The 72,089-nt window shown below is 42.5% G+C and overlaps 1 protein-coding gene across 3 annotated transcripts; it reads right to left on the bottom strand.

Annotated features, from left to right (window-relative positions):
* Positions 1-23,564: 23,564 nt before the first annotated feature.
* On the bottom strand, positions 23,565-58,455 carry KLF3 (KLF transcription factor 3). 3 transcript variants are annotated; one of them, XM_047092446.1, is made up of 7 exons: positions 58,373-58,452; positions 56,916-57,018; positions 43,683-43,778; positions 35,590-36,076; positions 34,765-34,915; positions 29,635-29,795; positions 23,565-27,583 (listed from the first exon to the last, which is right to left on the bottom strand). In XM_047092446.1, exons 3-7 carry the CDS (start codon positions 43,737-43,739, stop codon positions 27,402-27,404), a joined length of 1,038 nt encoding a protein of 345 aa, XP_046948402.1. In that variant the 5' UTR covers positions 43,740-43,778; positions 56,916-57,018; positions 58,373-58,452; the 3' UTR covers positions 23,565-27,401. The 3 variants fall into 3 exon arrangements, with proteins under 3 accessions (XP_046948402.1, XP_046948400.1, XP_046948403.1); XM_047092444.1 differs by lacking the exon at positions 56,916-57,018 and having other exon boundaries at positions 58,373-58,455; XM_047092447.1 differs by lacking the exons at positions 56,916-57,018; positions 58,373-58,452 and adding an exon at positions 51,108-51,126.
* Between the last annotated feature and the right edge of the window lie 13,634 nt (positions 58,456-72,089).

The following is a 72,089-nucleotide window of genomic DNA, read 5'->3' as shown; positions in this document are numbered from 1 at the left end:
GAACTTAGGTTGAGGTGTTTTCTCTCTAGCGACCTTTGTTACAGGCTTCGTAGGAGCTAGCTCAGAGGAGCAACTGAGAAGGCCAGACTTCAACCTGGTCACAATAGATAGGAGACCGGGTTTGACAGGATTTGTACCTTTCGTAGTGGTGGGAGGAGAATGGTTCTGCCAGGGGTCCATACCCTCTCTCAGGCTCTGCCTCCACCCTTGTAATACTCTGCAATAAAGACTGCGAGAGGGGCCTCACTTTCAAGGTGGCCTCTCAGACTAGGAGCAGGAACAGACTTGATTGCTCTGAGAATGCCAGCTTCTCCTACCCTACATATTCCCTAGCAGCCGGGGACGCTCCCCAGCCAAGTGATCCCTTTTCTGAATATACTTTGGTACAAGAAATCTGATTCAAAAAATTTTTAAGATTTTTTAATGTTTATTCTTGGGAGAGAGAGAAAAAGACATAACATGAGCAGGGGAGGGGCAGGGGCAGAGTAAGAGAGGGACACAGAATCCGAAGCAGGCTCCAGGCTCTGAGCTGTCGTCAGCACAGAGCCCGAAGCGGGGCTCGAACTCACAAGCCATGAGATCATGACCTGAGCCAAAGTTGGTCGCTTAACCAACTGAGCCACCCAGGCGCCCCGAAATCTGATTCAAATTAAATGAGAGGTAAAACAGGAAGAGAAATAACCCAGTGCCAGCCTCCTTCCAGGGAGGGGCTAGAGATCTCCTGGGCTCAGATTCTAGTTATGCTTCATAGGGGCTGGGCAGCCCCCAGGAAGTTTATCTGCCCTTTCTGTACCTGTATTTCTCACGCGCAAAAGGAAGAGAATAAAATCCATCTCTTAGGGTCGTTTGAGCACGTCTAGTGAATTAAGGCATGTAAAGATTAAACGCAGTGCTTGACATGTAGGAAGCACTCAATGAACCTTAGCTGTTGTGGTCAAACCTATTCGTGCAAACCAGCACTCCTCGGAAAAGGAATCTTGCACTCTGTCACCACTGTGACCCTTGTTGCTACCAGGGCAGTGTTTTCTGTTCTGGCCAAGCTTCCTGTCTTCCCCCCAGAACATAACGCCCCCTTCACGTCCTCCAAACTGCAAACTCCCTCCTTCAAGGTCGTTGACTAGATGCTAGGCGGAAGTTTTCTCTCCTGGAATTCGGTCCCTGGGCATTTATCCTCGTGACTAACTGGCTTGGGATTGAGGTCAGTTGAAGTTCAAGAGGGCCTCAATTCTGACTTTTACTGTTATTGATTTGTGGCATTTATAAGCCAAAGTGCACGGCCTCCAGGGCCAAGACTGCAGGCACAACAATGCGTCCCTTCTCTGGTGGCCCTGTTTACCTTCCGGGAGCGGGCAGGGTGTGGCCAGAACTTCTGGGGTGGCAAGAGCACCAGGGTGTGGTGAGAACACTGGGTGTGGCTGCCCAGGACAGGCCTTGGAGAAAGGAGCTGAGCCACCAGTCACGGTGGCCTGGGTTGAAATGCTGAGGCCACCTGTGGGTCCTGCTCTGTTGTGGAACAGCTGTGGGGACTCGGATTCTCTGCTCCTCAAACATAACAACAACAGCAACACTAACAGCATGCCTTTCCTGGGTTCTTGTTACCCACATGTGGCACTCCAAGTGCTCCCTTAATCGTTAGGATCAAGGGCTATGTGTGAGTCCTGGAACCACCACTCACTAGCTGTGTGACTTTGGGGACTTTACTTAGCTTCTCTATTCCTCCACATCCTCATCTGTAGGAAGTGAGGTGGTTAAAAGCACCTTTCTCGAGGGCAGGACTTGACCCCACAGCCCCCATGCTGGAGTCCAGGAAGCGGAAGGTTGAATTAGACCATGCGATGTTGGGGTAGGGGAATTTATCTTCGTGACTTTAGGATGCTGGGTCCATGTAGGTATAAGTATGCGAAGTTAAGAATCCAGGAAAGAATCTCCAGAGAAGGAATTAAAAATAAGATTTTATATGAAAATATCCACCTTGATCCTGAGAGACAATAAACCACCTGACACCAGTAGTAATTGAACAGAGTCTTGAGCATTGAAAACCAAAATAGAACTCACTGAAGTCAGCAGGAACAAGGCTGAGGTCAACTATGGAAAACATGTTATATACTATAGGAAGGCTTGCAATCAAACAAATAAATTATGTGTAAATTATAAGAAGAAGCAGGAGGAAGGGGAGGAGGAGGGGGGGAGGGGGATGAGCAAAAAAATTACCTTCCTCCTTGGGTTGTTGGAGGATTAAGTGAGAAAGTCCTAGAATAGTTTCTGGCCCAAGGTAATGTTGAGTAAGTATTAGCAGTTGCTAATGTAAATTTCACATGCATGACTTCATGCCGTACTCATAACAGACCTGAAATAAGTCCTCTACTGAGGAAAGGCTTAGGGCACACTGAAAGAAGCAAGCAAAACTGGGATCTGCTCCCAGGATTATCTGATTCTGAATCTCAAATCCGGATCCAAAATCACTGTGTCTTACTGCCTTTCATTTGCCAACTTCAGCCAAAGAAATCTTGCCTGAGCATCTTACTATGAGCCAAGCTGTTGTGACCTTATTTAATCGGTTGAAAGATTCCAATTTGCTGAGTTCATAAGCACTTACAGAGCTCTTCTGAGTGGGCATTGAGCTGGGTCCTGAATCTACCTCCATGACTGAGATGTCAGTCTTGCCCACAAGGAGCTCCCCAGCCAATCTGCAAACAGAAAAGCCCCTGTGTGGTGATCGAACACCTTTAGAAGTCTAAGGATTCTCTGTGCTTACAATTCCATTTGGACAGTTTCTTGAACTTCCTTACCTCTTTTGAGGGCCTTAGCTAAAAACATCTACCCTGTTTTGCTTGAAATTCCCACATCTAGATTGAGGTTTAAAGTAGACGGTTTAATAAGATGAAAAAAGGAGTAAACTGGGGGAAACTGACCATCCTTTGTCAGTTATCAGTTAATCCTTGAAAGACTAGAAAGATTTGGTAAGGGTTTGAGAAAAGGAAAGACCCCTGTGGGGTACACGTCCCTCTGGGCTCAGGCCTTCTCTAAGTAGTGGATTTGGAAAGTTGCATCCAGATTCCGGAAGAGAGGTTGGGCAAGTGTTACTCATTGAGAAGCTAGGGAGAAAGTAGTAGATGAGATGTGCTACCCTCAGGTGTAACCCACCCCCAAGATGTGCTGTAGGTAGCTGCCCAGCGAGACTTGAAACACCAAAATCAAACCCATGCATTTATGAAACAGACCTTGACAGAATACTCGACAAGCACTATGCAAAACCATGGAGATTTCAGATAAAACCAACCCCAGTCCCTGACCCCAGGTGCCAGTATAATCTGGGACTAAATGTAAAAAGAAAGGTGTAACCCAACCAATTGAATTAATCTGAGTGTTTAAAGCCTTGATGTGACAATAAAAGTGTGTGGCCAGCATAGAGTCCCCAAAAGGGAACATTCGAGGCCACTCCCTTAGTGTTTATCCAGCCCCTCGGAGGGCCCAAGTTCCAATCAGGAGAGATGTGAGCTAGTTGCCTTCGCCAGAGAAAGCTTTCCTGGGCTCTCCATACGAGGTCACGTTGGGACTTATGGAGGCTTCCTCTGTGCCCAGGGCTATTCTAGGCACTTGACACCTGATGGTTCATTTAATCCTCACAATTAACCTATGGAGTACATGTTCGGTGCCCCTCAAAACTCCAAAACTTGAGGCCTTGAGAGATGGAATGATTTATTCAAGGTGACTGTATCATACAGCCAGATAGATGACAGAGAATGACAATCTGGCACTGGGGCTAGAATGAACGGCATGAGCAGTTCTTCCACAGCGACAAAAAGTCTTCTCATGGGAGGTTTGGGTTCCTTGGTCACTTGATCGTGGGTGGGGAGGATGCACTGCAGGCATGCCTCTCATTGCAATCTGATTATATGGATTGGGCTTATGCTCTAGTCTCAAATAAATGTGGGCCTCAAGAATCAGTTTCCCTTACCCTGATAGCCTCAGGGTGCACAGAAGAAAATCTAATTCCCTGCTGGGAACAGGAAAGGATCAAACCCAAGAGCAAATGAATCAGAGTTCCGACAGGAAACATGATACAAGATCTTACGGTTCAAGAATCAGGACTAGAACCCAGGGTTTTTGGCTTCTGTCATGAAACTTTATAGTTGGAAAGTAAAAGAAAGGAAGACTTAATACAGGAATGAGGTTCTGAGGACATCAAGCCACACTTACAAACAACACTTATGAGAAGTACCTCTGGGGCACCTGGGTGGCTCAGTCGGTTGAGCAACTGACTCTTGGTTTCAGCTCAGGTCACGATCTTGTGGTTCATTAGTTGCACCGCCACATCGGGCTCCACGCTGTCAGCACAGAGCCCACGACGGATCTTCCACCGCCCACCCCCATCTGCCCCTCCCCCACTCGTTCTTCCCCACCTCTCTCTCTCTCAAATATAAATAAGTAAACTTAAAAAAAAAAAAAGAAGTATCTCACAATTGAGGAGTTAAATGGGTACTGTGGATCTGGTTTTCTATCAACCGTCTTCACCCATGGGGCAGGGGCTCCTTCAGAGTGGGAACTTTGGGAAAGCCCTGGGGTGGATCAGGTGGATGCCAGGGGCTAATGAGAGTGGGTAAAGTCAGGCCACGGGCCTGGCAATGGGGCTGAAGTTGGGCAAGTCCGGTTTCAGAATCTCGAGGTAAGCGTTTGAGAGCAGGTAGACTTGCGGAACCCCCAGAGTTTGGGAGAGGTTGCGAAATGGGTTGAGTTAAACCGAAACTGGATACTTGATAGTCTCTGAGAGTGGAAGTTCTTAGAGTTTTTCTGTTAGCGTCTCAGGACTTTCTGTGGTTAGGAAAAGAAGGGCCCAGGGCCCCAGGGGTGTGGCCTGGGTGCTGTCAGGAGTGTGCGAGTTCAGGAGGTGAGTGGATGGTAAGGCTTCTGACCCCATCCACTTCCAAGCCCTAGAGGTTTCAGAGCAGGACCGAAGGATGCAGTTATTCAGAAAGGGCTTGGGTTAGATCTTACTGACAAAGTTTCATGGGAATAGGGCTTCCTGGGGAAGAGGGTGCCTCTGGAGCCCAGGAAATCTGAAAAACCATAAAGCATTTACTGTTTCCATTCCATTCAACTCAACTCAACTCAACTCAACTGAATTCAATGAATTCAACTAAGTATGTACTGTGCTCCAGAAGCTGGGAATACAACAATGCACAAGATAGACACACTCTTCTCCTGCCTGCACAAAGTGTATAGTCTAAAGGTAGACACAGATAAAAACACAATGAAATCAGTATTGAATTATAAGTTGCAGTGCTTGCCAGGAGACAGAGGGGACAGAGAATAGTGGAGATAAGCTGCTTTACAGAGAAAGGGTTCTCTAAGGAAGTGACGTTTCCTCTTCAGTTTGCAGGGCTTCTCTCCTCCCTGCAGTTCTCACCTTCTCCAGAATCAGCACTGCCTAATCCTTCTTGCTTCATCTAGCCTGATGCTTTTGAAAGATTTTGTTTCCTGCTGTATCTAGATTTTCCAGTTTTTTTTTTTTTTCCTGGCAGTAGCTTTGGGCTACTTTAGCCCACGTAGAGGAGGAATTCACAGCCCTTACTTTCACACATTTCTTTCTTTTTCTAACTACACAAGTTGTACACAAATACAATATCCTTATACAAATTAATTTGAAATAATTAGCAGTACAGCAATAAATTGTGACAGTTCTCTTTGCACCTTTCCAAGACTTTCTGCCAATAGGTAACAAATAAGGATGAACTCTTCTTACCCTCTTTGATGTCTCTCCTCCATGGGAAGCTGTGACACTCGTGTCCTCTCTTTCTCTCACTTTCTGGTGTGTTCAGGGGAGGAAGGAGGTGGCCGCACTTAGCTGGTGAGTTTGGGACGAGTACTGAATGTGCTCAGCTCGAGTTTTGCCTTTCTTCCTCCTGGGAGTGAGCTGTCTGTAAGAAAGGCAACTTCTCTGCCCGGAGTGTTACCCAATCCCACCACCCCTTCTCCGCAGTGGGAAAGCCACCATCAGTCATATACTAGGCAGGTATGTTAGCCCAGTCCTGGGCTTCAATTGATAGGCCATCTGGACCTCACACAAAGCATGCCCTCCAGCTTAGCCTTTTTCTGTAAAAAAGGGAGTATTTTGAACCACATGTGATATGCCTTTGGTGGGATCGAATTTCCATCCCAAATCTTAGCTGCAAGACAGTGCAGGAAATGTAATTTTTAGTTTTCCAGACTCTAGTCCAAGAAGGCATGTTAGGAAAAGGTAGCATGAATGTGGAGGGCTAGTTCACCCTATTCTTCAGGAGTGAGAGAAGTGTTTGTGATAGTGTATCTTGTGTCTACACTGGGGAAGCTCCTTAGTCTTGGAAGCACCCTAATCAGATGCCCACAGTTCAGGTGTGTGGTTCTATATTAACGTTCTATTATCTACCTGTACTCACTGGAGTCAACTGATTTTTACCAAGAGCACCTGACAGATGTGACTTAATCCAATTAGTTTAGATCAGTTTGCAACACATTCCTAGAAATTACTAAATGTTGATGAACACTTTCAAATTATTTCCAAAAAAAAAAATCTTTATCAATCCTCTCATTAACAGGGGTCAAGAATGTCTTTTTCCTGTCACTTTAACAGCTCTGGGGTCTCTTTCCTCTTTTCATTGGCATGGCTTCCTATTCATTCTGAGAGCACAAATAATAATGGAATGAGTGCAGTAACTATGGTTTTATGGAACAAAACTCTACATTGCACTAAATGCTTTACAAACCCGATTTCATTCCTTTCCATTCAACCCTGTCACATAATATGAACTGCCCCTATTTTACAGAGCAGGCAAGTGAGGTTTGAGAGGTTAAAATGCTTGCTAGGAGTTCAGAATGGCAAGGGATACTGCAGGAATGTGAACAGGAGCAATCCCCTCTTTCTTTTATTTTTTAATGGTTTTGAATCCAAAGCAGGGTCCAGGCTGTGAGCTGTCAGCACAGAGCCTGAAGTGGGACTCGAACCCAGAGCCATAAGATCGTGACCTGAGCCGAAGCCGGAAGCTTAACCCACTGAGCTAGCCAGGCACCCCAGAGCAATCCCCTCTTGAATGAAGCCAGTGTGCAGAAGTGTCAAAAAAGAAGAGACTTAATGGCAAGGGTTCTTATTGTTTTAATAATAGTATTTGATTATTTCAAATAGTCTCTCAAGGTCAGAGTTGTGACTACCTCCAGCGGTGCAGAAATGAAGGCTTATTTGTTACAAGGAAAATCATCCTTAGGATTTAAGCAGCTTTCTATGAATTCTAAGGGGATCCTGTTGATTTTTTTTTTTATTTTTTTTATTTTTTTTTTATTTTTTTTTTTTTAAATTTTTTTTTTCAACGTTTATTTATTTTTGGGACAGAGAGAGACAGAGCATGAATGGGGGAGGGGCAGAGAGAGAGGGAGACACAGAACTGGAAACAGGCTCCAGGCTCCGAGCCATCAGCCCAGAGCCCGACGCGGGGCTCGAACTCACGGACCGCGAGATCGTGACCTGGCTGAAGTCGGACGCTTAACCGACTGCGCCACCCAGGCGCCCCGGGGATCCTGTTGATTTAACTGCTCACCTGAACTGTCTGTATGGGAGAGGAATGGAAGTACTATTGCCTCCATTGTTAGAACACAGAAAACAGACCTTCCAGTTTGCAAGTAGCCAGTCCAAGATTCCAATGGATAGACTCAGCCGTTGACTTCACATTTGCCTGTGGGGGGTAGCTTGGAGGAAGATGTAGAGGGCGCATGCGCACGTGCCTGCGTGCCCTTGCCTCATTTACAAAAGCTCCGAATCGGAGTGCCCGGCGAGAAGTAGAATGTGTATGTTTGTGGTGAAAGGGCAGTGCTAGCCATGTAGAGAAGCTGACCCTGGCCGTCGTTTCTTGGAATACCAGGAGACTTTAAAAGCTGACAAGCAGGTCGTAGGTTGCCAGGATGAGCCTTGGGGATCATGGTTTCTTCATTTATTGAAGATTAGATAATGAGGACTCGGTAGGTTCCCTCTGTCCTCTCCTTCCCCCTCCCCCCAACCTCCACGTGCACCTTGCCCCACCCCACTGGGCTTCAAAGCACCACTTCCACTACTGAGAGAGTCTCCAGAGGTGAGAGCTTAGAGTGTGCGTTCTCTAACAGGGTCTGCAGATGAGTTCTCATCAGCCAGGTTTGCAGCCCGATAGGGTCCGACGTAGATTTACGATGAAGCTTCAAGGGATTCACTTGCATGAGTCCTTCTAAGTCGTGGGAAGGCACCAGTGGCATGCTCCCTTGCCATTTGTTTTTGCGAAATGTGCAATAGTACAATATTTTAACTGCAATCGGTCCAAGTTGCTCGCTGACTTCTGCTCATGTCAATGGGACTGAAATTGCTGCAGGCAGGCTCTTTAGGGACTCACCTAAAGGGATGTTATCTAAGGAATTTCATTTTGTTTGGGGTTAGTAGGATGCATTCATGTTTTCACACTACTTCTAGGCTGAGTTATTGTCAGCTCATCCTGGTATGGGAATAATATCCAGGAATACTTTTATCACCCAGTGGGCTAACTCAGCCTGCATGGAAACTTGCTGCAGGGTCAGAGGTCGTATCTCAATAAGATTGTGTCCTGTGGCATCTGGCCCAGATATGCCAGTGGAAGAATGAGGTTTGAAATGGACAGGGTCAGAAGCCAATCCATAGAAAATTCTTCTAGTCATCAGGGCACGTAAAATCATAAGCAGGGGACTCAGTTCTCATCAATACCTGATCCAAACTGTTCTTTCCTATCAAGAATCTACTTTTTTTTTCTTTGTTTGTTCATTTGTTTTGTTACTTAAATTCCACATATAAATGAACTCATATGGTCTACACAAAACCACACTTTGAATACAGAGAACTGGTGGTTGCCGGAGAGGAGGCAGGTGGGGCAGTGGGTGAAATAATGAAAAGGGATTAAGAGTACACTTATCATGATGAGCACTGAGTAATGTATAGAATTGTTGGGTCATTATATTGTACACCTGAAACTGACATAGTACTGTATGTTAATTAGATTTCAATTAAAAAACGAATCTAGGGGCGTCTGGGCGGCTCAGTCAGTTAAGCATCTGACTTTGGCTCAGGTCATGATCTCGCTGTTCGCGGGTTTAAGCTGCTCGTTGGGCTCAGAGCCTGGAGGCTGCTTCAGATTCTGTGTCTCCATCTCTCTCTGCCTCTCCCCTGCTCATGCACTGTCTCTCAAAAATAAATAAATGTTAAAAAAATTTTTTTAAAGGAATCTACTCAATAATGCAACAAATTATAAATGAAACTTATGTGTGTGTGTCTGTGTGTGTATATCTATCTATATCTATATCTATATCTATATCTATATATCTTCCCTTTTTGAAGGAATCACATGAAATAGATTTTTTTTCAGAATTTCTGTATTTATAAGGCACCAAGCTGTAGCAGTTTTATGAAAGTGAGTACATTGGTGCGCAAAGTCACATGTTTTATGCATCCAATTATTAAAAGTAAATACCAATTGTAATCAACCACACTAAAGACTTGCTTGTCTTTCTATTCTCTCTCTCTAAAAAAAAATATGAAATTGTTGTCATAGAAAGAGGCTGTTAAAGACTATGCATCTAACAGGTGTGCTGTTTCGAAGGGACACATGCACCCTCATGTTTATAGCAGCAATAGCCAAAGTATGGAAAGAGCCCAAATGTTCCTCGATGGATGAATGGATAAAGAAAATGTGGTATATATATACACAATGGACTATTACTCAGCAATCGAAAAGAATGAAATCTTGCCATTTGCAACTACGTGGATGGAACTGGAGGGTATTAGTTTAAGTGAAATTAGTCAGTCAGAGAAAGACAAAAATCATATGACTTCACTCATATGAGGACTTTAAGAGACAAAACAGATGAACATAAGCGAAGGGAAACAAAAATAATATAAAAACAGGGAGGGGGACAAAACAGAAGAGACTCATAGATATGGAGAACAAACTGAGGGTTACTGGAGGTGTTGTGGGGGGGGGGATGGGCTAAATGGGTAAGGGGAATTAAGGAATCTACTCCTGAAATCATTGATTCACTATGTGCTAACTAATTTGGATGTAAATTTTAAAAAATAAAAAATAAAATAAAAAAAAAACATGATTCAAAAAAAAAGAAAGACTATGCATCTAAAAAATGCAGAATGTAAGTATTGTAGAGATGGTCAGGAAGTTTGCTAAGAGTTACTATGATATTTTCATAGATTTTATAATGTTTAATGTATCTATTGGATTTTAAATTTTATAGTTTATTTGGATTCAGATTTCTTTTCTCATTTGAAATAAATATTCACAATCATAGCTGATATTGTGTTTGTGTGTTTTTTAAAAGTTTATTTATTTTGAGAAAGGGGGGGGCGGAGGAGCAGAAGGAGAGAGAGAGAATCCCAAGCAGTTTTCCACATTGTCAACACAGAGCTCAACACGGGCTTGATCCCACTAACTGTGAGATCATAACCTGAGCCCATATCAAAAGTCAGGTGCTTAACTGACTGGGCCACCCAGGCAGCCTGTGTTTGTATTTTCATATTCTTTTTTAAAGAATCCCTTCCCTTCCTGAATAGGGAAACTTCAGGTCTCACAAAACCTAGATCTACCCCTGACTAAATTACACTGCATTTCTGAGACTCACTTCCCGCATGGCTGCCTGCCCATCTCTGCCAGCCCATCCCTCTTTGTCCTGCCACTCCTTCCAAGAAGGTTGGATTTCCCCTTGATTTTTTGTCATTCTCACTTACCAAGATAATCTTCTATTTAATCCCAGCCAACTTGTCTGCCCATGTATTAAATTCTTGTAAAATCAGCAGCAGAGATTTTTGCAATGCCTGGCAGGCAAAATACTTGTAGGCATATTACATTTAGTCTAATTAAAAGCTCAAATGGAACCAATTGTTTCACTCCATCCTTTATGGGGGAAGAGAGGCCTTTAAAGGAAATTAGCCAGATGCTTCTTTTCATTTCAAACATTCAGTTCAGCCGTTTTCTCACATTTTAGTTTTAGTAAAAAGAAAATTCCGATTAGTAAGGTTGAAAGCTTCTGTTTATTTAAAGAAAATATATGTACAACAAACCTAGGCTGGGTTGCAGTCTTACATGATTTTTTAAGGTAGTGGTGGAGGAAGGCAGCTAACAACTATACAGCTAGTATACAAGGTACTAGACTAGTCTACTGTTTTCTGTGTACAGTTGAGTTACTCATACATACACTAAAGATGACCTTAGGCTCTGAGCTGCAGTCTTCCTTCCCTTTCTCTTCCTTCCTGCCTTCCTTCCTTCCTTCCTTCCTTCCTTCTTTTCCTAACTCCACTGAAACACAATTTAACTTGTGGCTTTAAATATGTATATATATATGTTTATTTTTGAGAGAGAGAGCACAGGGGAGGCGCAGAGAGAGAAGTGGACAGAAGATCTGAAGCAGGCTCTGCATTGACAGCAGAGACCCCAATGTGGGGCTGGAACACATGAACTGTGAGATCATGACCCAAGCCGAAGTCAGATGCTCAACCAACTGAGCCACCCAGGTACCCCAATATGCATGTAATCTCTTTTTTTTTTAAGTTTATTTATTTTTGAGAGAGAGAGAGAGAGAGCACGAGTGGGGGAAGGGCAGAGAGAGAGGGAGACACAGAATCCAAGGCAGGCCTAGGCTCTGAGCTGTCAGCACAGAGCCCGACGTCGGGCTCGAACTTGTGAACTCCAAGATCATGACCTGAGCCGAAGTCGGACGCTCAACCAACTGAGCTACCTAGGAGTCCCTGCATGTATTCTTATAAAACATGTAGTTTTGTTTTGTGTATATATGTGTACCTAATTTATATGAATGGTGTGTGATATTAATGTTGTTTACTACTTGTCTCACACCATCCTGTTTTTGAGATCTATCAATATTGATTTACATGTGTTCTCTGTATCGTTCTTGTAAAGATGTTGGAAATATCTTCTTCCATTCTGTTAACTACTGTTAACTTCATTGAAAAAAATTTTTTCTGGTGCAATCAAATCCATCAAAACCTTGCCATGAGGTTTATGTATGTTCAGTCTTGAAGAAATCTCTCCCTACCTGGAGTTCACAGTGATGGTCTCCTACATTTCTTCCTTTAGTTAGCTTTTAGTTTTTTTCTTTATACCAGATATCTGTCTTTGTATATGATATAAGGTAGAATATCCAGCTTATTTTTTCTCCAAATAGTTATTCAGTTCTTTTCAAGTCATTTCCCAAGTGGTTTTTCATCCATTCATGCGTGGTACTGCTGTTCTTACATAGCAAGTATCCATATGTGCAAGGATGTATTTCTGACTTATCTGTTCAGTTTCATTGGTCTGTTTTCCCCTTCCTTCTCTAGTGTATTACTAAATTGAATCACAGATATCTGGAAACTGAAAAAAACACCACTAAGTAACTCTTGGGTTAAAAAAATAAAAATTATATGAACTCCCAGGGCATGCAGGTGCATGGGCCCAACTCTCATGGGAACCAAAAGCAGCCTTCATTACAAGATGACCCCAGGAATCCTTCAGCAGCATTTGGTTTTCTTCTCTTTAAAGGAGACTTTCCACCAGGGAAAACGTAAGCCTGCACCAGTTAAGCACAGATCTCCCGGTTCTTTGTGTTTATACCCACTAGTCCCCAGGTGTACTTCCATATTTTCTACAGTTTTCAAAAGAAGGTATAATCATCAGTAACACTTCTCCCACTTTTAAAAATTAAAAATACTAAGTGGCAGAATGTAGAAAAAAGTCGGACTTTGGAATGTGTGGGAAGAAAGAAAGAAAGAGAAAAACCAGGATTTAAGTTTTTAGGGACTTATTTATATTCCCATATATTTAGTTCTTGCTTAGTTCATTCATATGATATTATCCATTGAGCCCTTCCCAGAAAAATCACTAGTGAATTTATTTAAAAAAATTTTTTTTAATGTTTATTCATTTTTGAGAGACAGAGAGACACGGTGTGAGCAAAGGAGGAGCAGAGAGAGACGGAGACACAGAATCCGAAGCAGGCTCCAGGCTCTGAGCTGTCAGCACAGAGCCTGATGTGGGGCTTGAACCCATGAACCATGAGATCATGACCTGAGCCAAAGTTGGACGCTTAACTGACTGAGCCACCCAGGCACCCCCGATCTCTAGTGAATTTAAATTAATTCTTTCGGAAGCATTTTTGAGATCCTGCACTTTTCCCATAAGTAATTTAAAATTCTTGCCTTTTTCAACTCTTCCCCATAAATAATTTATTAGTGAATAAAAATGTGACATTTAGAAAAAAATAAAGAAGACAAATAACAAAATACTTGGAGCTGAGCAAGCAACAGCCCCATCTCAGATGCCCCCCACTCTATATGGCATCTCTGTTTGAATCAGAAAGAAGCACCTGTTTTGGGCGATCCCAACTGTGAGGGGCTATGAGAAGTCAGTTAAAGGTTCCTTTAGGCAAAGAAACAACATTCCTTCCTTTCCTAAGAACCTCCGCTCACCCCTTCCAGGCCTGATGGTCGCTGAGCAGAATGTATTACACTATGGGGCCACTCTGCCTGTGTGCCAAAATTTATGGAACCCAATTAAAGCAGAACTTGGAAAGAAATTTATAACTTTGAATACATTCTAAAAACAAGGAAACAAGGAGATTGAAAACAAATGAGTTAGACAATTTTCTCAAGCAGTGAAAAAATAGCAACAATGCAAACCCAACCAGAAGGAAGGAAATAATAAAGATAAAGAAATTAATGGAATTCAGATACTAACAAAACTAACACAAAGCACTCCAGAAGATTAATTAACAAAACATATTTAGCTGTTTGAAAAAATTGGGATGATAGACTTCTCTCAAGACTGATCAAGAAAAGGAAAAAGAAAACAGAAATACATAAAATATATAATAAAAAGGAAAATAGCTATAGACATGGAAATTAAAAGAATTAGAATATACTATTATGACTAACTGTTTTCAAACAATATTGACTTTCAAGAACCAGATACATTTCTGCAAAAATGTGAAAGTGAAAAATTGGTGGAAGAAAGAAAGAGAACATTTAAATAGAGTAATGATTATTTAAATACCTGATTATTTAATAGTTATTAAAAACAAAGACCTCCACTGTCCAGGATTTGGCTCAGGCAGTTATTCATAGGAATTTTACCAAACTTTCAAGAATTTCTATCTCTTATAAGATATTCCAGAAAATTGAAAAGGAAGGAAAACTGTCCAACTCCACTGAAAGTCTGAATATACAAACAGATAATGTCCAGATCATTGGTAAAAATGGAAGTCTGGCCCACAATATGCAATAATCAGCTCAGGAAATGAATCCATTATTACAGTAACAAACCCAGGAAGCCAATGTACTATCTGCAAGTCAGATTTGTAGGAAGTCTCCATTTCTAGTGAAGTACTACATGTAGGAAGTACTATCTCTAGTAAATAGTCCAGGAAGTCAAACAATAGCTCCTATAACGATTATTCCCAAATAGCCAAGAGTTGATTAATAATTCCTGATTATTGTCCCTGATTTTTGTCCCTACTTCCAACTTAGGACCAACTGGAAAAAACCAAATATATCGCCCTAACCAATCAGAATACCCTGCTTGTACTTAGCCCTCCTATGCCTTCCCCATGTCAATAGCCTCTAATCAAGGCATAGCTGAGGCCATTTTTTTTAAGCCACCATAAAGCTTTCCCTCTTTTCTACCTGCTTTTGAGTCTCTGCCAAAACCTAAGTAATGGTGGCTAACTCTCTTGCTCTATTAAGCTCTGAATAATAGCCCTTGCTTGTTCTCATTTGGTTGGTCTTCATTTATTCCCACATGGTTTAGGAAGCTAGTGAAACTGATCAGGCAACTGTAAGTTCGTTTTGTATTGTGGTAGATGTAAAATCCTAAATAAAACATAAGCTACACAAATTTTACATTTTATTAAAACATGCATATTTACATATCCCATTTGCAGGCAGGCTTTATAAGAGAAATACAAGATCAGTTTCACATGAAAAAAAATCTATCACTGTAACATGCCATATTAATATCTAAAGGAAAAAAACCACAAGAGTGTAAACAGGTGAAGAACATTTGTTAAACTTTTTGCCCAGATAAAAAATCCTGTAACAGAAATCATGCTTAGTGGAGACATTTTGGACACATTTCCATAAAGATCACAATAAGACAAGGAAGCCACTAATGCTTAACACAATATTGCGGAATTCGGCCAACACCATAAAACAGGAGGGAAGCATGTGAGGTATGAGGATTGAAGGGGGAGAGTAAATAGTTATTATTGCAGGCATTATAGTCATCCCCATTAAAGAAAACTTGATAGCATCAGCAAGCAAAGTAATAGAACTAATAAGATAGTTCAGCCTGTTTGCCAGATACAAGATCACCTCATAAAACCAATAGTGTTCCTTTCTAGTATAACAGAAATAAAGAGAGATGAGCAGGTCCACTCCAAACATTTGAGAATACAAATGAAAACCACATCATAGATTTAAATATCAAAAATTTTAAAATCAAAGCTATTTAAATTAAGCTATAAAATGGGAGTATATTTGGGGCGCCTGGGTGACTCAGTCTGTTGAACATCCAATTTCAGCTCAGGTCATGATCTCATGTTTCATGGGTTCAAGCCCCGCGTTGGTCTCTGTGCTGACAGCTCAGAGCCTGGAGACTGCTTCGGAATCTGTGTCTCCCTCTCTCCCTGACCCCTCCCTGGCTCTCTCTCTCTCTCTCTCTCAAAATAAAAAGAAACATTAAAAAAAAATAAATAAAATGGGAGTACATTTAACAATATCTATCAGCAATCTGTCTATCACTATTTGCTTGTCTCACTACACCACCATCAGAAGGCCAACATTTCTTTCTGTCACTAGGCTAAATGGCACATGGCCAGGTCAGGATCCGTGGAAATACACTCCCAGAAATCTGCATGCAGATGACTTAATGGGGAATGATGCCTATGATATAGAATGAGACTTGCATGAGAGTGAGGGAAACAGGATTCGGGCAGAGGGAGAAGCCGAGAAATTTTATTTTATTTCATTTTTGGAAAAGCTCATGAAATTTTATTAAATTTTTAATAAAACAAAACCATTACAATTCTAGTATTTAATATCCACCCAGTTGCCAATGTAAAAATTTAATATCACGCTTCATGCATGTTAAACCTTACCCTGTTTTTCTTTGTCTTTCATTTTTCGGTGGTTTAATGATGATGGCTCCAGGAGTGGGGGGTGGAGGACGCACATTTCTTTGGGTTTATCTCAAGACATTTTTTGGGAATTGAGTCAGCCACTTGAATCTGATGGGGTTTTGCTGTGGTGGTTACTATTTGTGTTTTTTGTCTTTCAACAAACTGGGGCGGCGGGGGGTGGGGTTCAGACATTATTTTTTTCAAATATTTCTTCAGCCCTGCATTTTCTTCTCTCCTTTGGCACTCCAGTGATATGAATGTTAGATCTTTTGTTATTCTCCTTCAGGTCCTCCAAGGTTGTGTTCATTTTTTTCAATCTATTTTCTCTATGTTGTTCAGATAATCTATTATCGATCTATCTTGAAGTCAACTGACCCTTCCGTGATCTCTGCTATTGAGCTCATCCAGTGAGTATTTTTATTTTGGATATTGTATTTTTCAATTTTAAATTTGTATTTGATGCTTTTTTAAAAAAAGATATCCTCTATTTCTTGGCTGAGAATTTCTAGTTTTCATTTGTTTCAAGAGTATTCATATTTGTTTTTGGAGATTTTTTATGATCGTTCCTTTAGAATATTTGTCAGATAATTCCAACACTTTTTGGGCATAAGTATCTGTTGATTTTTTTTTTTTAATTCTCATGCAAGATGAGATCTTCCTGATTCTTGCTATACCAAGTAATTTTGGATTGTATCTTAGAAATTCTGTGTATTATGTTATGAGACTCTGGTTCCTCTTTAAATCTTCTATTTTAGCAGGCAGTCAACACATTTAGATTTAGGACACACATCCTGGCCCACTTTTGTGGGCTGTGGTTTATATGTTCACTTAACTTTTGAACCTTTGCGGTGCCACTCTGTTCTGCCCCACCGCACACTGCTGAGGGGCCAGTCGGTAGCCTGGGTGGTATTCCACACGACAGTCAATTCTCAAAGCTTCTGCTTTGTTGATTATGGTCAATGTAATGCTGGGCTTACTCAGTGATGAGCCTGGGACTTCATACTTAGATTCAAAGCTCTCTTTTTCCTGCTCCCTTCTCTCCATAATCCTCTCCCGACTCTCTAGTTGGAAAAGGGAGGGGATGCTGCCTCTTTGCTGCGTAGGGTGGGGTGGGCATTGTCAACAGGGCTCATCCACATGGTCTCCACTGCCACTGCACCACTACAAAGGGAGCCACTTCTATGCTGACATCCACTTCGTGCAAAGTAAAAGATGGGGATTGGACTCCATCCTATAGACTCTGCAGCATGGTGGGCAATGGAGGAGCATTGCGTCTCTTATGGTACTTGCCTGCACTTGGACAGTTATGGTCGTAAAGGCTCCATCCTGTAGATCTGTCCTCTTCTTGGTTCTTTGTTGAAAGGGAGTGGGTTTTCCTTGGGTCTTCTTTTTTTTTCCCTCTTTCTTTCTGTCTCTACCTGGTAGTGGTTCCAGGTTGTGGGCTGTTCTAGTTTCCAGACCAGGCTCTATGGCAGGAAAACAAACAGAAAACAACCCCAAGGAATTTGCTGCTGTGCTTTCCCTCAAGTCCTAAATTCTGTAGCTAGTCTACCATCTTCTCTTCACCCTTCAGAGTCTACTGAGAGTTGCTTTTTATGCCTTATTTTAGAGTTTTCTGTTGTAACTAGCTGGAGAAATAGAGTGGAATGCATGTATTCATACCTTGACTAGAACCAGAGACCCTTTTCTTACAGCTTCAATTAATTCTGTTACATCTTTCCAGGTACTTATTTTAGAGTTTGTTTTGGACAGTTCCACCACATGAATTTCTTGTGTTGTGCCATTTTGCCGGGACAACTGACTCTTGCATCTAGTGCATATTTCCTCGTGTGTTTTGCTAGTTTGGCTTTGTAAATCAACGTAGGGCTTTCTCTGGGTCATGGGTTACGAGTATGTCCTTCCAAAAGTATTTTGTGTTTACTCATATCCAGGGATTTATACAGGAAGTCTCAGTTTCAGCTACTGTAATTAAAATCATGTGGTGTTCGTGAAAGGATGGACACATAGAATAGGGAAACCCAAAGTCCAGAAATTGATCCATATGTATATGGTTAGATGATTTTTTTGACAAAGGTGCAAAGACGATTTAAGAGAGAAAGACTGGTCTTTTCAAAAGTGGGCCAGAACAATTGGACATTCATATTTTTACAAATGGACTTTGACTCATACACTATATACAAAAATTAACCCCCAATGAGTCAAATGTAAAACCCCAAACTACAAAACCTCTACAAGAAAAAATAGGAGAACATTTTTGAGACCTTGGGTTAGGCAAAATTTTCTTAGAAAGAATGCAAAAAGTGTGATCCATAAAGGAAAAAAAATTGATAAATTGAACTTCATCAAAATTAAAAACATCTGCTTTTCAAAGGTACTGTGGAGAGAATGAAAAGACAAATCACAGACTGGAAGAAAGTATTAGCAAAATAGCACTTAGAGACTTCTTACAATTCAATTATAAGAAAACAAACAACCGCCCCCCTCCCAAATGAGCAAAAGACTTAAACAGACTCTCCATCAATGAAGATATATCGATGTCAAATAAGCACATGAAAATATGTTTATCATAAGCCATGAGGGAAATAAAACTTAAAAGCACAATGAGATACCGTTCTACCCATTAGGATGGATAAAACAAAACAAAACCCTTGACCTTTCCAAGTGCTGGTGAGATTGTAGAGTATGCCTTCCTGGTTGAAATGCAACATGGTACAGTGACTCTGGAAAAGAGCTGACTGGCTTGTTGTAGAGCTCAACATTACCTACCACACAACTTAGCAGTCCTACTCTTAATCATTTGTCCAAGAGAAGTGACAATTTACATTAACTCAAAAATCTTTATGTAAATATTTGTAGCAACTTTATTGGAAATAAATCCAATATCTCAAACTGGAAATAATCCAAATATCCTTCAACTGGAGAATGTATAAGCATATTGTGATACCTCCATATTAAATAATTAAAAGGAACCAACTACTGATGCATGTAACCACATGGATGAATCTCACATACTGCCAAGCTATAGAAGCCAAACCCAAGAGGCTACAATCCATTCTGGAGAAGGCAAAAGCACAGGGATACAAAATAGACCTGGAGGTGAGGACTGACAGCAAAGGGGCATGAGAGACTATTAGGGAGGGTGGAATTATTCTATGTTAAAAAAAATAATAATTTAAGTATAGTTGGCATGCAGAGTTACATTAGTTTCAGGCGGACAACATAGCGATTTGATAACTCTATGTGTTATGCCATGCTCACTGCAAGTGTAACTACCATCTATCGCCATACAACACTATTATGATTCCATTGACCATATTCCCTATGCTGCACCTTTCATCCCCGTGACTGACTCATTCCATAACTGGAAGCCTGTATCTCCCACTCCCCTTCACCCATTTTGTCCATCCCCCTCTTCCTCTTCCCCTCTGGCAACTACCAGTTTGTTCTCTGTATTTATGTTCAATGTCTCAGTTGTGGTGACTGCATGACTGTATGTGTTTGTCAAAACTCATTGGAATGTACACTAAAAATAATAATTTTACTTTCTGTAAATTATACCTCAAATATACTTGGCCACTTAAAAAAAAATGTTATCAAGCCCCATTTTTGGAAGTCAGCAGAATGTCCTCCACCTTTACAACTTGGATAGTTCCGGCTGTGCAATTACGGAATTAGTAGTGTTTTTCCAGTTCAGGGGCCTGGGATGGTAGGGAAGCATCCAAGAAGATGGCTCCATATAAGCAAACACAAGCATGTGTGGGTGACAGTTTAAGAGAAGGTGCCAAAATGGCCTGGAGGTCACCCAGACCAGAACCTGTGTATTGGTTAAGAGAGCAGTCTGTCTTGATTAAACAGCCTGAACTTGAACCTGGCTCTTCCATTGCCTATCTTTGTGACCTTGGGCAAGTTACTTGATCTGTCTGTGCCTCAAACTCCATCTTTACAGAGAATGATGCCTTGCAGTGTTAAGAGGCAGATAAATAATTAATACTCACAAAGTGCTCAGAACAGTGCTGAGCATACAATAAATGCTCAGTTAATGTTAGTTACTATTACCCACTTCCTCCTTCAAAACACCTTCCCTAAGTACCATTTTGTGCCCTGCCCTGAGACTGAACATTGCACACCTTAACTAGACTCATCTTTGGATGATCTGAGATCTAGTGAGGGAAGGTGGCAGACAGGCAAACTGACAATGCAGAGTATTGAATGCTAATAATTGAGGAAAACACAAAGATTATGGGGACACAAAAGGAACTAGGGAGAGAATATCTTCAGAGGTGGGGAGGATTCACCCGAGGAAAGCCCAAAGGGAAGGTAACTTTTGAGTGTCATTTGGAAAGGTAAGTAAGAGTTTGGTGAGTATCTTCCTAAATAGCTTGTGCACCTATCAAGTCAGAATCCTGAGAGTGTTTGAGGGTGCTTTGGGAAAAAAGAACAAGGAAAAGAAAAGTTTAATAATTATAGGTGAGGCTTTAAAGGGAGTAGGGCTGAATTAAGAAACCAGAATCACATGATCAGATTTTTGTTTTGTAAGGATAGTCCTGGTGGCTGGTGTGGAGAGGATGGTCGGAGTGAGATGGTGAGTGAGGGACTCCACTGATAGTCTCAGAGGCCTGGGCTAGGGCAAGGGACCAGCAATGGACATTCAGGAGAGGTTTCAGAGGTGGCTAACTGGATGTGAAGGGGTGAGAAAAGATGTTAGTGCCAGAGCTTGGACCAGAACTCAGATTCACCTAATCTGTCAAGCACTTCTGATGTTGTCTCTGTGTGTGCTGTGGAGGGCATGAGGTGAACAAATCCCACCCCAGCCCATGGGGTTTTCATTCTGGTGGGGAAGGGAGTCTTAGACAAATAATCAGAGTGTAATGAGTGATTTCAGGGAAGGCAGGGTCAAGTTGTATAGCATGAAGGAGAGGCTTGAGGATGATGTGGGAGAAGCTGGTTTGGCTGTTTGGAGGGATTACATGAGCAAAGCCATAGAGGCATGTAGCTGGCAGGGAAGCAGTCGGACTTTGCAGGAGGAGATATGGAGCAGATTGGCAAGCCTTGAAGGTCCTCAAAGGCCTCCCTCTAAGTTCTCTAGAGGCTGAGTTCTTAGCCTGCTGGAGTTCCTGAGCATAATGGTTAATTTTATGTCAACTTGACTGGGCTACAGAGTGCCCAGATTAAATATAATTTCTGGGTGTGTCAGTGAGGGTGTTTCTGGATGAGATTAACATTAAAAAAAAATGTTTATTTTTTTTGAGAGCGAGAATCTCAGGCATACTCTGCACTGTCAGCATAGATCCCAACGTGGGGCTTGATCCCAAGAACCATGAGATCATGACCTGAGCTGAAATCGAGAGTTGGATGCTTGACTAGCCACCCAGATTAACATTTTTGAACCTATGGACTCAGTCAAGTAGACTGTCTTCCCCATGTAGATAGGTATCATCCAATCCACTGAGGGCCTGAATAGAACAAAAAGGTGGAGAAAGAAGGAATTTGCCCTTTTGCTTCTTCCCTGTGTGCTCAAGCTGGGACATTGGTCTTCTTCTGCCCTTGGACTGGGATTTACACCATTGGCTCTCCTGGTTTTGGAACCTTCGGATTAGAATTAATCACACTATTGGTTTTTCCATGTCTCTGGCTTGGGACTTCCTAGCCTTCATAATCATGTGAGCTATTTCCTCAATACATCTCTTCATGTTCTCTTTCTCTGGGGAACCCTGATTGAGTCACTGAGTCTTAAGAAGTGTGAGAGATATGGTCTAGGAACCTGAAGATCCAGCTTCTGTCTTCTATCTTTAACCCGGACCACTCAGGATACCAATAGGGAATGCAAAACCAGCACTCACAGCAATAAACCTGTCTAGATTTAATGAGAACTGCCACTTGCCAAAGTAGTAAATTTAAACAGAATTCTAATTTATAGCATCCACCACTCTAATTTAGGAGTTACTATGTATACAGAACCATTACCATTGACTAGGATTATGATTGGGTCATGTATAGGACCAGGTAACAGGCTGTTTATGCATCCTAAAATGAATGGACCCTTGAAGGACAATCCATTGTTTTGTGCATACACACAGGTCACTCTTGTCTCTAACAGTTTAACTTTTACATCTCTATGTAGGTGTTTTTACTATCACCTCAATTTGTCCTTCCCTGAACAGTCACTTCTTTCCTCGTAGGAACCCTAGAATTGATAACTTGCCCCCAATAAGTCTCCTAATCTCTTCAACCTGACAGCATTTAAAATATTGGGCAATAAGTATGCATTTGTGTGTGTTTGTGTGTGTGTGTGTGTGAACATGCTTTGCTCACGCATTCCTCAAAAAATTTGGTTTCTTTGCACTTGTCACCATTCTGATCACTCACCCAGGCAGAATCCAACTTTCACATGGTATCTCCTGAGAAGGACGGGTCTGCTTTTGAACTCAGCAAATGCCATGTCATTCATACATGAAATATGGTGGGAGGATTATAGTTAATCACCTGCACTAACGCAAGCCAGTGTTCCATTGGGATGTAATGGTCATATGTTATACTTTTTGAGTTTGCAGTCAACTATCTCAGTGTAAAAGCACTGAAGTTTCCTGGAGAAACCTGATAGAGTGCCCCAAAGTTTGGGTTCAGCCTTCTCCCCAACCTCCTTCCCCTCTCCAAGCTGTGGTGTCGTGTAGTAAATGCCAGCCAGACATCATCTCATGTTATGCTAAGATAAAGTCCAGGCTCAAGGTAGCTGCTGAGAGATCAATAAGCCAGTATCTTAGTTTCAATTACATTAAAGGGGAGGGGGAGAGTAAAGAGGTTATTCCATTTTCCTTTAAACGAGAACTCTAAATCCCCATCAGAAACTATTTGTTGTTCCTGGGATGCTGAGGACATAGCAGTGTCCATGGACATGGCTTACTGAAGGCTTGAAAAATAATGTTTACCCAGAATTATTTAATGCTGTTACTGTCTTTCCCCCCAAGCTGTGAATCCTGATCTTGTACTTAAAAATGTAAAGTATTATACATTGTATCTTTTAATACAAGGCACTGAAAACCCTTGTTGGAGGAAGGTGGGTGTCATAGACAAAAAAATATTCCAAGAATGCAGCAAGTTTGTGAATTCGTGATGGGTTGTCTACAAGTTTATGGTTTGAAGATTCCCTGTTGCAGAAGACTTTCCTACCAGAAAACCAGGGACATACCTTCAGAGCTAAGTTCACTCATTCAGTTCATCTTCCCATTAGATTGATTTTTCTTTCCCTGCATCAACAATTGCCTATCAAAGAACGATTCACTTTGAACTTTCTAAGTGATGTCTCTTACATGTCACATTGCTAAGTTTTGCTCTTAGGGGTCACTGTATGTATAGTAATCACATGATCTCACTTAATATTCTGATGGTTTTATTAACAAGTATATAATACATATATTGCATACTGTATATAGTATATGAGGACTGTACAGTACAAATTTATGTTCACAGTTTGACATGACAAAATGTCATTACTGAATTCCCATCGGACTACAGAGTAGAAACAGAGAAGGTACATTAAACATTCACATCTTTAGTAAGAAAGATTACCAAAATGTTTCAGTATTTGCAAGTATACTAACGCATGCTAAAAACCTTTACCCATTCAGTCTTATTAGCTTATAAAATATATTACACTTTATTAAAAATTTCTGCATAGTTTATACAAGTATTAAAGTACTGTAAATGTAATAATCCTGCTATAGTTGCAGGTATGGTTTAAGAGATGCTAAGCAGAAAGATTACTTTGACCCTCTAACACTAAGTACATAACAGCAAAAAAAAAAAAAAAAAAAGTGCTAGTATTTGTAAAACGTAATATTATTGTAGCCCTCGTTTAATGCATGTAAAATGGCTTTGTAAATGTATTATTTAAGTGAATTTGCGATCATTTAGAAACTGTTAACCTTGACCAAGAAGAGAATAAAGACAACTCTGAGCAACTTCATGTATAACAGCAATTCCTTCAAGATGACTGTATATTTTCAAACCAAATTATTTAAAAATCTTAGATCTTTGAGATTGTCTTTAAAACAATCTAATCAGGAATGACGTGCAGATATACAGTATCAGCAATAAAGTCTTTCAAATTCCACATTAGTGCAACACTGATAGTGCAGATGGGTGTTTAATAAAATATACATTTACATCTACAGTTCCCTATAAATCTGTTCCAAGGCTCTTGAAACTTCCACGTATTTAGCATTTCCTTAGTTGAACACAGCTATGCTAACACATTCTCCATACCAGGTGATTTAGAACGTTAATGCCCATTTATGGTGTAGATTCACATTTTAGAACTCTAAAATATGATGGATTCAGCCTTAAACTTTCTGACTTCCCCAAGACGACACTTGGACAATAATCAAAAGAAACTCTAACAGAATTTATACAACACTAACCTCATGTTTACAGATCATTCGCATCAATTTAAAATATTGCAATTAAAACCACCTTTGATAGTAACATGGCACATCGTTAAAACCACATGTTGAAGGGCATCTTATCCTGTATTTGAGGTCTTCCACAATAACAGCTAAAAATGTCTAAGAGACTAAATTTCTCAACTATCATAGTAAATACAAATATATATATAAAAAAAGAAAAATTTGGTTAAGAGCCAATTGGTAACTAAAGTATGCAGACCAGCATGGGAACAGAGAATGGCTTCTCTGGGTTGCCTTTTCTTTCAGAGTTAAAATGGATCTGTTAATGAACTGTTACCACAATCTAAGCAAACTGAATAGTCATGTAATAGTCTTTGCAGGGTCTTGCTTGCTCTTTTGAACAAAATTTAAATATGCCATAACAAACACATCAGATTTCATGAGAACCTACGAAGCTTTCTATTAACTGGACTCTCACACTCAAAGCTAATTATTCAAAGATGATCAACTCTACCCTTTCTTGCCTTTTTTCCCCCCTACCTTCTATATGGGTTGGAACACATAATCTGGTTATCTCCATTAAACAAAAAAGTTCCTTGCATTCCAACTTGATTCTTCAGTGTGTTGTACAAGAATCACTTCTAGAAACAAACACTTTGGCATGAATGTGACAAAGCATTTACAGTACAGACAATACCTACTTTCCCAAGAGCCATTTTTATCTTTCAATTCAGGTCATAGTTGCAACAACACAAACAAACAAAAAAAAAAGCCCAATTAGGATGTTTTAATATTCTAAACAAATTCTGCAGTGCTTACAAAAAAAAAAAAAAAAGAGAGAGAGAATCACAACCAAGTGCCAAGAAGGTAACAAATTACTTTGTGTCTCTCCACATTTCCTTTCAGCTGGTTCAGAGGGCTGATGAGTGGGATCTCTTAGGTGCACAGTCCCTACAACTAACTTTTATTAACATAGCGCCGTCAAAGTAAGCTCCCCACGTGATTTGCAGGCCTCCAGAATCACTCATTCACTGATGTTTTAAAAACAGTTGAACAATGTATTCCTCCCAGTTAAGGTTGTGTTGGATCCTGAGTCGCGCCTGGGCTGAATCTTCAGGATTCCATTCTCTCTTCTCTTCCATCCTTTATCGAGGGGTGAAGGCGCATTTCGTTGTATGCACCCACATTTGGCCACCGTTGCCCACTTTCTTCAAATTGAGGACCAATGACATTCCTATGCATGAATTATTTTTATTGGCATTTAGACTATGGTGCTCAAAAGCCAGCTTTTGAAAACAAAAACAAAAACAAAAAACTTCCCCCAAATAATGGCGCTATTTATCTTTAACATAAACACGAGTCATTTTCAGCTTCTTCTGACGGGATACTTGACAATGATTGATTTCCAGCTCCTTAACAGTAAATGCTTGGGAATTTTTGAGCTATTAATATGCGAATCCCTGAACTGTGGTTTTCTTTATTTTTCAGAAATCTGTCCCCCGAATGAAGGTATGTGTGCTTCACAACTAGGTATATTTACAAATAGTGTCACTCGGGTCTTAAATTGAATGAATCTACTACAGCGTTAGCAGATCCTTATTTATGATATGTATCACAAACACAAATGGCGGCCACCTTGGCACCTTACAGTTCACACAGAAGAGCTTCTGTATAAAAGCTGTATGATTCATTTGATATGGGAATACGGTTACTGCTCAATGTTTTCCCTGTTTGCAAAAAACCCTGTGAGTAGGTTGGGTAAAAGAAAGGCCATCATCCATACTCTTATCTGAAAGATTTTTCTTACCATTACTGGGCAAATATTTTTGTGTCCCTACTATCAAATGCTTGATGATCCACATTAAGGACATCAGAGGAATGGAGACAGGTGCACGGACAACCCCATCAGCATCTGGCTCTGCTTCTGCACAGCCAAACACAGAGACGGCCGCTCTGGGAGAGCACTGCACAGCTAACCACACGATGAAACCTCACTGAACGAAAAGCCCCAGCCCAGGAGGAACGGCCGGCTTCCTCCTTTGCCCCCGCTGCTTCTCCCCTGATGAATGCCCCTTCGTTCAGGCTCTGTGCCATCCAAGTATAGCATCCAGCCTTTAACTGGCAGACATCACCGACCTACATCAGCAACTCTGGCTCACCTCCAGGGGTGGAGAGGCCTCCTTACTAGCTGCAGGCACAAAGGAGTATAAGGGACTTAATTTAGATGAAGTGATAAATCCAAGTTGACAAGCAGGATTTGTGAAGGACAATGGACGAGTTGACTGTCCTACCTGAAATCTTGCTGCACTTCTAGTTAATCTGAGGAAAGGGTCCACCCTTCTTGCTGGCGAGCACAAAATACGATCACAGGGCACAGAGGTATGAACGTCCCTGGCAAGGACTAGCAGGCTGGATACTGTATTTCTAATACATTTACTTTGACATTCTTTTGAGAAATACATGGAGGAACCGACAATTGGTTATTTTAAGTTTACATGTTCCCTTGTTCTCATTACATTAAACGTATCTGTAAGAAGGGTTTGCTTAGCATCCCCGGAAAAAAAAAAAAGAAAAAAAAAAAAGTGTTCACATTCTTTAGGTCTGACCCGTGGTAAGGAGAGGAGGATTAGAGAATATCTACTACTGACCATATGGAAGCTTGAATGATATAAATTCAGAGATTCAGGCCAGCTGAATCAAAATTAAAACGTACATGTAAAAAATGAGTTAGATAATGGGAAGGAGGACAGAGAGAGAGAGAGCCGGGAGAACGGGGAGCCACGTTGAGGCAGGGGACGGAGGCATTCAAACTAGCATGTGGCGTTTCCTATGTAGGGCAAGGTGGTCAGAACGGGAGAAGCTTCGGTCACAGTCTGGGCACTGGAAAGGTTTGATTCCAGTGTGTTTTCGGAAATGTCTTGTTAGTTCATCAGACCGAGCAAACTTCCATGTGCATCCTTCCCAAGTACATTTGTAGGGTTTTTCTCCTGCAAAAAGGAAAAACGAAAAGAGCTTATTTTTTTCTGAGGGCAAAAGGCTATTAATTAGTAAAAATAGTGAAGCTAAGATTTTTGAGCTAAAACTCTTGGCAAATAGTATCTCCAAGGTAAGTTCATCTAAAAAAAAAAAAGTGGGCAGCGGAGAAGGATGGGATTTTAAGAGTTCTTAAAGTATAAAGCCACTGAAATCCATTCTGAGGAGCTAGCAAATAATTTTGGTTTTGCCCTCAAGGGTAGGGATGGGTACCTTAGGAAACAGCTGGTGATCTGTATTTGTTTATCTCCAAGTCTTAAAGCTACCGAGGTGCTTAGTTATATGCGGTGCTAGCGTTTGTGGGATTTTTCTTACTATTTCAACAGTTTCCTAAAAATGAGAAGCCTCTATCAACCAAAAAATCTGGCAGCGATTTCAACATCTTCTCTTTTGTTTCATCGACTGCAATTATGCCTAAGTATAATGCTCTAATTCAGACATACTAAAAACACAGTAATTCCTTCCTGCCCTGTCAGAAGCCCGGTTTCTCCAGCCCTGTCCTGTGGGATAATGGTAACAGGCAGCTGAGGAACAGGAGACCCTTGGGGGAAATCTTAGGGAGAGCTAGTACGAAGGCCCTTACAAATGAAAAGTATTGTTCGTGGCAATCTTACATGTTAATGGGCAAATGGGCATCACCACAAATTAATTCCCATTTACTATCACTTGTTCTCTAGACATTTTAAGGATTGACATCCCTTGGTATTTCAATGAGATATTCAGAACTGTACTGTCTGCTTTGCTTCACTGAATATAAACGCTGAGGTATGTTTCCTGCATCTAAATTCTTACTCAAATATTCAATGTCTTTTTAATCTTAGGTTGGAAATTTGTAATGTCTACCTGTAGGGTCCCATTAATGCCCTGGGGATGCTTTTACTAGTTTTCTTGGCATTGCTGATTGGATGTTCCTCTGAACACAAGGCTATCGCCCTCAGTTCCCTCTGTAATTATACCGCGACAAAGCCCAAGAACTCAGTGGTACACAAGCCGACTTCCCCTCTGCTTTCTCTCTCCCGGGGAGTCACTGAAAACTTTACTTCCACACCACCAGCACTTTCCTTCCCCTTTCTCTTCCAAATCCCAAATTCTCCCTTTTTGTAAACATTCCCAATACAAATGACTCACAGAAGGCTCAAAAACAAACAAACAAACTACATGCTGAGTTAAGGAAATGTACACAGGGGACCACTGCTGTTATACTAGAATTTCACACTGAAGGGTTTGAGGTTAGGTCAGATGAGGCCTATTATAAACATTAAGGACCAATACTGACTGCAATTAATCAGGCGGTGTAAATCGTTTGTGTATGGGTTCCTTAAGATGTTTTGCTTACAAAATGTTCAAGAGCAAACGCAACAGTTTTATGTTTTCTTCACCCATATGATGAGTTTTTGTAAGATCCGGCTGCATGGTCGATAGTCAATACTGGACAGAATAAAAAAGACCCTAGGACAAATACGCAGGCAACAACACAGAAGTTCCCTCAGTTTTAGGAAGACACAAATCACCCAAATATCTTTACTTTTCTTTCTTTCAACAAGTCTTCCATTTGAATTCCACTTCTGTAAACTGCTACATTTGTTTGTTCTGCATAAAAAACTGGGTTTTGCCATTGTGAATCCGATGATGGGCAACACTGATTAAATGATGGCCCATATGAAGGCCACATCCTTGATGAGACAGGCCCATGGTTAAGAGTACTTTTCTCTCTGCTCCCGCAGCCTTTCCATCCCTCTCTCTGTCCCTTAAACGCAGAGTACAGGAACTCCACTGTTACAGAATTAACCTTTAATCTACTGTAACTTATTACAAAAATAAACCCTTCATCACAAGGCTCATTTTTCACGATGAGCAGAGACATCTGTAGACAACTCTGCTAACTTTCAAGACGCCTGGAACAATTTCAGTATAATAACCTCTGAGAGCTAGAACGTTTGTTCTTGACGTTCCATTTTAATATTTCTTAAGAAGCAAGATGGAGTGAGTCTTATATTCCCGATACCTGTGTGTGTTCTTCTGTGCGCTTTCAAGTGGGAGCTTTTAGTATACACCTTGTTGCATCCGTCATAGTCACACCTGTGTATCCTCCGCTTCCTCTGGGTGTCCGGAGATTCCACAGGTAAAGGTCTCTTCCCCGGTTGCACTATGACTGAAGGGTGATTCCTATGAAAGCCAATGTTAAACGTAAAACATTGAGTGAAAGGCTCTTCCTTTTCTTCCGTCTACCAAAGGCATTAACGACACTAGGCAAAAACAAACAAACAAAAAAACCCAACGAAATAAATAAAAGGAAATTAGCGGATCAACCCAAGAAGCACTGCTATATTCATTCAACAAACATTGAGTGAGCACCTACCATGAGCCAGGCACTGTGCTTGGCACCCGGACACAAAGATGAATAAAAACAGGGTTCCTGCCCTCGAGGAGCTCACACTCTAGGGGGAGACAGACATGTAGATAAGTAATGACAGTAAGAAGGGTTAGGTGCTATGCTAGAGGGAGATGGAGGAGCTAGGAGAGTCTCTTTCCCTCAGTAAAAAGTTGCCTATTTATAGTAGCTTGTGGCACTAAGTGATGCTCAGCACTGCGAATGTCTTTTCGCAGGCTGTCCTGATTTTCATCACTGTCCTTTAGGGAAAAATGAAAAAGGTCGAATTCCCAAATCTTAGGCAATGCCTACTGTATCTACATTTTATCCTTTACCTAATTGGCATTTCGCTTCTCTCAAAGATGACCAATTCACATTTGAGTTTCAAATTCTGGCCCTTCAAAAAAAAAAAAAAAAAAAAAACAGAAAGAAAAAGAAAATAATAATGATAATAACAGCACTGCTGTTTTCACCACCTCAAACCTTTACTGGTACTGTTATTCCTGCCTGAGGGAGAATTTGGGTGCAGCGCTAGCAGTCAGGCAAGGAAGTGTCTCAGTCCTGACAATGGCTCCCAAGTGCAGCCCCGGGCTCTCACGGGACCTGGCGTCTCCCTGCCTTCCTGCGGCCGCTCACCCAGACCCACTCCTGCGTCGGCTCACCTTTCCAGGGTGGGTTTGAAATCAAATCATGTCCAACACCATTGCTCTAAACTTTCTCTTTTTCTCAAGGAATCTGGTGGAGAGAAGAGGCAGATGGGGAAGAGCTGCGGAAAGTCTGTAAAGCTTTCTCAGGCTTCCTCTGCTGATTAATGTCAGTAATTAAAAAATTCTAATCTATTCATTTGCCTTCCTAACGACTAATTACTTGATACATTACAAGCTGGCCTCCAACAGTAATGAAAGACTCGTCTTATAAATTTGAATCCAAAGTTCTTAAAATGTTCCAAATAACCCATGAATTTTCTGTACAAGCGTGGACGAGGAGAGAGGGAATCTGATGAGCGTAAATGCTCAAGCTTGTGAGATTCAAAAAGGATGATAAAATTTCGCCATAAAAATCAAAAGGGAGCTCCTGAAATGAAACTTGCTTTTATCTTGGTAAAAATCTGAATACATGTTCCTTATCAGTAACTTTTCCAGGCATGCTAAGAAGTAAGTGGAAAAAGACTAAAAGGGGCATTGATTTTAAGTGATTTTACTTATTCCTCACATCTATTAGTAGCAAAGAAAACTGTCAGTTTTGAGTATCACTTTACCTTCCTACCTTGATGTTTAGTGGGAGCAATACAGAAGGATAAAATAGCCAAGTTCAGATACATGGAAAAGTGAACATGAACTAGTGGGGGAGGGAAGGGGGACAAGGACTTCAATTATATAGATGTACAAACAGAGAAAATAGAGAAGTGACAGGTCTATGGACACGTTGCGTTTATAAAGCTAAATTATTAATTTAAAATCCTTCAATAAAAAGAAGAGTTGTCAGTTTATTTTATTTCTAACTTTCAACCTTAATGCCTTTGATTGAAACGTTTCATCTTCATTAAGAAAACTTCAGGAAATAAAATGCTGGGGGAAAAAGCTGAATGGTTGGTTAATTTGTATCTCCTATGCCTCTGGGATACTGAGGGAGTATCCCAGGTGACTTTGGAAGTCTCTCCCAATTATTAGATTTTATGGGCTGGGAATGTGTCTAACAGTTTCTGTGCACTGGTTTTGTCTGCCTTTTCCAGCTCATTTTGCATACAAAGGTACATTACAAGGCTGTGTGCTCCAACATCAAATCCCAGCTCTGTCACTGCGAGTCCCTGTGACCCCGGGCAAGGTATTCTCCCTGTGCCTCTCTGTAGAATGGGGACGATGATAATAATGTGATCCTAGAAAGTTGTGGGTAATGTATACAACACACTGAAGGATAACATCTGTTCCAGATGTAAATCTACTAAATATTATGGTTAATTACTGTTACTATTTTGAGGTTCAGGAACCCAATTGCAAACTTTGCCCCTACGGCTGTTGAATCTCGTGAAGAGCTCTTTTGGGATGTCCCCACACCACAAAGGGAAATCTCTGCTCAAGCTGACATCTACCTTGAAAGGTGGCATCATTCACGCCCCATTTCTAAAGAGCCAGATACTGGTGCAGGCAGGGGTTGGAGGGCAGGGTCTACAGAACTCACTCTTTCTGTACTCCCCACTTTTAAAGACGCTGTTTGGGATCCTTACAACCAAGAAATAAGAACAGCTATTACGTAGCAGATACCTGGTCATTGTTTTGAGTTAAGCCGACCCCCTCTTAAGTTTGCTAGAAGTCACACACAATTACATGGGGGAAATCTGACCCTCAAGCTCTTCACTCTAAATACACTTCACATATGTAAAGATACAAAAAAAAAAAAAAAAAAAAAAAAGGAAGCTGATAGCCATTTGAGTGCCTTTAAAAATAATTCTAAAGCTGTAACTCTATGTCCAAGCAAATGGGTTTCCAAACTGCCCTTTGTATTCCACCTTTGGCAAGGAAGGGTTTCAGAAGGCAAATATTATCGGGCCTGCCTCACTGCAATGGGACTAGGCACTTGGTTTCAATCGATTCTTTCCTGGCTAGCTGGTTTCCTATGTGGGCTGCTACTGGGCACACTCCAAGACATTACTTAATCACATCTGTGAGAGAACTGCTTAAAGACTACACGTCCCAGTTGTGGCTAATCTGTTGAATTTCTTGAGGAGCAAAATGCATTCTTGGGTCAGCATTAACATAAGCATATTACTCATTAATCATTAAAAGCCACTGAGCTTGAGATCGTCAAAAGAATCTTAACTTAAAATGAGAAAAAATATTTTCTTTCAGTAGCAGAATACAGCCTTCAAGTATTTTTCTTCTGTAATGTTTTACAATGTAATTCATAATAACCTCGACTTTGGAATAACCCTTCTTCAGTCAATGGATTCCTCTCTCTTGGGCACGTGGCTTTATTTAGTTTTACAGCATCTTTTTCATCACCTGTGCAGGAACAATGACACGTGCAAGTCATGTTGCCAGTTAACTTGCCAGAGACACCTGGCATCATAAAAAAAAAAAAAAAAAAAGGAGGTAACTCAGTCTAGAAGATGTGTCTATTTTGGCTAGTCCTTCTGTGTTCCCTTTCACCTGAGAGCAGGGGTGGGATGCACTGGTTAGATATGGACAACGTGGCAGGAAGAGCAGTCATCTGGTGACAGGAGGTCAAACCCAGGCCCCCCTGCTGTTCACAGTATGATTATAAGGCGAGTTATCTCATGTCTTGGCTCATCAGTTCTCCATTTGCTCTGACTCCCACATGCTTGTTATGGGGGAATGAAATAACTCCTTTGAAAACATCTGGGAAAGTTTCATGGGGGGGCGGGGGCATTATGCAATTGTGAAAGGTAATAATGTACAAGTCCATCAGACACACTCTCTCCCTGCTGATGTGGCTGGTCATAGGATTCCATTCTCTTCTTCGCCTATCAGGGAGTAAAGGCCAACTACCTCCTCTCCCCAAATAACTACGATTTGGTACAATGGGCAATTAACGTGACCTACTACGAAGGCACCTACTTGGGTTGACTGTGGATAGAACTAGAATATGTTTTAAGTTCCAGAAAATAGCTGTTTGAAAGCCAGAGAATTCACATTCTGTTGCAGAATTAACTGTGTAAGGGAGAGGGGAAAAGATGACGTAGAAAGGTGGGCAGAACATTGTTTCAAGTTGGAAAAAAGTGATATGGGAGAAAGAAGATGGAAGGGTCCTGGAGCAAACAATAACTGTTGCCTTTGTACTAGGAAGCTGGTCATTAAATCCAACCTTGAAAGAGCCATAACACAAGACAATTACAAGAAAAATAATTATAATCAATAATGCAAATAAAGAGGAAACAAGGCAAGATTAAGTGACAAGCCCAAGGTCATACATATGGTGGAGAGCAGAGCTGGGATCCAAGATGTCCAATCCAAAGGTCACCTTCTTAGCTACTACAAACACAGCCTCCAGTGTAATCACTGGTAGAAGGCAAAAACATCTATTGTTGCAAATCCCATCAATGATGCCATTTAACTTGTGTATGACGCCACCACATTATAGCGAGTAAGACCTAACACAAACTACAGTTCAGTGCTTGGATGTAGACTGATACAGAAACCTTCCTACTGGACGGCAGTTCTGAAGCAGACTGAACATTCCAAGGGCAGATGTGATTTTCAAACACCAGAGATAGTGGGTGGGTTACTCCAATGCTTAACTTCTCTGAGCTACATGGGCAACTTTCTGTTGCCACCACTATTCCCAGGCCTTTTTTGGAGTGACTCCTTTGGGCTTGTGATGCCCCTTTGTAGAAACAGTATTAGAAGTGACAATTGGAAGGACGATGTATGTCCTACAAAGTTTTCATGATCCAACCTTAAGTAGACTATCTGGAATACCAAATTCAATCCATATGGGGATTAAGATTATGGGAAACCTGTGTACAGTCTGGAAGGATTTAAAAAAAAAGAATAAAAATGATTTACATGACAAGGTGGCAAAATCACAAGTGACCGATTTACTGCAAACTTGACGTAAATGTTATAAGAGTCCATATAGTGGGACACATTGTCTTCGGAGATTTTCCCGTTTTCCCAGTGGCGGCCCCCTACTGCGAGGTGTCCCTGGCAATCCACACCACACCCTGAGTTGGAAGCCTGCACTTCCATTCCAGGTCCCAAGATGCACGCTGCTACGCCAATGTCGGGTAGACCTGAACATACTTACTCTTGCAACAGTGCTTGCGGGGGGGACACTGAGTTCATTAAAGGGGGTGACATTTCTTCAGGATAATAATCTGTCCTCTGTGGTTCAATCCCAGGTTCTATTTTAATTTTTTTCTGTAATATAGGCTTCTCATAGGATTCAATTACAGGTACTAAAAAATAAAAATAGAAAAGTCACTCCATGTACAATTTACCAATTTCAGCTTTTAAAAGTTTAGTGCACAGCTTCTACCTACAACGCTGATGTGTGGAGTATCTGTTTGCCTTTAGCAAAATTATGGCAGAAACAAATCTGCGGGGTGTGTTTCCCCTGACAACCACTCTGGCAGCAAGTGGCATGCATAGGAAGCTGGACTTTGAGCACATCAGCCCCCAAATGGTTCTTCCTTAGGAATTTGCGTTATCACCTCTTAACCCCATAGTCTTCTGCCTCCAAACAGCCAGTAAACGAGGCGGCTTTTAGTAACCTTCAGTTATCACCATGATCAAAGGCATTTATTAAATTAATGTCTTTTTTGGTTGGCATTCAATGAAGCAAAATATAAAGTTGGGATCTTTAGTATCTCAAAGTTGACAATTACGCAGTAAAAGTAACCATTTCATGGCATTCATTAAACAGCCTGATTCTTGGGAGCTCTTCCAGTATCAACACTTGCCCCCCCCCCCCAACAAAAGGAAACGCCTCAGGCGGGCAGGCTCTAAGGGGAATGGCTCCTTGAAGAGTACAGGGGCGCTGTCGCTGCCTCCTCTGTGGCCCCCGCAGAGCCGGTGGGCGCAGACCCCAATGCTAGGCGGGAGCCGCGGAGCTGTCCCCAGTGGCGGTTACCTTGCATGCTGCTATTTGAGTTTTCCATCTCCTCCGACAAGGAGACCATGAGCGGCTGCTGGAGGTGGCTGGTGTACATGAAGGGGACCGGCTGCACCACGACGGGCTGGATGACGGGCAGGATCCCGGGGCTGCGGATGCCGTGCCGGGACAGGGCGGCGGCCATCACCGGGGGCATGGACAGCGGCACGCCGAAGGGCTGCACGCCCGGGGGAGGCGGCGAGTACTTCTTCATCGGTGGGCTGGAAGAAGGCATGCTCAGGCCAGGCGAGGCTCTCCGGTGCGAGGGCTGGAACTTCAGTGAGGAAGGAGAATTCCCCGCAGAGGGCGGCGAACTCCGCTTGTTCACGGTCAGGTCCACTGGCTCCATCTGCATCCCGTGAGACAGGGCCTCCGGGGTCTGGAAGAACTTATCAGGTAACGGCGTGGAGTAGATGACTCCGTACTTGTTGGGCTTCATTGACTCCATGTAATTAGATGGGTATGACTATTGGGAAGGAGAAACAGAAACGTACAAGCAGTGACACAGGTGCATTCGCCTGAAACATGAACTAAGACGAAAAGGTGCAAGAAGGTGCTCTCAGTTACATGGACCTCCAAAAGCGGTTTACATTTAGATACCGACCCTTGAAAACATTAGGAGGGGGCTGGTCTAGTAAACTTTAAGGTTAACGGGATAACCGTGAAAAACCTCACATTTAATTCTAAGATGTTTCCCATGTCAAATGTTAAGGTTGAGGTTGACACCCGGCAAAATTCTGAAACAGGTTATAAACAGAAGACTCGTGGGCCTTTATCGGGAGAAGTTCCGTGTTGGGGTTCACCAACAACCAGCCAAGCCAATGAACCTTGTTGCTTTGCTGATGGGGCTTCTGGGTCGGCAGGAAATGCTCTCCATCCTTCAGCTCAGCAGGGCATTTACAGTCTCACGACACACTTGTGTATAATACGGAGAAACAGCTGCACAGTAGTACCTTTGCGGGCAGGTGGCTTTAGCTGGTGACCAACCATGACTAGGGTGACCACAGTCCTGGTTTTCCTGGGATGGTCTGTGGTCTGGTTTTAGCAGTAATAGCTCTACATCCCAGGAGACACTGCAGTCTCAGGCAATCAGGATGGTCAGTCATCCTCCCCACCTATATTTTGAAGGTCACCCACCACAGTGTAATCATATCCATGGCCCCAACGCATTCAATGGTCTTATTCCAACAGTTTGAATGAAGCTGAAGGTGACCTGATTTCCAAATTTGTGCGTGACACAGAACTATAAGAAACAGCTAATATGACACAAACAAGGTCCCGTGATGCTTGAAGTGACTTTGACTTGCACACAAACCAAGGTCCAGTGTCTGCACCTCTATACCTTGCTGCCACCTCATCAAAAGAGGATGATCAATGGTCTGTTTCCTTCAAAAAACTAAGGTCTGTCTTACAATTGACCTAATTTATCTTTAAATACCTTTCTCTCTTATGGATTCAGAATAATGGAATATTACCAACTTTAAATACAAATCAATCTTAATCATTGCATACTATGGGTGTGGTCCTTGGCCAGGGAATTCACTAGAGTTACTTTTAAAAAAAATGCTTTTTAAAGTTTATCTATTGATATTTTGAGAGAGAGAGAGAGAGAGAGAGAGAGAGCACCAGCTGGGGAGGGACACAGAGAGAGAGAATCCCAAGCAGTCTCCACACCATCAGTGCAGAGCCTGACACAGGGCTCAATCTCATGAACCATGAGATCACTGCCTGAGCTGAGATCAAGAGTCGGACACTTAAGCGACTGAGCCACCCAGGCACCCCTACAAGAATTACTTCTATTCCTTAACTAAACTTGAAAAAAAGTCTTTGTTGTTGGATGCTTTATAAAAAATTAAACTCAATATAAGCTATTTCCTTTACTCGTAGGTATTTTAGGGAAGCTGAAATTTTTAGTGATAACATGTCAAGTCCATCTGCAGAAAACTACTTGTATTTCAATATTGTATAGTGAAAGTGATCAGCAACATGCTATGCCTCTCTTCCAGCTCTAAAAGCCTATGCATTCCAGATTCTGAGGCAGTACCAGCTCATGACGCAACCAAGAAAACCCACCAATGGAGCTTAAATGCATGATAAATTTCTGGGCTACCCCAGTCCCCCAGTGGCCACTATTGTGAGTAATAAATAATTGTGGGTCAGCAGTGGTGTTTTTTGTTTTTTTTTTTTTTTAACTGGGATTACTACCGAGATCACATCCTTTCCTTTCTGGGACTCCACAAGTGAAATCTCCACCTGGCTATGCATCAGAATCCCCAGAGCTGCTTCTAAAACTCCCTTCTCCTGGGCAGCATGGGACCTGGCAGTATTTATCTTTATCTGCTTTTGAAGTCAGTTTCTCATCGTTAAGATTATGTGTTTTGTTCTTCTGTCCCTTCTTTATCCCTGCCAACGCAATCTCTGTAATCTCATAGAGCAGTGATTCTTGCAGTATGGTGCACGTCTCTCTGGGGGTACCGAAGATACTTCGAGAATACACAAAAAATACACAGTGCTTTAAAATGGTTATGTGTTTATTTAAATGCGCAAGAAAAAAAAACTTTTTTTTACAGTAGTGATATAAACTTCCTTTTCAGAAAAAATTTATTACGTTAAAAAAGCAATTCTACAAAAAAGAGGGCAAGAAAAATTACTAAATATTAGAAGTGCAGGTGCCATGAGGATATGGCAAAACTTGTCAAGGTGACATTGAACACTCGTATCCTAGGAGGTCGTGAGGTTAAAATTAAAATTGGATTCAATGAGATAAGGAGCTTAACACACACTGTGGTGCTCGAAGTCCCTTCTCTTTCTAGACAAGGAGTTGCACTATAATGGATTTGAACTTCCCAATCAGGGCTTCTCAAACTTTACTGTGCACGAAGTCACCAGACGATCTTGTTAAAATGCAGATTCTGAATTTCTGGGGAGTGGCCCTAGGTGCATAGACCCCTTTTGAACAGCACGGCTGTAAATGATAAAGAGATACAGAATAAAACCACTAATTTCTAGTATGAAAATTTGGTAAATCATTCAAATACAATTTAAAAGGGGAAAGAATTTTCACTGATAATACTGCTTAAAAACAAGGATGTGGAAGGATATACAATCAGGAAATGCAAAATATGTAAGTGGTTGTCTTTAAAGACAGCTTTGAGTTAGGTATCAAGAATCAAAAGGGGAAAGGATCAAAAGGGTTCTTTAGAACCAGGCACACATAAGTCCACCAAAGGTGAGAGACCCAAACATGCAGCCATAATAATATTAAATACATTTACATTTAAATATTAAAATAAAGAACATTAAGAGGCACAGATTCACTAACAGAAAAAAAAAAAAAAGAAAAGAAAACAAATTCTAGTATGTACAATAAGGGTTTGAAGACATAATTAAATACAGGGGGGAAACGACTTCTTCTGGTTCTCAAGGTTAACATGCCTTCTATAAATCTCGAAAGGGCAAAAGTTCTGGTGCTAGAAACAAAAATTTAGGAAGTGGAAAGCATTTTCCCAATTGTTTCTACTCACCAAAATGTAGCTGCTCCCATATTTTCAGCCCTATTCTTCAAAGACCTCCCTATGACCTAGATTTTAATGCCAAGTTATTGGCAGTTAAATAGAAAGCAAAATGAGGACACACTTTTATTGCTGTCATTGCTGGGTTTTTTCTAACTGTGAGGTGAGTTTAAGGAAAGTAGGAATTTAGAACCTGGGAGATTTGCAGATTTAATAATATTCTCAGGTTTCTCAAGCCATAAAAAAAAAGAGAAAGCCATACATAAAGCCCAGTTTTAGAAACATGATGCACATTTCTGCTGAGTATGCTCTCCAGTGAATGCCCCCCCAGTCCGTCCCCCATTCCGATGTGATGGGCGGTGTTTGCAAGGCTATGGGGCCAAAAGGAGGAGGGTACACATTTGGATACACAACAGAGTACACAATTAACTATCTTCAGTCTGACTGCCTTGTAAAAGGGTTAAGAAATGTGGTTTCTCAAACCATCTCACTAGAAAATTCCTTAGCAATGTTCATCAGAACCTTCTATAGGACGTGTGTGCTTTAGTTATTTGGGTGGAGGACACAAGCTACTACAATCAGCCTGCAGCAATCTGGTTCTCCACAGCCTAAGGACCCATCCAGGGCTTGCTGCGGGGTGTGTGCTTTAACTGAGTACACCCTGGTAATAGTTGCTTCTGCTCTGTTCCAGACCTTTGCAGTCTTCTAACAAAGCAGTGCAAATAAGTGCCGCCCTAGCACCAAATGCAAATAGGAGGCAAGTGCTGATGAAGTAGAAAAGGCTCCTCTGGCCACTGATGGAAACCCAATGCCCCAGTGCAGACTGCTCACCCAAGGATGCCTGATATGCTGGAGCAGAGCAGCCTGCGGACCAGACTCTGGCAAGGGTCTCTAGGACCTTCTGGCCCTCACTAGGGGTGGCCGTGGGTTGTACTTTCTGCGTTGTAACTGACATTCACGTGTTCAAGCCGCACACCACATGTAATTCATTTGAGGATCACTTCCTCTCATTAGAATGAGAGATGAGGGTCTGGCACGGGTGCTCACCAAACACTTGATGAATGAATGAAGTGAATTAATGCACCCTCTGAGCAAGTTTTTACTACTGTCAAGACCAAGGAAAGTATCAGTTCTTTTGATTCTCCAAAATAATGATTTTAATTGTGACGGGGATAAAGGCACAGGGTTTGGATGATTTTTCAAAGCTATCACTGTACTTAAGTGAGAATTTCAGTCATTTCTTGTTTTATGGGGAATGGTTTTGGTGAGTTTTCCATCCCAAGACAGTTTAAGTGGACTGTGCACGAAACATGGATGGAGTCTCTATTTCACTGCTCATTAATATGAAAAAAAAGAGTGAACATCCGTGACAGGGCAATGGCAAGTCAAAGGAATCTTCATACCAAGGGTGGGGTTCCCAGTGCAAGAAGGCGTGGTGCGTGTATAAACAGACACTCTGGAAACAGCAAATGTCATACCCTTCTATGCAAACAAAAGTAGAAAGCTCTCTTTCTACCAGGCTCAGAAAAGTCATGTGTTTCTGTTGGAACAGAACAGAGGCACTACTGATTTTAAGTACTTCTCAACCTGGAAGGAGTCTGTTAGAGGGACAATTTTCATTACAAGAAAAAAAACAAAAAACAAACAAACAAAAACAAAACACTTCCTTTCTTCAAAACTAATCTTCCTATAGGGATAAAATATGAAAATACTTTTTAAAACTTTGTCTTCTTTCTCACTTCCTGAATTAAATTAATTTTCAACCTTCTTTGAAAGTGTACTCAAATGCTTTCAAGAAAGCAATTTCTTTTACATGTGCATTCTATATTCACATGCTACCTCGTATTCTATATGTGATCATCTCCAGTTTTACAAATTAAAAAGAAAAGAGGCTCCAGGAGCTGCTGGTGGTTTGCCAACATTGCATCGATAGTAAGTAGCAGAATACAGCACAGGGTGGGTTTCTACTCTGTTCCCCATTCTTGCAAATTTTAATAGGGCAATCCAAAAACTTAGTGTTTGCCTCCAAGCACAAGGTTTATTAGCAGAGGATGGCATTGAAGGCTTCTATTTCACTAAGAGAGAAATGACACTTCTTTACTTTCTCTAAACTGTAGCAAAATGCCAAATAGGTAATCAGCCTTCAGGTCAAAGGTGGAATTAAAAAAAAAAAAAAAGGAATAAAGGAATAATAAATTAGGTTTAGCACACTCCACCTACAGAGGCAGGAGAGATAAAATTTGAAGATTCCAGAGTGGAAACAAAAGCTTTTTATTTAACTTTGTTAACTAAAATAATAACAACATCCCACTCCCCAAATGTTTCCACTAACTGAGGTTTTGCTGAAGCAGGAAAAAGAAATTTCATTGTAAGGACTGACACTAACTTTTGGTGAAATGATCTAATTAAATTCTCTAAGTGCTAGCTGAAAGTTGAAAACTAGAGACCATTAATTGCAAATTTCCTTCTACATATTTTAACTTCATATATTTATATAAGTTACAGCATTATAACTGTTACTTCAAATTCATTTTATTTCCTTTTTTTTCAGTCAAGTGCATTTCCTTACACTTAATTATCTCACACCAACTTAGCAATGTGGATCTTCATTTGAGCTTTAAATTGGCTCCTGAGCCATATTTTCATGCTTGATTAAAAGCATGGGAAGTATACTGAATATTAAATGCATCAAAGATGGTTCTGCATCATTTATAAAATTAATCATCTTCTCCAGTACTAAAAACCTATTCATATTTCAAGGATATAATTAATAGGGAAATTTTACACCTCAATTTTCCTCCAATGTGATCATGCAATAGTTTGGCGTAAGGGGTTGATGAATACGGGGACAGCACGAAATAACATCAGAAGTCAATTTACTTTTTTGATTAATGAAGTTCTCACTGCTCGGTTATTATCACATTCAGACACTTGGTTATCCAGTTATCATGCTGGAATGTAAATGTTATTTCCTTAAAGCCACTTGGACCTAACTTTTCATTGTACACAGTGGTAAACACTTCACTGGCTTAGTAATATCCATGGCAACTCCGTTCCAAGGGCCTCCGAGTGACCCCTGTGTCTTGTATAAACATTTTTGGCAGGAGCCTCGGCAGCCGATGCATAAGGATGATCTAATTTTGCAAGCGTGTCATTACCAACCTTCAGATACACAACGCAGGCCAAGTTTTTCCCCTTGTGACTATTTTCCAAGCCATGGAAGAAAAGAGCAAGGCACAGTGGGAGCACTGTCTTGTTACTTCATATTCACTCAACCAGATCACCGTAGGTGGACGCCACCCCCTGACTCGAAGTCCTTGGACCCCTTTCTGTCCTTGTCCGTGCCCCATGTTCACAGCACCAGGGTTGTACCTACAGAAACACCTGGCCAAACTCCTAGCCACCTGCGGGGAGAAGCATCTAGATGGGCCGGGCCCACAGAGGGCTAGCTTAGCACAAAGGTGTTGAAAGACACACGGAACAAGATTCCCTCCCAGCCAGACTCTCCCAAGTGGAAAGGAATCCCGTTCTCCCGGCCAAGTTCTCTCCTTCGCTAGCTTCTCCTCAGCCATCTCATACAGTCACAGCTCAGCATAGCTGCTGTCATAGGTTTTTAAGCAAATCTTTTTATTCTGAATGCATTTACATGCAGGAATGAGGACTTTTTTTTTTTTAGGTTTCATCTTTTTAAATCAGCTCTGTGAAGGACATGCTGAACACCAAATGAGACAAACTGGAATATTTTTTTTCTTCCTGTATTAAAAAAAGGACATTCACAAACATTTTAAAGAAAATCTTCTTTCTATATAATTGGGGTGATCTTCAATTAAAAAAAAAAACTCAAAATAATCATGTTCTTGATGCAGATTTCTTATAAAAGTACATTCGAAAATTGCTTCCTAACCATGATAAACATTGAGTACAGGATTTTTCTTCTTTTTCAATGTCCCCAGATCCACATTAATTTTTTTTTTTTCAACGTTTATTTATTTTTGGGACAGAGAGAGACAGAGCATGAACGGGGGAGGGGCAGAGAGAGAGGGAGACACAGAATCGGAAACAGGCTCCAGGCTCCGAGCCATCAGCCCAGAGCCTGACGCGGGGCTCGAACTCACGGACCGCGAGATCGTGACCTGGCTGAAGTCGGACGCTTAACCGACTGCGCCACCCAGGCGCCCCCACATTAATTTTTAAAAATCAGTCTGGCTGAACTTTTTTTGGCTGAAACCAATAATCCCGAGAGCCCAAACTAAAAAGCTGGTAACTGAGGAGTTTCTGTAAGTCTACTTCTGTCATGACCAGATTTGCCTATGACCCAAGTTCGGTGCAATCACACCCTGAGGAGCGTTGGGCACAGGTCTTGAGATGTGGATCTCATTTATACAAGGGCGCACGGTTGCTGGGGGGTATTTGCTCCACTTACTCCCTGAGGCTTTGAGAAAAGTTTGTTCACCAAATGCCTGTCAAGTGATGAGTAACTTTAAGGAATAACACAACACACAATAATGTTCTTGCCACTTGGAATAGATAAGAAGAGGTGTTCAATTTTGGAAAACTTACCACGGAGACAGGGTCCATGGCCTCTTGCTTGACAGGGACTGGGTCAAACATGAGCATTCTTTTAGTTAAGCTTTCTAGGGTGCTCTGGTGTTTGGCCTAGAAAACAAAACAAGGTGTCCAAATAAATCCCAAGGTTACCTTAATATAAACCAGTAAAAATAAAACATAATATTCCTCAAGCCCCTTCTCTGCTCCTTCCTCTCCCCTAGCCCCGGAATGGCTGGAATTTATTTTCCTTACCTATGAAAGATGCCATTTTACATAATTAAAACCAGATTCCATGGTCATAAGTAGATGAGAGCCAACTGGCATTTCTAACTCAAATACATAAACCCTGACATTTCTGGAACAATACGTACAGCCCCTTCTGAGCAACAAAGCTTGCTTAAGACTGCTGTACAACTCAACAGAAGTTCACATCACATATGAATGTGAAACATTTTTCCTTATGTTCATTACAGAAAACTCAAGAAAAAAACAAGACAACCAAAAGAAAACCTAGAACCAATCATCATTGATATCTTTGTTTTTATCCTTCCAAACTCTCTTTTTAAAAGGATTGTAATATGCATGCTCATAATTTCACTTGACAACTGACTGGGCAAATGTTTTTCAGTAAGTGTGGTTCCGTACCATCAAATTCCGTGTGCCACTGTGCGAACAGATCAGGTTATTTATATTATCCCTTTCTGTTGGGCAGTTAGGTTGCTTCTAAATTTTCGCCATTATGGATGGCAGTGTCTTCATACTCATGTCCTGCACATTCTTAAATGGGGTAAATTTTACGTAGGGGAATTCTTGGATGAGAAGCACGTATATTTTCCAAACCATTTGATGTATCATCCAGGAAAACTGCTCTACTATTCCCACAGATAAAATAGAACCCATTTCCCAACATGCCCACCTGCAATGTGTATTACCACTTAAAAAAATAAAAACTGCTAGTTTGTTTCAAAATGGCAAACTATTTATATTCGAAATTGATGTGATTATTCAAGTTGAATCTTCTCCATCTTTATGTAGCACCTGCATGTCTCCTGGAGTGAAATGCCTATATTCAGGTCTCGAGCCGCCCCCCCCCCCAGCCCCCCTGCCCATTGTTTTCTAAGCACGTTTCACACATGAAGACTGTTAGTCTGTATTCACTCCAATTCCTCATTAGGAAATAAGCCAATCTTTAGCCTGATGTAAAGGAAATGTCCATCTTAATCTTGTCTGGCCTTACTCTTCTCTTCTACTGTTATGCTCCTATTATCCCTTCCCTCCTGTGTTCTGTACTGGTTCACTTCGGCACTAATCGACATCAAGCCAACCCCTTGCCCACAAGACAAGATATTCAGTCTGCTCAACATAGCTTTTGGAATCACTGCCTGGCTACTACCCAGATCTTCAACAACCTGCTTCAGGCACCTACTATTCAAATTTGGTTTAAGGGTTCAGAGCTTTGGTTAAAGGCAAGATCTTTATTGGACCACTTTGGTTCGGGTCGAAAAGTGAATTAAGTTCTGGACTGCATTCTACCTGAAAAAGCTGCAGAAGTCTCTAGTTCTAGGTTACTTCCTGTATTTCCGTGTTAAAACTCCCCATTCCCACCCCAACTTCCACGACAGCGGTCCTGTAGTGCGTCATATCCATGCACGCTGCGTTATATACTAAGAAACCTTCACGTACAATTATAAAAGTAATACTGTGCATTCTTAGTGCTCCCTTGCTCTGTTGAAGAAACACTGTTCTGGGTCTCATGACAACACGTGAGTCTCATCGTTAACTCAACATAAGGCTCTGACTTCGAATTTTATTTTCCTGCATCACAGTATGTATTATAATCTGTGAACACAATTTGATACCAGGCTGCTCAAATCAATGGTGCTAATACCCTCTTATGTGTGCCAGCAAAAACAAACCCCAACAGCCAGTGAAAAATGGATGATTTCATAATGAAGGATGAAAACCCCTTTTGTGTCTTAGGATCTATTATTAACCAGTTCCCAGCCTCGCAGCTGCAGAGATGGATAGGGTTCTAAGAATCGCTGTCCAGTGCCTCGCAGTGGAAACAAAGGATGTGAGATCTCCTGCTTACATCAATGAGGTCAGGTAATTCAGCAGCCCTGACCCTTGGCTGGCCACCCCTCCCCCAAGCCTTTTAAATTTAATTTACTCTTAGGGATTCATCCACTCTACTAGAGGGTATCTCGATGAGAATCCTTCTAAATAAAAGCACTCTTCTTCTCAGGTGCACAGTGAAAAAGCCCTGTTCTCCGGATTCAAGCAGGAGATGTGCCTGAGACCTGCCACAGGACAACCCTTCTCCCATGTTAAAATGTAGATGACCCCTCCTTTACCTGTAATGTTTTAGGAAGATCAAATGAAATTTAAAGCAAAACATAACTCTTTGTGCTGTGAATAGTTTCTACCAACAAATACGTACACAGGTTTTGGATACACATGCTGTATACACGATACTAAATCTGTTGGTTCCAACTTCTGGAGCAATGCCAAGTATTTGCCTCTTTGCTAAGAGACCTAGCCTTAAAGATCCGTCCCCTCCACCCTTAAAAAAACTCACACTGAATTTAGTTCAAAAGTGACTAGCTGCCTACATCCTGCCTGAGGTCACATGAGACCTTGTCACTTCCCAGCTGTACTACTGCAATAGCTTCCCAGCACGTGCACGCCTCAGGGTACCTTACCCTCTTGACTACCAGCTAAGAGCACACAATGGCATCAGGAGACGGACTCTGGGTCAAATTCTAATGCCACCATTTAGCTCATAAAGCCTTTAATGACGTTTCCTACTGCCCACAGCAGTGACGACCAAATCCATTTAGAAGTGAATGACACATTAGCCTACTATATCTCTTATCATTTCAAGACATTATACAAATCACTGGCATTTTCAATTTTTACCTTTTATCTAAACTTAAGGAAATTAATGCTTCATGAGACTTGTAATCATGAGAAAAAAGTATCGCAGAAAGCATGTGCCCTAATGAAACTGGTTTATCTTATTAAAAAGTAATTGTAAAGGTATGCTTATTTGTTCAGAACTGTACCTCAAGAGTAACTCAATCGCCGGCCAAGGGCTATTTCTCATTATAGAAGTATTTCAGCTAGTAAATGAAAAATGAGTGGTAGAATTAGAATATCTCATTTTGAAACTCCTAGCTGACCAAGGCATCGCTGGACAATAAAAATCTGTGCAGAATTCGAGTATCACTGCAAACAGAAGGAAACTCACTCACCGTTCCATCTACATGTCTAACTAACACTGTGCTCCCAATTTGGTTGTTTCTAAAATGACTGACTATACTTTCAGTGGTAGCTACAGGATATGGAACAAGAGAAGGTGAGGGACACACAAAGAAAACGGAACACTCTGAACTGTTCACAAGACAGCCCTTCCTGGGAGGGGCGGTGGGATGGGACAACTTCACACACATCTCTGTGCCAATTTTTAAATGTATTACTTCTATAATTAAAACTTTTAATAGAAACAACAGAGGGAAGGAAGCTAAGCTAGAAAGAAACCAAATTTAGGAAGAGAATCAAACACATTAACGCAAATCGGGCTTCTGTTTATTGATTTTCAGGAAAACTTATACTTTGTAACTACTGTGCCTATCTCTGAAGAGACCACTTTTGCTACTGGCATTGACCTTGTCTTTGGATTTTGGTCTAGAATTGGAAGAATGACTGCAATGTCTCCAAGGTGCCTTCCGTAGAACTGAGAAGTAGTTTATGCACTGAAAGAATTAGAACTTAGTGGCTTTTGTTACACATGGGCACCTCATGTACCGGGGATACAGCCCTCCTTAGGAAAGAAGGCTAAGTAAAACGCAAATGCTGTTGGAAATCTAGTTCACCAACACTGACCGCAGTCTTAAGTAGAACCAGTAGGTGGCGCACTACAACAGGTATTAGAAGCCAAGGACGAAGGAAGTAAAATGAGTTTGCCAACCTCAGGGTCTTTAAACCTAGTGGGTTTTAAGCAGGCCCAGGAATTCTGGTAACCATTTTATGTAGGTATCCCAGAGATGAGGAGCCCCAAATGTGGTTCTGTTTTTTTCTAACAACTATGTTCCAATCATTAATACATTTCCATCTTAGTTGTATTTAACTTGCCAAAATCATTTTCCATAACTGGAACAATGTCATCTTCCCTGTTTTATTTTGCTGGGAAGGGCTGATACAACTGAATCTTCTCCCAAAAGGAAGAAAAAGATTTCCCTTCACTCTCTCTACTTACACTTTGGACTTTTCAGAAGTCAAAATAAGGGCCAGATTTTTGCCAAAATGAAAGAATGTGTGATTTATGTATTAAAAAGCTCTGGTGAATCCATTTACATAGTTTCAGAAGCAATATAGTTCCATCTCACAGTCCTATCCAGTCCACCACCACCCCCCTACCCGACAGTTGCTTTACGAGGGTACAGATGAGGGACAGAGCTTAGAAACAAACACAGCCCTTAATGTAAGAGGTAGCTATGATGTCACCAAACTTCCTTTGAAAGTAGCTTGTCTAGAAGCTAGAGCAAGTTTTATTATAAAAACAATCTTATAAGTGATTGCCCCTTCCTTAGAAGCATGACAGAGACATAGAGAGAATGTGTGTGTGTGTCTGAAGCAAAGTTTCTTGTGATATAGCAAGATTTGCTTCTGACATTCTCCCTTCTGGGGCACTTTCCATATCTCTTTCCTCAGATCCTCAAAGGGTCCCTGCATTTTCCTACCCGGCTTGGAGTAATCTTTGTTTCCCAGCTGACCTCAGCAAGGTGTAGGGAGAAAAACAGTGAGACCAAAGCGAGACACCATCTGCAAGCACCTTAGCTCTCCCGGGTTTGGATGTAAAAGAGGAAGTGCACCGCCTTCCCTCACCCTTTACTCCCCAAAGGAACTGCAGGGGATAAAAGAAAAAAAAACCCAAAAATTGTGTGTGTGTGTGTGTGTGTGTGTGTGTGTGTGTGTGCAATTCTTGATCAGGAGAAGAAAAAGGGCAGGCAGGCATCCTTGCAGCTGAAGTTCCTCTCAAAAGAAACACTTCTTTCTTCACTTCTGTACCCAAACTCTTCCATAGTTCCGGAAGAGTCAAATAGTTAATGGCAGTGGCCCTGGCCAGGAGTACAGGGGGCCAGGCAACAGATGTGAGAAAGCATTTTTAAGTTGGAGGCTCCTTCCAGAACAGCCAGATGCTGGCACCTTCCTGGAACTGCCCCCCCCACCCCATTTTCATATTCCTGGTTGAGTTTCACCTACCTTTGTCTTCTATTGTTGGTTTGAAAGGAAAAAATTCCATGGAGTGTTTCTAAATCTTTGCCCCTCACAAATTAGATTTAGCTATTCTGCATCAAAATGTTTTGTAAATGGGAAAGAAGTTAATTATTTAGTTTTAGATTAAATATAATGATCCAGTGAGCAAACAATCCGCCCTCTCTCCTCTCTCTGCTAACAAGCCACCCAATTTTACTTTCCTGCCTCCACCCATTTGCTCCACCCTATGGAGCGTTGCCAAGGCGAGTTCGACTTGTCCAAACAGGACATGGCTTCAGATAAGATTCTGTCCACACCCTGTACTTCGGAAAGACCGAGTGAAGCAATTGATTTTGCATGTAAATAGGGACAGGTGCAAAGGTAACAACCAAGCAAAATCCCTACACATTTCTAGACCGAGGCCCGGCGAAGCAGGGGTGGGAGCTGGGAAACCCAAACCCATATCCTTCAGGTAAACTCTCAAGTTCAAGGCTACCTGGTTAGTAGCATTCCACACCTTTCTTAAAGAAATTTTCTCGCAAATGCAAATCATTCTGCCTACTAAGGTTACACAGCTGTTTTCCTTCTTTATGCTCTCAGACAATTCTGTGTTTTAGTTTACTGAAAAATACCCATGATGTGTAATAATCAATCCTTCAGTGTACGTATCTTACGAGGCTAGGCTCAGCCCTCACAATTCTCTTCTGTGAATTCTGTGAAGCGTTATATAATCAAACCCAGACGGGCTGCGTGAGGCCACACTGCCTCTCCACTGGTGCCCTATCACTGGACACCCACCCCACTCTACCCCAAGGGGCCTCCACCCATGGGGCCCCACCCGGGAGGCAGTGGGAGGCTGGGAGGGGCCAACTGGCTCCAGTCAGCAGCCAGTTCCTGGAAATTCCGGCCTGAGCAGGGATGGCTGGAACCTTAAAAATAACCAGAAGGAATTGTCAGGGTGGTGGTAATTCCCTCAGCTCCTGAGGAGCCTCCATTAAAAATTTTACCTCTCAGAGCCACCAAGCTTCTGGATGTGAAACCGTGAGCTAATACTGCCCTCACGCTTCAAAAGTAAACAAAAGAGAAGAGAGGAAGGCATTTCGAACCACTGCTATGTGAGAGAATTAATTCAACATGTCCCCAACCCAAATCCTCCTTCTCCTTGCTCCTGCCTCAGAAAGGCTGCTTGCAGCCCCCCACCCCCCAACCCATTTGCGTTATTTTCTGGTCATTCACCATGGAAACCTAGAGGTCATCTTTCAAGTCTTCTTCCTCACCAACTTGTCTTTCCATTCCCTACTACTGCCACTGGGAGCCAGGCCCTCAGTGCCTCAAGACTGTGTTACTGGATTTTCCCTCCACTGGTCTCCCCACCGCGTCCCTTGGTCCCTCCAATTCGTCCTGATCTTGCTACTTGCTACTGACAGTTCTCAAAGCCCTCTTCTCACCCAAGCTCACAAACCTTCCTCCAAAGGGACCCCCAGGGCGTGCAGAGTGGGTCCAGGCGCCCATGCTCCGCACCCCCTTTCTAACCGGCTGCCCCCCCTCCCCCCCTGCTCAAATAGCCCCTCACGCTGGCTACCCCGTTCCCCCCACCCCCGTGCCTTTGTTCATTTTTGGCCCTGATGCTGGGCAACCAGTGTGGAATGCCCCGTCCCCTTCCGGCTTATCTAAATCCTCCTAATTCTTCAAAGACCAGCTCAAGGCCCTCCCCACGCAGTGCAGCAGGCTGACTGCGCGCCCGGCTGATCTGAGGCCACCCCTTTTTACCTAGATGGGCGGGTCTTTTAAACGGTTTGTCTCGGACCACCCCCTGGATTGGGAGCACCTGAAGGACAGGAGTGCCTTACACTTCCTTGGTGGCAAATGGGTGCCCCCCTCCCAAGTCCTCAGAGGAGGTGAGGCTTGCTCACTAGTTTTCCGGCAGGCCTGAGGAATGGCTCTAAGAGCACTCAGCCCGTAGTAGGACCTCCACGGCCTTTGCTTTTCCTTTTGCCCTTGAGAACACTTGAAATTTCCCCCTACATAAGTAACAGGGGTTAGAGGGCCTAACCTGAAAGGAAACTTGTTAAACCAAACTTTCTTAGAAAATGTTACAGCTCCTACCCTTGACTTGACTGTTAGGGGTCCTCTAGAGACCTTATTAGTATCATCCTCCAATTATTTTGTATTACCTACCCAGGGAGATCTTCTAAACAAATCGAGTGTCACGGTCTCTCATCCTCTGTCTTAAAACCTAGAATAGAAGAGGGGGGAAAAAAAAGAAAGAGGAAAAAAAAAAGAGGGAAGAGGCAATATTGCGTGAGGAGGGAGGGGGAGGGAGAGAGAGTTTGTAGGTTTTTTAAGGATACTTCTATTGACCAAGGAAAGCAAGGGGCTAGGTGATGTCACAGGTTTCCTGCCATCACAGGATGATCACCATCTTCATGACTGAATCTCCAGGTGCTGTTCTTTACATGGACTGTGTCACTGAGTGCCTATCAGGTGGGTGGGTACTATTTTCCCATTACTTCTGAGAACAACGGAACAGAGAGGTAAAGCAATCTGCCCGTGGTCATACAGCTGCTAAGCTGTACAGCCAGGATTTGAACCCTAAACAGTCTGACTTCAAAACTGGTGAACTTGGCACTCTACTCTGCTCTCTCCCCAGGCAGAGGACAACATTACACCACAAACAGCGATCATGGGCTAGCGATTCCTTCGAACACATCTGTCCACAGGGGATGTGGAATGCAGGGACCCAGTAGTTAATAGTAGTGGCGACTCAACTCCTCTCAACCGGCCCCTGCTGCTGACCCAGTGTCTTAGTGTGCACGCTTGGACACAAGATCAAAAGACACATTCTGAAGGCCCCAAACTAGGCTATTATTCTTCCTAGCCAGTGCACCTGCAATTGGTCCATAAAACTGCTCGGAAAAAAACTGGCAGCTTTACCCAAGTAAATACGGAAACCATCATAATAGCTGTACAAAGGCGGAAGGGTCAGGCCCTCACCCCCATTTTAGGAATGAGGAAATTGGAGGAACAGGGGTGAAATGACTCGCCCAAATTTGCAGAGCTGGTTGGAGCTGTAGCCAAGACCAGAAACGCATCTGCCTGCAGACCCAGGGCGCTTTCTGCTCTGCTTCAGAGTCTGGGCCATGGGAAGGGCTTTTTTAAGCAGTCATCTCACACTGGGGTCACTCCCCGGGTAACAGAGGGTATGGGATGTGTGCAGTGCCTGCTGGCCCAGGTTAGGCAGTGCCGTGGGGAGGTTCCAGAGGATAATTAAGATTTCAAAATGCCTTTTCAGGTTAGATCACTCGGGACTTACTCCATCCTGTGGCATAACTAATAATAATGACTGCACATAATTTGAGATTAGCCCTAATGAGTACGTGCTCAATAAATACTTATGAGATGAATAAATGAATGGATGTCAAACTACCCTTCTTACACGTGAGGATAAAAAGAAGGGCAAGGGCCTTGCAACGATTGTGTACCAGCTGCCATACTAGTGAAACTTGCCAGGGGCCAGTGAAGCTAGCTAGCCTGAAGATCATCTTCTAAAACCTAAAACGCAAAGTTAGTGTGAAAAGTTTGGGAGGCTCGGGAGAGGAAAAACTTCCTTGTTTGGAGAAAGGAGCAGAATAGGAACTTGAAGTTGGTAAGGAAAGTAGTTTTAGGGTGCAAAGCTTTGGAAGGTAGCAGGATATAAAGCACAAGAAGAGCTGAAGGAGTGGATTTCAGTGATTAGACCGAAGCACAGAGGTTAGTAGACAGAAGGTGTACAGGCCAAAGGAGAAAAAACCCACAGTTCATTCACAGGTCGCTCTCCAGGGTAGAATGCACTGCCCTCAGTGTCCACTTGATCTCTTATGTCTAGATTTGGCCAAACTCCACTGATCTGGGTTGAGACTAGCCCCAGGCCATCCCTGGAGATCCCCAGGCCTTCCAGAGATTGGTAACCCCCTTAAGCATGTCCCAGGCTAAGCTGGGCTCTCTTGAGAGTCCTCTGGGTCAGGGGGCTACCTTGGAAAGCACCCCCTTCCTAAAATTCAGGGTAAGAGTTAGACCCAGGTTTGTTCGGAATGCATGGGCTGAAGGGCCACTTAACTTGCCACATTCGGTCTCCAGCTCCCCTTAATAATTAGATGGAGGAAATGATAATGTATTCAGCCTGCCAGCACAATAGAAGGAGTTTCAAAAAGCTCCAGGAACCTGTTTTGCTAGAAAATGAACTTTACTATTGAACACCCTGACCGAGGGATACAAAATATACAGATCCTAATATATATATTTTTTTAATGTTCCATTGAACCGGTAGGTAACATTCCAGAAAAAGCACAGATCCAATGAAAAGGATACTTTTGCTTTGGGAGAAAACAGTCCCAGTTAGGGTGCAGAACTGTGTCTATAGCATAGTGTCTCTTTTTCATTACTACCAAATTTCAAGGAAGGAGAGTTGGGGAGGGGCGGGGGGCAAAGCTACCTCCTTTAGACAATGCTCTCCCTTATCAGGGCAGACTGCTGTCTGGTTTCCTGTCTCGAGCTCTGGCATTACCGCTTCAGATGAGAACTGGGGTCTAAGAAAGGGACAGATCAGGCTTGAAAATGAGAATGCTAAAAAGCACCACAATCCTCCTGCAATTCACTCTAAGATGAATTTCGACCAGAACATTACACATTAGCAAACCAGATATCAATGGTTTTATGCCTCTAGGGATTTTTTTTTTTTTGAAACCTAGAACCAGTAAATATGAAGCACATCAGAAAGAAACCCAATTTCCAGAATAATGTAATTCCTAGTATTTCAAGGAAAAGGATGCTTATATTTATTTTTTCTTAAACACAACTGGTGTGAAAAAACAGAGTAAGAAGTACGACCTAAGAAAGCTGTTCTTTACAGCAAAAATATTGACTTGGAAATATTAAGAAGGCAAGCATCTAAAGGGGAGATGGAAATACAATTGAATTAAATTAGGAATAATGATTTGCATGGTCAAGAAATGAAATGATTATTCCCATTTTTTCCTTTTGTAATTACAGTAACTACCAACTGGTATAATTTTTCCAAATTGTTCAGCTTAGTACTTAAAAGCTTGCAAAGTTTTTTTCTTTTTTTCCTGATAAAATACATTAGACCCTAATCATGTCTATTAGCCAAACTCCTCCCTTTTTTCCCCAAAATGGGGAGGCAAGAATGAAGCTGGAATAAGCCAAATAAAAATTGTCTGCTTAAATCTAGTTGCATTGTTAACAGCTTTGGAACTAAAATTGAAAAAGTTGCTTCAATTTGGGTTACTTACAAATTTTGGTTTAAAGGCCTCTTATGCTACAAGTCAACTTAATATTTCAAGTTCGCTTCTCCCAAAAGAGAAAGAAAAATCTTATTGAAAGCTTCCAAAACTCCCATCTTTTTTCAAGGAAGGTCATCAGTAGCCTTCTATTTGATTCTAGTAGCTTTCCTAACATCATATTATATATTTCCCTTCATACATAAAGAAAGAATGCAGTGGCATGTGAAGTTAAAAACCAAAGCACTATTAACATCAATTTTGGGGAGGATAGGGTCTGATTTGCTGCCTTAGCAATTCTGAATTAATTCCATTAGAGAACATTGTAGATAATTCCTTTAGATGTTATAAGAAAACCCAAAAGTAAGTTTAAAAAGAAACCTGCAGGTTAGTTTTCTTATCCAACTACTTCTTTAAAACTTAGTTTCTGAAGAACCCACAGAAAAATTTAGTAGGTTTTGAAGAGTTAACCCAGAAATGTGTTCTCCCGCAACTGACAGAATATACAAAAAAAAAAAAAAAGTGGGATTATGAGAAAGTTGGCGTTGTAAAACAGTAAAAACAAGAGTGTTTTCCTTCTGTTTTCAAAATATAAGATTAAACTTTTCCAAACTATCATTAAAATGAATTTCTCATTTCCAGTTCTCCCTTTCTCTGGGCTTTTTATTCTTCAAACAGGCCAGAGATCAGATGTAGAATACATCTTTGTCCTTAGGAAAATTATCCTAGCACTTATAGCTTTGTCTTTAAAAGAAATGATCCTGGGACTTTCTCAATATATCTTATGTTTTGTTTCAACACTTTTTCTAAAAGCCTAGTCTGCCAAGACAGCTTGGACTCTCCATCCAGTGAAGCCTCCTCTGCCTAGAGCTCCAGTGTTCCCTTGCGAACAAGGGTGGGCCACATCCTTCAGAGAACAGCTAGGTCGTCTAAACTCTTAGGTGGTAATTCCCCCTCCAAAATTGACAGCTTCAGGGCAAAATGCCCATCTCCAAACAAACAGCCTCCCACCTCAAAACAAGAAATGAAAAACAAATGCAACCTCCTTCAGATTTCTGGCGGATCTGTACACAAACGTCTCCAAATCGCAATCTGGCCATGATAAATGTAAAAAGGTACAAGTATTTATTCACCCATAGAAACACACTGGAGCAAAGGGTATATGTAAAAAGGTTAACTGACTCCTCATTATGACATAACACAGGGATCTTAAGCAATCATAAGTGTGTAGAGACATGATAACTCCCTGGGTGGGGATCGGGAGTTTAGGGGCAGGGACCACGGCCTGGTCTGGGCTACTGATCTACCAGAAAACAGCCTGAAACAGGAAAGAGCACACATATGCCACTTGGAATGTATGACGCAAACCCCAGCCTTGAAACAAAGAACAGGAAACAGCTCTGCTGGCTGTACTGGAGAGCAAGCACAGAGAAACATTTAGCCGGCCCTCCCTGACCCTATATTCATGAGCAGCTGGAGTTTTTTAAGACAACAACAGGGGGGTGGAGGTGTTTGTTCTATGGGTGTGAATAATAACACCAGCTTTATACAGGGGACCTGCCCTATTTACAAATAGGAGCTTCCACATATAGTAAACATCATAAGTGAACATGTGATTTTATCATATTCAGGCAGCAGAGACCTTCCTAATTAACACCAGCCTCCCTTCCAATTTCTTTTGTCTCTTTCTCCCCCATCCCAATGGCTGGTCCCTAGCCATGATCAAATTCTGGGTTGGGGTAATGATTACTGTTCAGTCTCAGCATCATGAGGAAAATGAAGAGAGCACTATTAAGAATTCAGATGACAACTGGGTTATCCCACATAACTGAAAATTGAACCAGTTTTAAGTGTCCCTTAGCTACGGAACTAAATTCCTAGACACAGTGGGATATCTAAAATCACCCCAAAATTTTACCATCTTTTTCAACTGCATAGTTAGAAACCTATCTGCACACAGCTGCACATCTGTTCTCCATGTACACACACTGAAAGAAATTCACCTTTTGAGAATATGATTCTGCTCCTGACATTTCATTTAACCCAAAAGTGTTACACAATCTGTACAACAGAGTATTGATTTTTATAAGATATCCTAAAATGTCTACTTTCCTTTAGGTATATTTAAGGTAGTAAAATCCATTTATAGTCTTGTCCCCATTATTATGTCTATTCTGTTACTTAGCCAGAGCTGTTCAACTCAGGTTTCCATTATCAGAGATTTAAGAATCTGTGTGTAGACAAAACTACAGGTAAAAAAAAGAAAGAAAAAAAAAAGGCATCACTGTGCCCATAGCAACCAGAAAATTGGGTTTTAATTTAGAAACTTTGCAGTGAAAAAACAATAGCATGTTTTATATCTGACAAGATTTTGTGGTCTTAGCAGCTACTTTGCTTTGTTATTCACACTAGGATTTTTACACTTGCATTCTCCTTCATGAAAGCCAACTGTTCCTTAAAGTCTATCTTTACTGAACCCACAATAGTACATCAGGCTGTTTTCTTCTAATACTTCTGCTGCAGACCCCACTGACTGTAGAAATTGAGATATCAGTTTCTCTAGGGAGTTTAATCAAACATCTCATTTCAGATTTCTGTTAACAGGCTCAGGTCAACTAACATACTCCATGATTCAAGCCAGGAGAAACTCATTTGTCCACTCTCTTTAAAAAAACAGTAATTTGCCAAATTTTGGAGATGTTAACGTTACCAGATTGTTTTGTTCTCTAAAAGCAAGTCTTCCCTCCGGTTAGGTGAATTATCATCCAGATGGATTTCTTATAAAAATGCTGCTCAAATTCATACAGAAAACACTAAAAAAAAAAAAAAAAAAAAAAAAAAAAGGTACAAAAGTGTCCAGTGGAAAAACCTATAATGAACTGCCCTGTTCCCCTACTAGATTTTGCCTAATAATTAGATACTAAATGTAAATGAAATCAGAATACCATTAATACACTTCTCCCCAAATACCAGACTCTCGTGAGAATTTAATCAATATATTTAAAGTATCTTAGGTGATGCTAGTGAAAAAATACATTCTGAGCTAGTAAAAAATCCAGTATAAAATGTTTATTTTAGTGAAATCCAAGAAGGTGTGCAATTTCCAATTTCCGTTTAACCTGACTTATTAAAAATAAGTCCAGTTTACATGTTCTCCATCTATTATTACTGTGTATTGCTGTAAGATTTAAAGCAGAAGATTCTCCCTGATATCTGCCAAAGAAGCTATGGCAATTCCAAGTATTATCTGCCATCTCCAAGAAAGCCACTCTGAAATGTTAAGTAAATCCCAAGGGTCCAGGTCCAGGGATCAGTCTCCGTCCCCACACGGCTTGAGTCCCTAACGCTGCAGGCAGTTGCCTAAGGCGCTCTCCGCCTCCAGCCTCGCTGCAATCCTTGCTCCAGGCACTGCGGCAGGTTCTCTCTGTGCCCCCGAGGAGGACTCTCCAAACCCGGCCAGCTCTTTTCTCCTGCCCCCGAGGATCCAGACGCCCTGGCAGCTCTTGGGCTCCAGGATCGAGAATGGGATGCTGCCTTCAGTCCCAATGGCCCCAAGTTTCTTCCCAGAGGCCCCGGGAGGCTGCTCCAAGTTTTGCTCCGGCGGGCGAGCGGTCGCGCGCCCCGTCCGAAGAGGGGGGCGGCGGGGGGCGGGGTGGGGAGGGCATGGGAGCGGGGGGGTGGGGGACCCGGAGGGGGAGGAGCAGGAGTGCGCGGCCTCCGCGCTACCTTTCTCCAAACAACGTTGCCACACGCGGAGAGCACTGAGATTTCTGAGGCTTTGGAGGGAATCGCGAGCGGGCGGGCGGGCGGCAGCCGGGGGACCACACAGGTGAGCCCCCGCCCGCGCCCCAGCCGGGGCCGCGGCGGGCGCCGCGGGTCTCGGTCCCCCACACCGCGGGATCCGCACGGTGGCTCCCTCGAATCCCACACTTTAAACCGCTGAACCCGGGGTCCCCCCTCCCCTCCCCTCGCCTCTCCCTCCGTCCCCACCCCCGGCTTCGAGGAGCTGTTGCACTTTCCCAAGCCCACAGGCGCCCCCACCCCCGCGCTGCACCCCCCAGCCCATTCACTGCGGGCCCCCCCCCCAGGGAAAAAACGAGACCGGACGAACCCAAACGGGCGACAGCAGGAGTCGGGGCGAGGAAAGGTGAGGGAGAGGGGACTTACTTTTCGAGGCGCGGTGCTGAGCGCTGCAGACGAGAAATAAAGGCCCGAATCCGATCTGCCTTGAGCCCCGCGAATGCAGTAATGTCAGCGCGCCAGCCCGGGCGGCTGTGGCGGTGGCGGCCGCAGGGCACAGGGACGGGGACGGGGACGGGCGCGCGTGCGGCAGGCGCTCGCGCTGCGCTCCGGCTCGGGCCCCGGCTCCGCGCGGCTCCGCTCCTGGCTCCCCTCTGGCTCCTGGCACCAACTCCGGGCAGTCACATGACGCCGGCGCCGCTCGCTCTGCGAGCCTCCCGGGGCTGGCGGGGTAAGTAGAGGCTGGGACCCGGGGTGGGAGGGTCAGGGAGGGGAGAGGGAGCCGCCGCGGCCGCCCGGGCTGGGCGGGTCCCCACCCACTTGGGTGGAGGCAGCCGCCGGAGGGGTCGGCCGAGTCACTCGCGCAAACACGCACCCCGCCCTGCGCCCTTCCCCCGCCACCCCCGCCTCCCGCGCCGCCTCCGCCCCGCCCCGCCCAGTCACCCGGGGACGGCCTGACAGACACTCATTATTCCCCCGAGCCGGGCGCCGCCCCGCCGGCCCAACCTGTCCGGCGAGGCGCGGCGCGGCCGAGGGGCTGGGCGTGAGCGGCGCGGCCCCCGCCCCGGAGCCTCCGCCCTCTGTCCCCCCGCTCCCCGCCCCCCGCCCGGCCCGGCCCCGCGCCCCCGCCCCCGCCCCGGAGTCCCCGCCCGCGCCCCCTCCCTGCGCCCTGCGCCCTCGGTTCCCCGCCCGCCGGGGACCCGCCGCCTCGCCGCCGCCCCAGCCCTGGGGGAAGGAAGGGCGGCGCTGCCCGCTCCGGGCGTCACCGGGCTGCAGCCCGCTGCGCCGCTTCCAAAACACACAGCCGGGCGCGCGGGCCAGCCGAGGCGGGGAACCCGGGTGGCCGGGCCATCAATCAGCCGGCTCCGGCGGGAAGGGCGGCCCCGGGCGCGGCGGGAAGGGCTGGGCCCCACGGCCAGCGCGGCCCCTCCTGGGTCGAGTGCGTGCAACTCTCTTAAAGAAAAAGCAGAAAAAGGCACCGGTGGTGAAGGAGCGCGGGGGTGGGGGTGGGGGGGTCTGGGCGGATTCGGGGCCGAAGAGCGGCGGGGAAGGGGAGGGCAGTGGGGATGACTTAAACCCTAACATGGTCCCGAGTTTCCAAGGTCATTCGACACACTGTTAGACCGCTCTTTCTTTGTATCCGGGTTGCCTGGTCCCCTCGTCGCCCGCCCCGCAGAGGGGCGGCCCGGGTGGCATCCCCCGCCCCCTAGGACTTCTTTGAAGGCCCGGAGACCCTTGGGGCAAACTTCCCACGGGCCGGGCCTGCCACTGGAGCGAAAAGGCAGCCGGTAGCAGCGGTATTTGCTCAGCCAGGCCTGCCTGAAAACTTGGCAAACTCCGGTCCGGATCCTCCCGCCCGGAGGGAGAACTCGGGGCCAGCCGAGGGCTCGGCCCGGCGACCTTTTATTTCACGTAGCTTCCCTGGGACCCCGTGCGAGCGAGCTTGGTGCGCGGCGGCGGAAACGCTGCTTTTTCGGTCCTAGCCAGGCCCCTGGGAGAACTTGGTGCAGCTTAGTCCCCGAGTTTAATGCGTTTTGAATTTCTTTTAAACAGTATTAATGTAATAAAGAATGCAATAAAAAGAACAAAGGACAAATTGGTTCAATTGTTTTAGTCCTGTGTAATGTTTAAAAACGCCCTGCTTCAGTGTATGGCTTGTTATTGCTTCAAGATGTTTTAAAGGCCCTTTAAGTTCACCATTCTCACTTTGATGCTTCATCCAGGCATGGTACTACTTAAAACTTAGAGATACAGTATTTACCGAACCCCATCATGCAGCTACGCAGTATTATAAAATTAGTACCGGGTAACCTCAAGTAGTGAAATTGCATGTTATAAAAAAATGCACCTAAGAGACCGCGTGGAGAACACGCAGAACTGACCCTGGTTCGTGTGCCATCCTGCTGTCCCATAAATTTAATTATTTATTTATTTTATTTTATGTTTATTTTTTAAAATACTTTTTGAGAGAGCAAGCGCCCACGACCGACTGGAGGAGGCGCAGAGAAAGAGGTAGGGAGAGAATCCTAAGCAGGCTCCCCTGCTGTCACCTAGGAGACCCTGAGGTTGGGCTCCATCTCACCAACCATGAGGTCATGACCTGAGAGCGGAAGGAAATCAAGAGTCCCACACTTAACCGACTGAGCCACCCAGGTGCCTCAAGATTAATCTTTACATGTAAGGGAATGAGGAGGTTTTTTTTTTTTTTAATGAATAAAGGACAAATGTAAGAAAATAAGTTGGGTTCACGTCTATTACTAATTGCAATTCATTGATCACTGACATCATTAAATGTTTGATTGGATGGCTTAGATTTGTATTGGCTGGAAAACGGTATTAGTGATGACCCATGAAATCGCTTTGTATTTCGGTGTCTGGCTCATCGCAGGGGCTCAAAGAATACAGGCTTTGCTCAAAGGACAAAGTGGTGAAAACCTGAAGCACATAAACCGTGTTCTTTACGTGGTTCGTGTGGGTGTGGACCCAAAGGAGAGGACTGAAACAGGTCTGAGAAAAGCGTGATCCAAGATAAGTAGGGAGTGGCTTCAATATGAAGGTGGGGGGAGGGAGGAGAAAAGTCATAAAAAAGTTCAATTAATGAACATACTGTGTTCAGTGCCCTGGGGGAGACAGCTGAAACACAACTTGTACAAAAATGAAGGATCCAGTGAAGGAGACTGCCACCTGTCCAGGTATTGCCTGAAGTCATCCTTGACTCCTCCCTTCCCTTTGTGGGTTAGAGCCCTGTCATTCACTCAACCCTGGACCTCCTCAGTCACTCCCCACTCCTTGACCACCACTCTGGTCCAGCCTATTGCCACTGTGTCTTGTTGGTCATCCTGTTTGTAGTGGGGCTGAAGTGTGGGGAAGGGTTTGGAGCAAAGCAATAAGAATGCTTTTTCTAAAATGCAAACCTAAACGTGTCCATCTCTTCGTTACATTCACTCCGGATAAAGTCCAAGGGTTTACTACTCGTGCTGACCTTGCCTCCATCTATCTTTGTAGACTCATCTCTTCCTAGTTATTCCCCACCCCAACTCTTCCCTCCAGCAACACTGAACTTTTCCTCCTTTTTTACCCTCCAACTCACTCTCCCCATCTCTGGCCCTTTGCACATGCTAATTTTTCTAGGTGGGCTGCCTTCCTTTCTCTCTCCCCCAACTCCTGACCTCCGCTCATTTCTCTACGTTCTGTCCATCCTTTAATTATTGACTTAAATGACATTTTCAACAAAATATGTCTTCTCTTACCACCTTCCCTCACCTCACCTTTGGATGAGTGGAGGTGCTTCTTCCTTCTTGGTGCTCTGATAGCACCCATGCTTCACCTCTTGTAACTTTTTCTTATAATTTAACTCTCTTTCCGTGGCACTGACATAGAAATTCTGTGAGGTCATGGACATTGTCTTTTTGGCAAAATCGTATCCATGTGGCCCACCTGTTCAATGAATATTTGTAAAGTGAATAAATGTCAGCTGTGACTTGGGAAGATGAAGTCATTCAGAGCTAAAGAGATGAGAGAAAAGTGGCGGGCTTCAGGGTGGTAGTGGCCATGAACTGTACCTTTGACACAGTGAAAAGGAGGGAGGAGGGAGTTCCCCCTCCCTGAATGTGAGCGGTAGAGCGAGATGGTAAAAGTAGTGCCTAGGTCTTCTTTTCATCCTTAACATTAGTACAGTGCCTGCACATGCTCAGGTGTTCAAAACATCCCGCATAAATGAAATATCTCAAGCTTGGTCCTGTGGTAGCTGCCCCACTCTTGTTCTTTGAGGACAGGAGGCCGGTCTGGTTTAGGTTTGGGGTGGCACATTCTGAGGGAAGGACACCCCTCCCTGGCCCCAGCCTTCTTGCTCCCAACCAGTCACTGAAGCCCCAATCTCTTTTGCCAGTGACTGGCTGGAGAGTAGATATATGACCTAGTTGTGGCCAGTAAGACCTGAAGGGAGGTGTGCTGGGGCTTATTTTTCATTCTGATTAAAGGAAACTCTTGCAAGGATAAACCCCCACACCTGCTTTGGGAATTATGTGAGGATATGATTCTTGAAGCTATGGCAGCTATCTTGTAATCATGAGAGGAAATCAAGGTTTCAGATTTCCATACGGATAACTCTTTTTTCATCATTAGTTTTCAGCTCAAATATTACATCTTCAGAGATGACTTCCTTGACCACACAATCTAAAATATCCCTCCCTTCCCCAATCTCTCTCTAGTGGTTCTTGTTCATTTTTATCTTTTATTTTTTGGTACCTTTTTTCCCCCATTAGAACCTAGGCTCCATGAGAGCAGGGACATTGTATCCTTCACTTCTATTTCCCAAGCTCCTACAACAGTGTCTGATAAATAGAAGGTGTTCCAAAAGTATTTGTTGATTCGGGGCTGACAACTAGACAAGCACCAGTATTTAGGAATGGGTTCAGAGCGTAGTGGACACAAGCCACTACAAACGTCAGTTCCGTTTTAGGAGGTCCCTTTCTGCTCCACAAAGACATATTCTTGAGATTCTATCTCCTTCTCCCACTCTCTTTCTGAGCTTGTCCATTCTTTCCCCCAGGAAAGTTTTTCCTTTTCATTTGACAAAGTTATGAAGGCAGAAAAGTGTCGTGTGCTTAAGAAATTATGAGCAACATAGCTACATCTGCCTTAAAGGATAACAAAACCATATAGTTTTTTTTCTCCCCCCCCCCACTGCTAGCTTTATTGAGATATTATTGGCCTATAACATATGTAAGTTTAAGGTGTGCAACATGATGGTTAGATACACGTATATGTTGCAAATGATTGCCACAATAAGATCAGTGGATATTTCCATCCCCTCACATAATTAGTAGTGTGTGTGTGTGTGTGTGTGTGTGTGTGTGTGATGACAACATATAAAACTCTCTTAACAACTCTCAAGTATACAATACAAAATTGTTAACTATACTCACCATGCTGTACATTAGATCCCCAGACTGTATTCATCTTGTAGCTGGAAATTTGTACCCTTTGACCAATATCTCTCCATTTCCCCCCTAATCCCTGGAAACCACCATTCTACTGCCTGTTTCTATGAGTTTGACTTTTTTAGATTCCACGTGTAGGTGAGATCATACAATACTTGTCTTTCTCTGTCTGACTTATTTCACTTAGCATGATGCCCTCAAGGTCCATGCATGTTGTTGCTAGAGATAAGATTTCCTTTTTTTTTTTTTTCTTAAAAGTTTATTTTTGAGAGAGAGAGACACACAGAGTGTGAGCGGGGGAGAGGCAGAGAGAGAGGGAGACACAGAATCCAAAGCAGGCTCCAGACTCCAGGAGCTGTCAGCACAGAGCCCAACTCGGGGCCGAACCCACAAACCGCGAGATGGTGACCAGAGCCACAGTTGGATGCTTAACTGACTGAGCCACCTAGGCGCCCCAAGTATTTCCTTCTTTTTTAATGGCTGGAAAATGTGAGCTGGAAAATGTAGTCACATTTTCTTTACCCATTCATCCATCACTGGACACTTTGGTTGTTTTAATATCTTGGCTATTGTAAATAATGCTGCAATGAACAGGGGAGGACAGATATCTCTTTGAGATAACGATTTCATTTCCTTTGGATATACATCTAGAAGTGGGATTGCTGGATCATATGGTAGTTCTGTTGTAAACTTTTTGAGGAACCGCCATACTGTTTTCCGTAGTGGTTATATCAATTTACATTCCCACCGACAGTGTGGAGGGTTCCCTTTTCTTCACACCCTCACCAATACTTCTTGTCTCTTGTCTTTTTTATAATAGCCATTCTGACAGGGGTAAGGTGATATCTTGTTAAGGTTTTGATTTGCATTTCTCTGATGATTAGTGATGTTGAGCACCTTTTCACATACCTCTTGGCCATTTGGATGTCTTCTTTAGAACAATGTTAATTCGAGTCAAGTCCTTTGCCCATTTTTTAAGTTTATTTATTTTGAGGGAGGGAGGGAGGGAGAGGGAGAGAGAGAAAAAGAGAGAGAGAGAATCCAAAGCAGGCTCAGCTGTCAGCATGGAGCCCAATGTGGGGCTCCATCTCACAGACCAGGAGATCATGACCTGAGGAGGAACCAAGAGTCAGATGCTTAACCGACTGAGCCCCCAGGTGCCTGTGCCCACTTTTTAAAAATTGGATGGTTTGTTTGTTTGTTTGTTTTGTTATTGAGTTATCTGCATTTCTAATACATTTTGGATATTAACCCCTCATGAGTAGATGGTTTGCAAATATTTTCTGCCATTTTGTAGATTGCCTTTTCATTTTGCTGATTGTTTCTCTTGCTGTGAAGAAGCTTTCTAGTTTGATGCAGTCCCATTTGTTGATTTTTGCTTTTGTTGCTTGTGCTTTTGGTGTCATATCCAAAAAAATTGTTGCCACGACTAAGGTCAAGGAGCTTTTCTCCAACATTTGCTTCTAGTAGCTTAACAGTTTCTAGTCTTACATTTGAGGTTTTGTTTTTTCTGTCAAATGCTTATTTACTTTTGAGAGAAAGAGGGAGAGAGTGTGGGGCAGGGGCAGAGAGAGAGGGAGACAGAAGATCCCAAGTGGGCTCTTCACCTACAGCAGGGAGCATTGGGGCTCCAACTTGCAAACTCTAGATCATGACCTGAGCCAAAGTCAGACGCTTAACTAACTGAGCCACCCAGGCGGCCCTTACATTTAAGGTTTTGATCCATTTCAAGTTAATTTTTATGAGTGGTGCTGAGATAAGGGTCCAATTTCATTCTTTTGCATGTGAACATCCAGCTTTCCCAACATTGTTTTTATTATAGAGACTATCCTTTCCCCACTGAGTATTCGTGGCTCCTTTGTCAAATATTAGTTGACCGTATACGTGTGGGTTTCTTTCTGGGCTTTCAATTCTGTTCTGTTGCTCTGTGTGTCCCTTTTATTCCAGAACCATAGTATTTTGATTACTATAACTTTGTACTATGGTTTGAAATCAGGAATTGTGATGCCTCTAACTTTGTTCTTTCTCAGGATTTCAAAACCGTATGTTTTGAAAGAAAATTAGAAATGCTAGACTAAGGGTCACCCATCTCAAAAGCTTTGTAAAGGGTCCAGAGATTCTCTTTGGCTTCTCTACAAGTTCCACCAATATTATCTATCCACTGATCCATCGATCCATCCATTCATTCAATTTTGGTTTGCCAGGAAGGAACATTGGGGTAGAGTTAGGTGACTAAGAGTTATAATAAATATGAAACTGGATGTATGATCTCCTCCCTCCCCCAACTCCTGATCCTTCCAGGAGTTCTCAGCATTTCTACTACAGGTGGGCAGTTGGAATTGTCCTGCATTATGTTTGACAGGATAATGCAATTGAAAGACAGTGACACAAAAATAGTTGAAATGTTGGATCTTGGGATCTAAGTTGAGCTAAAACAGAAGAGGACACTAGAGAGATAGCCAAAGGATAAGTGAACTGGACATTTCAGATAGGTTGAAGAGAGGGCATTTTGGGATTAACATAGTGAATGACCTGAAAGGTTAGGAGATGAGCAGAAAGTGGGGGACATGTGGCCTTAATATTTAATTTTTTAAAATGTTTTATTTTTGAGAGAGAGAGAGAGAGAGAATGAGCGGGAGAGGGGCAGAGAGAGAGGAAGACACAGAATTCAAAGAAGGCTCCAGGCTCTGAGCTGTCAGCACAGAACCTGACACTGGGCTCGATGTTGTGAACTGCGAGATCATGACCTGAGCTGAAGTTTGACGCTTAACCAACTGAGCCACCCAGGTGCTCCTGGCTTTAACATTTCAAAGGGGCACAGTACTAGAGATGACATGGCTCAGGGTGTATCCTTGGGAGGGGAGATGAGAGGGGGTGGTTTGATCAAGGGAAAGAATGACTGCGGTATTGAGCAGGTTCATGAAGCCTGAAATTACTCAGAATTATGGCCAGACTCAGGGTCAAGAGTAAGACCTAGGCCCTCAGGCCACATCTTCATTCCTTGAGAAAAGGACTTTAAGAAACTGGTGAATGATAGCAATCAAGAGAGAATGGTTAGATATAGCCTGCTTATTCTATAGTTAAATTTGCTTTCCTTCAATCGTGATTATCTGAATTAAAAATAATCGTTCATATTGGGCTGTTTATTGGTTATTTTACTAATAAAATATGTCAGTAGCTTTATTTTCTACTTTTTATTGCAAATGTACTATTTGTGCTTCATTGAGGGTTCAAATCTCCCTTTGGGAAGGCTTGTCAGGGATTTTAAATATTATTTATTATATTATTTCAAAGGAAATGAATTGCAATTTCCAAATCAATGACCTACACATATAAAGATGTAGAATGTAATTTATTTCTTTTTTTTAAGTTTATTTAATTATTATTTGAGAGAGAGAGAGGGAGTGTGTGCACACATGAGTTGGGGGAGGGGCAGAGAGCGAGGAAGAGAGAGAATCCCAAGCAGACTCTGTGTTGTCAGCACAGAGCCCAACATGGGGCTTGATCTCATGAACCATGAGATCATGACCTGAGCCAAAAATCAAGAGTCAGATGTTTAACCGACTGAGCCACCCAGGTGCCCCAAATGTAACTTATTTCTAAGCTGGGGACCACCTAGATTTCTCCTTGTTGGGAGGCAGAGTGAGTAATGAATGGGGGATCCACAAAGTAAAATAAACTACTTGCCATTTTTCAGCTGTTTTTGGAATGAGCCTGGCTCTTTATGTTTCCAGCACTCTCCTCTCAGGGAAAAATTCTTGGCATTTAAGTCCTGGATTTAAGTTAGTTCAGTAAGTACGGGTTGAACATTTACTGTAGGTTTGAGTGGGTGTGGGAGTAGCCAAGCTACCAGAGAGGGTGTGTGAGTTACGTTCTAGAGAAGTGACCTCGCCACCTTCCTTTTTCTGCTCACTCCAAGTGTGTTGCACGTCTATACCCCAAACCCCAAAGTCTGAAGCACTTCCCTCGGCGTCAAGGCACAGTTCCACGGATTTCGTTAGTACTTGCCCAGGGAGGAAGACTTAAGCCTTTTGTTCCTTAGCCTTTCAAGCTGGCAAGCCAGTCCACATTTACCGATGCTTTAGAAGTTTGCTGATACATTGTGGGGAGAAGTCAGCATATGGTAGGATCATACAAACAGTAGGGAGTTCTTTATCACCCTCGTAATTCAAAAAGATTTGCAATCCGAAGACAATATTGAAATCATAATAATGGTCCTGTCAAAATGATAAGGAGTAGGGTGATATTTTTTTCTTAGCCTTTCAATACTTTTGGTTTTTTTTCTTTAATGAGCATATATTTCTCCTGTGATAAGAAAGAAGCGTGCTTTTCAAATTAGCTGAGAAAGAAATGGGCAAGTTGTGTATGATTAAATGTAGGCCCTCAAGCACAATTTAGCAGGAGGAGCCCTTGCAAGTGCCCTGGACCTAGAGGTGTGGTTCTGTGCTTGTGAATTTTGCAGGAGGGTGGGGTGAGAAGGGAGGGGCTCTTAGGAGACGAGGGTAGTGGGAGAGGGTCAACAGCTCCTTTTTATCGACTCTAACTTTTTAACTGTTGGTTGAAGAGCTGGACCTGTGCAGGCTCTTGGAACTGGAATTCTTACTCAAAATAGTATGTATTTACTTAAAAAAAAAACCACTCCAAAGAGTAAAAGTTAAACACAAAAACAAAAAATAGAAAACCCAGCACACTGGACTGAGTAGAGCCCAAGTTCCTATTTCTCAAGAGATAGAAACATACTTCCTGGAGCACAAGGTCCACTCACCCTCTCCCCATGGTCTTTGCCAGGATCTGTTGATTCAGCGGGAAACAGAAGCGTCAGCAGTTGTACTGGATGTGACCATGTGGGAGGCTACCTTCAGCTTCCCGAAGCACCGTTATCACAGGGGGCACTGTGTCGTTTCAGCTACTGGGGTTCTAGCTCCTCTCAGATTTCTTTCTAAGCTACAATTGTTTGTCTGGTATTGTTCTTAAAGTTTTCTGGGTAACCATAAGCAACAGACCTTGTTAGTTCCTCTTGAGATTGCCCACTACTCCCCACCCTTATTTCTCACCTCCCAGCATCCTGTTTGTCTCCCTGACTCTGTCCCCCGCCCCATCCCCACCCCCTCTCAGCTCATAGGCATGTTTCTCTTCCCTCAGTTAGTTAATTTTAAATTTCTGTTTTTATAAGTGTTCTTATACCAAAGGATGTATGCCATATATTGCATTTTTATCCATTGATTTGTGCTTTCTTCTATCGTGAATACCTTTAAAATATGTGTCATGTACATTCAAGGTGGGTCTCCTCCTACCTTGTCTTAAAGACACTGTATTTCCAGAAAATTTGAAAGAGAAAATATGGGCAACTTTGAATTTATGTACAGGACTTTTTTTTTGGTGATCTTTGCCTATTTAAAAATTATTCTGTTATGATAGGAAGAAAAATCTCAATATATACTGTATTTATACTCATATCAGTATAATCTTCAGCTTATTAAATTTTAAAGAACATTTTGGCCTGTCAATAATTTTATATGAACTATTTAGACTTACATCTCAATTTTGCTTAGTATTGTTGCAAATGGCTCTATTAGCTATTAAACACTCTGGAATCCAGCACCTGTCTTGCGGTTTGGAGAAACAGTAAAAAAATGTTTAGAATAGCACCATAAAAAAGTCATCAGTACCACTGAATATATAGTTCTGCCCAGTAGTAGTATCTTCACAGAAGAGAAAATTAATTTTCTAAAAAATGGAGGAAAACACTTTCAAATTGATTGAATTCAACTTTTGCTCCACAGTAATTTATATAACCCATTTCCTTTTCTGTACTGCACATAAGAAAAACAGAGACTCAAAAGAATCAGAAGTTGGTGATGGTATATTCCTAAACTCCTTTCTCCTAATACTTTGTAGATGTCTGAAAAGTTAAGATTCACCCCAGATTCACACAAATTTCTCTCCTTTCCATGTTTGCTTATTTGGAAAATTTCTCGACTATAGTTTTCTTTCTTTCATTTAATGCTAAGAAGATGAGGTCATCTTTTTTTTTTTTTTTTTTTGAGAGAGAGAGAGAGAGAGAGAGAGAGTGCACACAAGTGGGGTAGAGGGAGAAAAGGGGGGAGAGAGAATTCCAAGCCTGACGCAGAGCTCAAACCTACAAACAGTGACATCATGACCCGAGCTGAAATCGAGAGTCAGACGCTCCAGCAACTGAGCCAGCCAGGTGCCCCAGAAGATGAGGACATCTTAAAGAAGATCCCAAGAAGATTCAGGAGGAGACAGGAAAGGTCTTTACTAAAAATTTTTTTTTAATTTTTATTTTAGAGGGAGAGTAAGAGGGGCAGAGGGAGAAAGAGAGAGAATCTTAAGCAGCTCCACACTCAGTATGGAGCCCAATGCAGGGCTCGATCCCACAACCTTAGGAGCCAAAATCAAGATTTGGATGCTCAACCACCTGAGCCACCCAGGAGTGCCAACAGGAAAGGTGTTGATGAGGATTTATTACCATGTCTCAGGAGAGATGATTTGGCAGAATCTCAATGTGCTTGCCTGCCCTCCCCTCAAATATCTCAAGGTGTTCCCTGTTCTGTTGCCTTTGAAAGTACTTGGCCAAAAGTCCAGTCCTCAGGACTTTGCGGTTTTGATTAGATATAAGTGCTAGCAAATGAGTAGTGCCATTTGGATGACAACACTTGTCACGTTTCTTAAATCATTTCCCTTTACTTCTGTATTTCAAGCAAAAGTACACTTAGATCCTTAAAAAAAAAAAAAAAAAAAAAAAAAGCCCAGGTAATTGAATCTAAGCCATTTGGTACAGACGGACCTGAAGAAGATGCACTGTCTGATTCAGACACAGTGACTGCTATGTCTGATGCCCTCCCTAATAGCACTGCTGATGATGTTATTTCAAGTCTAGATAACAGTCTTCCTATTCCATGGTCTTTAAAAACTAGGGAAGGGAAGCCAACTTTGTTTAGCTTATTTTAAAGAAAACTTTTCTTGTATTATTAGGTTTTTTTTTTTTAAAGGAGTATAATTTAAATTTTTCTTTTGAAGGGCGCCTGGGTGGCTCAGTTGGTTAAGTGTCCGACTTCGGCTCAGGTCATGATCTCGTGTTCTGTGAGTTCAAGCCCTGCATCGGGCTCTGTGCTGACCGCTCAGAGCCTGGATCCTGTTTCAGATTCTGTGTCTCCCTCTCTCTCTGACCCTTCCCCGTTCATGCTCTGTCTCTCTCTGTCTCAAAAATAAATAAACGTTAAAAAAAATTAAAAAAAAAATAAATTTTTCTTTTGAATCTAAGAAAGAGATATTCCAAAAATGTTTCAAAAATTGTTTTTAGACTCTAGAATTATCCCACCCCCCTTCAGATTCCCTGTGCAATTTCTGTTTCTAGTTGGCTTGAATGCCAGTAGTTGTTAAGGGCTTTAGCTTTTCACAGCTCCTGTAACAACACTATACTTAACAGACAATTCCATATTACTCCAACAACTAATTGCCTTGACAATATAAATGACTTTTTTTTCTCATTAGAACTTATTTGTCTATGTAAGAATGCCTATACTCTGATTTATATAGTATTGATTTGCATTTTTATATTTTATACCTTATTACATATTACTTGCTTTAGTGTCTCTGAGTTACATTCCTGAAATTATAAGCTTTGCTAAGTCAGTATTTGTTATTACAGCCTAATTTTTCAGGGAAATATTATAATGAAATATTATATTTAAAATATTGTAAATATTAGTATATTTAGAATATTGTAATTAAAATTTCCATTCAAAATGCCCTCTTTATATCGCATAAAAATGGAGAGAAAGTTAGACAGGGGATTAAATAAAGAATGGTTACGAAAGTAGTCTAAGACCGTGACATCCATGCTTATCTGTGAGGTTAGGACCCTCTTTCAGTTATCTGTATTTACCATTATTGCCTGAATCCAATTAAATGAAAAGAAAGAAAGAAAGAAAGAAAGAAAGAAAGAAAGAAAGAAAGAAAAGAAACATAACAGGACATTTAAAAGTCCTATAAAGGTGACACCAAGTGATCAGGAAGCAACTTGAGGAATATCACACTCATTTTTCCTAAAGGCTTTGCCTTAAATCAAGAGAAAAGACTTCCTTATACTGGCGCATGTTTTGTATCAAGGGAATCAGAAAAATCACGGACATTAAACAACAACAACAACAACAACAACAACAACAACAATTAATTAATTCTGGACAGCATTTCTTTTACCTGCAATTACACAAACACACTCTAGCTGTTTGCCAAAGCCCACAGAGGCAGAGATCTAACGAATTTCCACACCCTGCTGCTGATTTATCAGAGGTAAGTGGCTATTCGAACAAAAAACACCCAAGGGAAAGAATAGTAAGAATCCTTGGAAAGGAGAGTCCCAGCATGAATTTAAAAGGCATTATGAAAAAATCGGATGTTTTTTAGATTGATTTCAATGGAGACGCTATACTTACTTTTAGGGTGTCCAGCACCACTGCTAACTATGTCATTACTATTCTCTATTTCCCACTCGTGGTAGGATTTGTACCCACGTTGTCAGAAGAGATTTGGATTTGCCCGTGTCTTCTCTGGCTCCTCACAGCGTCAAGGCTGCGGTTGGGTGCGAATGCTGATATGCCTCCTTCCAGTGACTCGATTAAAAATGTATTTCCAATATTTTGCTAGACCCCTACTTAGATGGGGGTAGACTTAAGTAT

Source organism: Lynx rufus, unplaced genomic scaffold (genome assembly GCF_022079265.1).
Source record: "Lynx rufus isolate CCGP_SWC_20201006 ecotype Redwood Valley unplaced genomic scaffold, mLynRuf1.p SCAF_3, whole genome shotgun sequence".
NCBI classification, from domain to species: Eukaryota; Metazoa; Chordata; class Mammalia; order Carnivora; family Felidae; genus Lynx; species Lynx rufus.
This window is presented reverse-complemented; position numbering and strand designations above follow the sequence as displayed.

Bases quoted from the DNA above. Each gene is read 5' to 3' on its own strand.
- KLF3 (XM_047092444.1), bottom strand. From the start codon at position 43,739: ATGCTCATGTTTGACCCAGTCCCTGTCAAGCAAGAGGCCATGGACCCT. The intron at 36,077-43,682 runs GTAAGTTTTCCA...CCTTCCCAATAG, and splicing joins CCATGGACCCTGTCTCCGTG to TCATACCCATCTAATTACAT. The intron at 27,584-29,634 runs GTATCGGGAATA...TCCTTTTTGCAG, and splicing joins GCACAGAAGAACACACACAG to GAGAAAAACCCTACAAATGT.